This window comes from Carex rostrata, chromosome 1 (assembly GCF_964058835.1).
Source record: "Carex rostrata chromosome 1, lpCarRost1.2, whole genome shotgun sequence".
Classification (NCBI taxonomy): domain Eukaryota; kingdom Viridiplantae; phylum Streptophyta; class Magnoliopsida; order Poales; family Cyperaceae; genus Carex; species Carex rostrata.
In genome coordinates this window covers 13,133,335-13,205,423 of record NC_135918.1, presented here as the reverse complement: position 1 = coordinate 13,205,423, position 72,089 = coordinate 13,133,335, and the positions used below count along the sequence as shown (strand labels likewise).

Below are 72,089 nucleotides of genomic sequence, written 5' to 3'. Positions count from 1 at the left end.
TATGAAAAATGATCTTGTACCCTACTCTTCCTAGATAGTAATTTCTTGGCTAAACTTTTCTAACCTATACTTGTGAAAGTTGGGAAAACTAGAAATTAACAGATCAGAAATTTCATTATCATAACTAAACTAGCTAGACGTAAAGAAATGTGTTTGATTAGGATAATATATTTTTTTAGGGTACGTAAGGTTTCAAGTTGACATCTTACAATTTCATTAATAGAAAAATATTTACATCTCTTTTACGCTAAAGTTACAAATTGTAAACCTAAAATAGACAGGCAGAGTCCAAATATTGCTCTATCTCCTATGTACAAATTAAGCACTGTGTACAATTAGACCAAGCGAAAAAATTGTGGATGAAGGATTTGTATACGCGCAATTGAATGCATGTCTAACAATTTAAAGTACATTGAAGTATGTATTATACTCACAAGCTCTCTTGGATGCTTGTGCAATATCGAAAACTCAATAAGCTACGTCAAATGTTCAACTTAGAAGCACGTGCTTAAACTATACAATAACCGATATTGACATTAAAAATTTAGCCCAAGTTGCACAAATAATGCAATGGAATTTAATTGAGAGGTCATTAATGGCGTGGAGAGCTACAAGTGGTCCCTAAATATATATTAACTCCCTATCATTTTAATAAAAGATGCATGAATTTGCTCCATAATAAATTTTTTTCATGTCTTTTTTTCTCTCAAAGGGTGATGCCATATTTGACAAGCTTGGTGAAAAGGTGGAGTCGATTTTGAAAGATAAAATTGCGCTTGACGGAAGGAAAAATACAGAACGAACTAATAGTGATAGCAGTGTTAACCGTCCCATAGTTTAATCTTATGTGATTTTTTCTTTAAATTGTTGTTATATATTAATTGAATAATTTATTTGTTAAGGTTTGTAACCAAAAAGAGCAAGGAGGAAAACAGCAAAGAGGTAGTGTTGTAAAGTAATTTGAATGTTGTAAAATAGCCTAGGCTCAGCTGGTGTTGTAAAGTTTGAATGTTGTAAAATACAATTATATGGCGAATAAATTAAACATATTTAGTTGCTTCAACTATATATATTATGGTAGAACCCAACATGACAAACTCAAAAGACTTAAATTGACGAGCTAGTGAAAAGAAAACAAGAACCCCGCACAAAAATATTTACTTTTAACTACAAAAAATGGAACAGTATCCGCAAGAGTAAAATGTGATTATCTATAAGGGTATGCTGATAGAAAGGTGTTTTTTCTATTAACGACGGGAGTATCCGCAAGGATATTTTAAAGCCTCCTTATTCATAGATTCTTCTTGCTCTCATCTTTAAAAGTACACTTTCAAATTTTGAAAGCTTTATTTTTTAATGATGTCGAATATCATCTTTCTTCAATGAAACCTTTTACCACGCAAATTTATTATAATTAACATTTTTTGCATCCAACATTCGTTGTGAGGGGTGTCAACGGATGCTGGTTATCCGGATTCAGATAAATTGTGAGGGTTTTATTAATTTTCCGAATCCGGTGAGTCTGCTATATTCCTTTTGAAGAATTTGTATCCTCTGCATTAACGTAACGTATGTTAATAGATTTAGACCAGCTGATTGAGATCCGCACTAATATTAAAAGACTCCAGTGCGTCATAGGCATGGACCGGGTTGGCTCCGATCCTGATCAAACGGCCGAAATGCATTAAACTCAAAAAAACATTTTTTTAGTTAATGCAGAAGATGCGGACTCCCTTTTGAAGACTCCGCATAATCCGCGGAATTCAGATCCAGTGAAGTAACCCAACTTTTGGTTTTAGATCGGGACCATCCGATTCGAATCCGCGACAATCCATCCGAAGTGGAGCGCACACATTCCGAACAACAAATCCAAATCCCGAGACGATCACGAGCATCGGATTCGAAACAAACGGTCCCGATCCGGAGTAGGCAGCACAAGTGGTAGATAAGGGGGACCAATGATTTTGAAAGGTCTCTTCAACTCAAATCTAAAGAAAGTAGTACAAACAGTAAAGAAATTTCCTGAAGAAGTGTATATATGGATGCAGAAGTGGCAGAATCCTTGATCGAGAAGGTATGAAAAATGATCTTGTACCCTACGTTTCCTAGATAGTAATTTCTTGGCTAAACTTTTCTAACCTATATACTTGTGGAAAGTTGAGAAAACTAGAAAATGACAGATGAGAAATTTCAATATTAATTATAACAAGCTAGATGTAAAGAAATGTGTTTGATTTAAGATAATATTTTTTATTAGGATACGTAAGGTTTCAAGTTGACATTTACAATTTCATTAATAGAAAAATATTTACATCTTGTTTAAGCTAAAGTTACAAATTGTAAACCAAATATTGCCCTATCTTCTATGTACAGCACTGTGCACAATTAGACCAAAATGCAATCTATCAGCATACAGAATTGACCAAGCAAGAAAATTGTGGATGAAGGATTTGTATACGCGCAATTGAATGCGTATCAAACAATTACATCTTTAATAAAATTTGGCAATGAAACGTTTAAAGTACATTGAACTATACAATAAGCTAGGCCAAATGTTCAACTGAGAAGCTTGTGCTTAAATTATACAATAACTGATATTGACATTAAAAATTTAGTCCAAGTTGCACAAATAATGCAATGGAATCTAGTTGAGAGCTCATTAATGGCGTGGAGAGCTACAAGTGGGCCCTAAATATAAATTAACTCCCTATATATCATTCTAATAAAAGATGCAAATTTGCTCGGTAATAATTTTTTTTCATGTCTTTTTTTCTCTCAAAGGGTGATGACATATTTGACAAGCTTGGTGAAAAGGTGGAGTCGGTTTTTAAAGATAAAATTGCGCATGACGGAAGAAAAAAATACAGAAGGAACTAAAACTGATAGCAGTGTTAACCGTCCCATAGTTTAATCTTAATTATGTGACTGTTTTTTTAATTGTTGTCATTTATTAATTGATTAATTTATTTGTTAAGATTTGAAACAAAAAAGATCAAGGAGAAAAATAGCAAAGAGAAGGCTCAGCTGGTGTTGTAAAGTTTGAATGTTGCAAAATACATTTATATGGCGAATAAATTAAACATAATTAGTTGCTCTCATCTTTCAAACATTTATATGCTAGAACTCAACATGACAAACTTAAAAGATTTAAATTGACGAGCTAATTAAAAAAAAAAAACCCGGCACAAGAATATTTACATTTTTTAAAGCCTCCATATTCATAGGTTCTTCTTCCTCTCATCTTTACAAATCCGGAGAGTCCGCGACATTCCTTTTGAAGAATTTGTATCCTCTGAATTAACGGAACGTACGTTAATAGATCTAGACCGTCCGATTAATTAGGTCCCACTAATATTAAAAAATCTGTGTATCTCTCCTCCTTATTAAGGAGCTTATTGTCTAGATCCTGCAAGGGTCCTGATTTACTGTTTTTTTTCTTAGAATGATGCTCAGCCGTTGAATTTTCAGATCGCACATAGATGAATTTTCCAAATTATGAGCTTCAACACATAAGTATGCACTGGTCGCGCCGCATATGATCCCAGTGCCCGTAGACCGCGCGCCTTGGTGCCAAAATTCTTACCACTACACTAGAGTTCACATGTGTTATCTTATAGATAAATATAATATTTAACTATTTTTCTCTACAAATTTGATTTAAATTATCTCTCATCCTTATTAAGGAGCTTAATGATTTCTACTATATAATTTGCTCCCGTTGCTGTGCACGGACACGATTACTATTACTAGTAATATATAATAAGCGTGGAATGGATTGGCTCCGATCCTCATCAAACGAGCAAGCTGCATTAAACTCAAAAGCTATTAGTTAATGCAGAAGATGTGGACTCCCTTTTGAAGGCTCCGCAGAATCCGCGTTACATCATGTGTCCATGTGGGATCATTTTGTTTGTATCCGCGTTGATCTTATTTTATAAAGACTTCAATTTATACTTTATCTTCTATGATGAATAATTTGTTAATTATTTATATGTCATCACAACAAGTCTTCTTTCAGCTGGTTTAGTAGCTTAAATTCATATGCTAGATATCTCTCATCTCCTTTAGTTTTTGTTTCTTGTAATTAATAGGGCACTGGGATTAATAAATACAGTATTTACTTCAGAAACAGGGGCATATTGATATGCTGCAGAAATTTTTATTTTAGAAATATTAAAAATATATTTTCGGAATAGAGATGAATTATATTTTTCTTTTTAATTCATAGAATGATAGAAGAGATCAAACCAATAATTGATCATTTGGTCAGGGACTAAAGTTATTGAACTTTTAAAAAAAAATTAAAATATATTTTTAATATTTTAAAAAAATAAAAATTCGACGTATGTTGACCTAGACTGTGGATTATAAATTTATATTGTACTGTTTGACCTTTGACAGGATTTCTTCCGGGCAGACAGACGGGCATACAGGCAGTAGGTTGTTTTGTTAGAGCACGGAACCACAATTTTAAGTGTCTCTCTCTCTCACTCTAATAAAGTTGACAGCGGCTGTATTCTAAAATTTCTCTCTCACACACCAAATATTCGGCTTCCAGCAGAAATTAGACTTGTATGGTGCATGTGATCATGATTGATTAGGATGTGATGAAAACAAGAAAATAGACAACCTTTGTTTAAGTTATTTGATTAGACAAATGAATCTAGAACATCTATGCACATTTATATTGGAGGTCGTCTTGCACGGATTTTTTTTTTTTTAATTCTTTACGTGTATATATATATGTCATTGAGAATTAAAATCAGAATACTGGTTCACAAATTTCAACTTCATATAACCCTATATTTTTCTTTTATGAAAACAATATTTTAAATATGATCAGCTACATATGTGTACAATAGAAAAAACGTGTTGTGCTGTGATTAACATATCGTGATTTTGTTTTCATGTCGTACTGTGTCGTGATCAAGTTATTTTCTTATGTGTCGTGTTGTGTCGTGACTAAAATATCAAGTGATAGTCACGGCAAGCGAATGGTTACACCACGTGAGTCACGCCGTGTTCAAACATGACGTGACTAAACGTGACTCGCATAACTCGTGTGACCATTTTATCATAATTTAAGTTAGTTTATTCAAGATTCAACATTTGATCAATATCTAACGTTATATGTGACTCGCGTGACCATGTACCGTGATTAGATATTTTGTGTGTCATACCATGCAATGCCAAATTTTTAAAAGATAGTCACGACACGCAATATGTAATCACGGCACGTAACCAATACGCATGTCGTTCTGTACCATAACCGTACCGTTCCATAACAGAACCGGTTCTGCCGTGCTATTTTGTCCATTCGACATATGCGTATGTGGTATGTCATTTGTGCTCAAAATGATGAGTAGTCAATGAATGCGGATTTGAAATTTGCAGTCGGTTAGACATGTAGTATGCAGTTATGTGATTAGGGAGATGTCATTTTGTCGCATGTGCTATCATCTGTCATTTTGGCGTGGAGCATGTGCTATCATCTATCATCTATCCTTAGATATTTTTATGCAACAGTAAAATTATTTTTAAACTTTGTTTAAAATATAAAATCTATTTGAAGAAAAAAATGATTTAAAAAAAATAGACAATTTGTTTGAATAAAAATATCTAAATTGAACAATTAATATTTGAACACAAATAAATATCTTTTTCAAAACAATAAAATTATGTATAATATATAATCACAATACGTTGCATATAAATTTATGTAGAGAAGTAGAAAAAAAATTATGTCTTAAATATTTTGTGGTAGCTTAAACAAATCAAATACATACTTATTAAATAAAAAGATGAGCGTGTATAAACATATAAAGAAAAACGAGGAGCTTCAAAATATTGAATGAACTTCAAATAACAAATTTAAATCGTTAAAATTGATTTACTTAATAAAATTTGCTTTTGGTTTAGTTGCAAAGCACATGACTTCTATATGAAAAATTATGAGTTCGATACCTACAAAGTGAAAAAATCATTTATATTAATATATAAGAATTTGAAATGTGCTAAATAACTTGACCCCTCAAACCATATTTAAAAAAAAATGATTTACTTAATGAGTAATATAATTTCTTGTAGTTATTTACTATGAGTTGTTTAAATTAGAATTGAAGAAGACTCGGTATTTTGTTACTATTTTTGAATTTTGTTACTATTTATTAAGTATTTTACAAAATTGTTGTTTTCAAACTATTGAATTTTTGTACCCATCTTAATAAATAGTAAAAAAAAATAAAAAAAATGTAAAATTTGATCTGCAAGCACATTTTAATATATCCATCATATTGAATGGTTTGGATCGATTATTTGGACTTTGAAAAACTTTGAAAATGCATGATGTCATCTGATGTCATCTGATGTCACGAAAAAAGGGTGTCATCTGATCCCTCCTCTACACATATAGTATATTTGTAAAAAATAAAATTTTAAAGTACTAATAAAAATACAATCACATAATCATGTTTTTTTTTCATGATTACATATTAAAAACAACTAGCTTATTTATAAAGCTAACTCATTAATTGTTTACAGGTGAACATATTTGTTAATCAATATTAATTACTAGACATACATATATGTACGGAAGACAAATAATCTTATGGAAGCTGATAATTGTACCCCAAACAAAGTACTCGTCCGTGTCCTCCAACCTTCTAAAATATTGGCGACAAAAAGATCAAATTTTACTTCATACAGCGCAATAACAGTACCAATATTTCTTTATTGTATAAAATTTCGCTGCATGAAGAGAAAAACACTATGTTAAAAAAATTTAACAAAAGCACAGCCAAATGCAGCGAAACAATCGTATAATTTAAACATATAAAGAAAAGCGTTTAATCAATTGCATTCAAGTGTTTAACTTTCATTGTAAATGAGTTAAATTTTCATTTTTTAAAACAAAAACGAATTCCCGAATTCGTCCCCGAGTAAAAATTTACAGCTCTAAATTTGAACCAATCCCCAAGCGCGTCCCCGAGCACGAAATTTACAACTCTAAATTTGTACTAATCTCCGAGGATGTCCCCTAGCATATTTTTTTCCATTTGTGCAGAATGTGCCAGGAACAGTACCTGTGAACAAGTAAAGCATGTAAACCAATATGTACTGGCAAGCAAACAACATAAATAAAGCATTGAAAATTCTCTGATTAATATCAATACCTGTGAATTGTTTCAGGTTCTAAGGCATGCCTAACACCAAGACCAATACTTGTGAATAAGTATCAATAAGAAGTCTGCAATTTTGTACAGAAGTTTGCATCAAGAAGAATGTTATCAGGTTTTGACAATTCCATCTCCTATATATATATATATATATATATATATATATATATATATATATATATATATATATTTCTAGAAATATGAACAAAAAAGAAAGAAAATTGAAATACAAAGGAAAAAGGAAATAATGTACCTCCAAATAATGGATTCAATATAAGAAATGTCGAAGGCACGAAGAGGATGGAGTCAGTTCTGTAAGCCAAAAAGAAATGCAGAATTGTATACAAATGTATCAGGAATAATACATGTGAACAAGTAAAGCATGTAAACCAATATGTATTGGCAAGCAAACAACATAAACAAAACATTAAAAATTTGTGCATATAAATATGTGTTTACAAACACATTTTAAAGCATATAAACATGTGTTTACAAACATTGAAAAATCTGTGTTTACAAACATATAAACCTGTGTTTACAAACGCATTTTAAAGCTTATTCTTCAAACACATTTTAAAGCATATAAACCCGTGTTTACAAACATTGAAAAATCTTCATTTAATAGATTAATTGTTCAAAATGAAGACTATTTTTTTAGTTATTAAATATCAAAAGCTGTTAATTTGCATAATTAAAATTAGAACAAATCCCCCACCGCGTCCCCGAGCTAACTGGGTTTAAATTGTACTTTAAAGTACGTTCAAGTACTTATAACTAGTTTAACTAGTTAAAGTACTTAAGTAGTTAATTAATGATTAGATGACTGTTAACAATCTGGGGGACTAATTCGGGGATTGGTGAGTACAACTGTTCCTAACAAACTGTCCACGAAATTAAAACACAGTACAAAAGCATGCAAAACTAACGTTTAAAACAATCAAATTAAAACTGCAATGCTTTAATTAATGATAAATTAATAAATTACCATTATTAGTGGATGGTTAAACCCAGTTAAACCAATTCGGGGACAGGCTTGAGATACATGAACATTTCTCTAATCTTAAATGGTTGACTTAAGTTTTATATTAGAAAATATCTATTCGGATTTCAAAGGATCTTGTAGCTAGGTTTGATATTACCAATTATAAGTTTTATTAATTATAGTTTTAAAAAAGGAAAGCATTATTAGGTTGCTGGCGCTTTGTGTCTACGTACTGGGTTCTAGTTTGACCTTCACCTAATACTTTTTGGAAAATTATTATATTTCGAATTATTTCGGATTCAATAAAAGTATCAAGATTTCATTCATGTCAGCCGGTATTCACCAAAATACATCCATTATAAATGTAAAGGTTCTTTTGCAAAATTTTAGAGAGACAATATTGTTTCATGACCCAGTTGTTAAGGTTTCAAACTTTCTGTTATGTTTTTTATGATCATAGCCAATTTATACCTGCTATTAAATCAAATAATAGATAAGAGACTTTTAAATTCCATCTCATAAAAAGAGTTCAACAACAAATAAAATGAAAGGATGAGAGCTCAAGGTAAAAGAAATCAACGGGAATTGACATGGATAGTTGGAAATAACCGTGTATGAAGGAGGACAACAGTACACGGTTTCTTAGTAAGATACTGTCACTACAACAAAGTAGACACTTTTTGCGAGGGAAAAAATACATTTATGACGGTCGTCCGTCGCAGAAAGAAAAAACTGAACAATGAGAGTAATCTATCGTAAAAAGTCACTTTTTTATCATCGCGAAAAGTGTCTCATTCTTGTTGTGTGTGTATGAATGTGGTGACCTTGCATTCACGGTTATGTTTTAATGACCGTGTGTGTATTGTTGAACTATTTTTCGGACGAACGCCTCCTCTTGACAAAAATAAACATGCACAGTCCAAATATTGCCCTATCTCCTATGGACAAAACACTCTTTACAATTTGACCAAAATGCAATCTAAAATGTACAATGCAAAGCACTGTTTGACTAGGATAATAAAAAGGAGGTACTATTTGACCAAAATGCAATCTAGTCAGCATATATACAGAATTGGCCAAGCGAGAAAATTGCGGATGAAGGATTATTGTGTACACGCAATTGAATGCATATCAAACAATTACATCTTTAAAATAACTTGCCAATAAGAATTAGCTTTTGATATAGTGGTAAAGGCACATGATTTCTATTTGAGAGGTTTTTTGTTGTAATAACAAGAGTATTAAATAGTTCGATGACTTGATCTCCAACTTTACTCAAAAAAAAAAAAAAACTTGCCAATGAAACGTTTAAAGTACATTGAAGCATGTATGAATTCTTCACAAGCTCTCTTGGATAAATGTGCAATATCAAACACTCAAAAAGCTAGGTCAAATGCTGAACTTATAAGAAGCACGTGCTTAAACTAAACAACAACCGATATTGATATAAAATATAATCCAACTTGCACAAATAATTAATGCAATAGATTCTTGTTAACAGGTCATTAACAGGTCAATAATTAATCCAATAGATTCTTGTTAACAGGCTAAGTAGTCCTAAAATAAATATTAACTCCCTGTCATTCTAATAAAAGATGCAAATTAATTTGCTCCGTGATAATACAGAGGGTGATGACAGAGTTTGACAAGTTTGATGACATATGTATGACATACTTCACATTTTTTTTATATATATTTGTTAAACATTTGTAATAAAAAAGAAAAGAGAAGGCTCCGCTGGTGTTGTAAAGTTTGAATGTCACAAATACATTTATATGGCGAATAAATTAAACATAATTATTTGCTTAATTCAAATATATATGCTAGAACTCGATCAACTGAAAAAACTTAAATTGACGAGCTAGAGAAAATAAAATTTTCTTCTGTGCATACTCATTATCCCTCTGACATTTTGTTTGCAACGAAAAATTCTGCGAACTCATTTTCTTCAAATATATATGTGCATACTCATATTCTTCTGTGAACTTGATCATTCTGATGACCGTATACACCAATGAAAAATTCAAAGTGCTTCGTTAATTATGTCCCTCTCCCGTAATTTCTCATCTTTTTCTTTCCTAATTTATCCCCTCGAAGAACACAAGAAGAAAAGTGAAACTTACCATCTCTCCCTCTCCTGCGTTCGTTATACTACATGTTGGCTTCAGAAACACTAATTGCGAGATCAAGTGTTGGCTTCAGAGTTCTTATGCAGGGACGGAAATCAGATAATTGAGATGGGGACTAAATGAATAAATTTCATGTAATTTAATTTTACGAGGGAGCTAATTGTAAAAACCTCTGTAAAATTTATAAAAACTTAAAGGATTCAAATACCAAATAAAAAATTCAGAGGATGACATGGCCCCTTTCCCCAACACTTCGGCCAGGTCAGGTTTCTCTCTCTTCCTCTTATATTTTTCTGAACTATATGTTCTAATAGTATTCGTCGTCTTATAAATTCATAATGCTTTACTTGAACTGTGTTATATTAATTTTGATTAATGTATTATTCTCTTATCTATCTTACCTTGAAAATTTGCCTTTACTATTTATTTAGTAATTATTCACTTTATTCATCAGGTAGCTGTTAGATTAGTTATAAGACAGCGATAACTGCACCTCCCTGTCTACATTCCTTAATTGTACTTCAGATGTGCTTAATTATATATATATTTTTTTAGTTAAATGTTAATTTTGAGGAAAGATGGAGGCCGAGCATTCATCTCTGAGATAAAGATTTGTACATAGTCACACCCAAATTTTTTTAAGGTAAAGATAGAAAGCAATCATCTCGCCCTTAAATATTCATAAATGACTCCCTATTCAAATTTTGAAACTGCAACAAAGCTAGTCTTTACTTTTTTAAGAAATAATTATATGTTAACTAGTGTTATTATCCTGTTAACGGATTCATTATTTAAAGTTCCTCCAATAAATTAATATGGATCTGTTGGCAGCCTCCCCACTGACCTGACCTCTATATATGATCCCTAGCTAGCCTTCACCTCTTCACTTAACAAAAGAAATTGAGAAGCCAACCAAAAACCAACGGCACCCACTTCTTTAGAATCGTCGGTTCAAAATCTCTCCACGAAATATGATCACTAGCCAAACAATAAGTTCTTCACTTGTGCCGCAAAATAACCCCTCAAAACCAAATATCTCTAATTTCCCCTTGAGCGCTCCGACTCATCGTGTCAACATCAAATGGCCGGTTATTACGATAAACTGTGCCTCGCAACTACGTAGCATGCCGATGGTTGTGGTAAGAGCTGAGCAAGCACCGACAACGGGCATCCCTCACGATCACGAGCAAGGGAACCTTGATGATGACAAAAGGTACATAATTTATATATAAAGTTTACAGTTTCTATGAAACATACTTATCAGACATTAATATTTATCTTTGTATCACTCATGCACCTTCAGGATAAATTCTAAGAAAAGTAACGCTGGAGGTGGACCCAATTTACCGATTCCAACTACCCTCTCATCGTACGTACTTTCTTCCTTCTAATGTTTAAATAGATATTTTGTAGTCTGTACCTTTTTTTATTTTAAACCAAGCATTTTATCTTTGTTTTTGATAAAAGAGTGGCATCTCATTAGTTTCTCAAAAAAAAAAAGTAGCATGTAATTAGACTATATTTTAATTTTAACCTTTCAGCAGTATTATAGTTTTGTAGTGTTGGGTTCTAACGTTGAAGTTTTATGCAGGGGGAAAGGGTTATTGGGGTCTGCTCTAATGTTGTTTCCATTTTACAAGAACTTCTTACAAATTGAAGGTACAATAATTTAAGGAAATTAATTATGCTGTTTCCAAAAGAGGCAATTCTGCAAGATATTATATATTTTTCAAACTCATATACTAAATAAATTAATATTAAACTACTTATATTTGTTCTTATAATATATGAAAAATCAGATAAAATTGAGAAAACAGCGACTACTGTGTTACATGTTGTGGAGTCGGTTGCAGAGACGGTAGATAAGGTGGCCGAGGATGTACAACAGTCACTGCCCGAAAACTCGAAGCTAAGGAAAGTTGCACATGTAGTAGAGAAAATCGCCGAAGAAGTAGATAAGGATACAGAAGTGCTAGAATCCATTGTGAAAAAGGTATGAAAAAAAATCTTTCTTTTTCTTATTTTTCACTTGTGCCACAAAATAACCCCTCAAAACCAAACGGCTGATGATCAGAAATAAAAATGAGGTACAAATCGACAAACTGCAATCTAATCTGCATGTAGAATTGACCATGCAATTGAATATATATCATATTGCATCTTGAAAGCAATGTGCCAATGACATGTTTAAAGTATATAAAAACTCTATTGGATGCATGTGCCTTGAAGACTCCATAAGCCAAGTGAAATTGCTCAATGTGGAATCACGTGCTTAGCACAATAACCGATAGCTAGCATAAAAATTTTAGCCTGGTTGCACACTTGCACATATATATAATGCACGAACCTGGTCATCAATAATGGTATGGAGTGCTATAGTAGTGGTTCCAAAATATATATATATATATATATATATATATATATATATATATATATATATATATATATATATATATATAGAGTAAAGCTAGGGTGTGATGTGCTCACTAAGAGAGTTTGGTGAGCACAACTCCAAAAGTTCATCGGATCGACTTCAAATGCCGAATCCAAACCGTTGAAATCCATGTGCTTCATGAGTGATGCATGTGCATACAAAATTTTGAATGTTTCGAGTTCATTTGCTACACGGTCAAGCGGTCAAAGAAATGAACATTTTATTAAGTTAATTTATAAGTTGTTTTATATAGTCAATTTTTATTATTTCTTTGACCGCTTGACCGTGTAGCACATAAACTCAAAACTTTCAAAATTTTGCATGCACATGTATCACTCATGAAGCACATGGATTTCAACGGTTTGGATTTTGCGTTTGAAGTCAATCCGATGAACTTTTGGAGTTGTGCTCATCAAACTCTCTTGGTGAGCACATCACACCCTAGCTTTACTCTATATATATATATATGACTCCCTATTGAAGATGCAAATTTGCTCCGTAATAATTTATTTTTACTGTCCTTTCTCCCTCAAAGGTTGATGACCTAGTTGATAAGTTTGATGAAATGGTGGAGTCGGTTTGAAGATAAAATTGCGCTTGTCGACGGAAGCAAAAATGCATGATCGAAGGAACTATAACTGATTGCAGTATTACCGTCCCGTAGTTTAATCTTATGTGACTGTTGTTTTCATTGTTGTTGATTTATTAATCCATTAATTTCTTTGTATCTGAAGTTATTAAGGTTCGTAATTTAATCTAAAGAACAAAGAGAATGCTCCGCTGTTGTTGTAAAGTTTGAATGTTGGAAAGTACATTTATATGTCGATAAATCGGACAAATTAGTTGCTTCAAATGTATAAATTAAAGTTAGATGAAAACAACATTACCATTTTTTTTTAAAAGATGAAGGGGAAGCCTCCAAATCCATATCCCTGTTTTTACAACAAATGATTTCTCCTATCCGGATTTCGAACCCATAACCTCCCACATGGAAATCATGTGACTTAATTTGCTACTAGACCAAAAACTAGTTCTTAAAACAACATTATTATCAACTTAATAGACTAACACGTACTTTAGAGCTAAACACTACTACAACACATTAATCGTACACGCATGCGATAAAATTCCGAATAAAGAGTGTGTAAAGGGAGGAGGCGCTCGTCCGAAAAATAGTTCAACAATACACACACGGTCATTAAAACGTAACCGTGGATGCAAGGTCACCACATTCATACACGGTATCTCACTAATACTTAACAATTAGTGTCGGCTACATATACACAGCCGACACTAATATTATTAGTGTCGGTTTTTTGTAAACGACCGATACTAAAGTATTAGTGTCGGTTTTTTAAGGCGACACTAATTGTATGTTCTCCACTAGTGGGTTGTCCTCCTTCATACACGGTTATTTCCAAGCATCCATGTCAATTCCCGTTGACTTCTTTTACCTTGAGCTGTCATCCTTTCATTTTATTTGTTGTTGACCTCTTTTTATGAGATCGAATTTAAAAGATGCATGAACCTGCAGGTCAATAATGGCGTGGAGCTAGTGCTATAGTAGTGGTTCTGAAATATATATAACTCCATAATAAAGATGCAAATTTTCTCCGTAATAATATATATATTTTTTTTTACTGTCCTTTCTCCCTCAAAGGTTGATGACATAGTTGATACGTTTGATGAAATGGTGGAGCCGGTTTTTCAAGAAAAAATTGCACTTGTCGACGGAAGCTAATATATATACATGATCGAAGGAACTAAAACTGATTGTAGTTACCGTCCCATAGTTTAATCTTATGTGACTGTTGTTTTCATTGTTTTTGATTTATTAATCGACTGATGTATTTGTAGCTGAAGTTATTAAGGTTTGTAATTTAATCAAAAGAGCACAGAGAAGGCTCCGCTGGTGTTGTAAAGTTTGAATGTTGCAAAATACATTTATCTGGTGAATTAATCAAACTAATTACTTGCTTCAAAGTACAAATTAATTAAAGTTGGATGAAAACAATATTATTATCAACTGAATAGACTAAAATTGGCGAGCTAAAGAGAAGCAAATTATCTTCTGTTCATATATATACAGTCCTTTCCCTCTGACATCTGTTATAAATTAAACATAACAAAAAGAGAGATTAATATTCTCAATCATTTTGCTTAATGGAGTTGTTAGTTGTTTATGCATGTCAGCAATATTGTTGATATATATAGTTTTGTCATGCTACTCAAAGCCAAAAGTTATTAATTAGTTCATTAAGCTTCCAACTATTCCCATTTATTTATTACCAACATATTAATTACATCTAAAAACAACCAATATTTTTATATTTTCAGTATGATATTGCAAAACAAATAACAGGTTTCTTCCATATTTAGTTTTTGCAACTTAATTCCACGAACAAGATTTCAGTTAGACAGAGATGATTCTTCAATCGATGCCTATCTCTCGTAGAATTATTTCCTGATCTCCAGCTTTACTAATTACATAATTGAATGGTCCAGTATCGTTCACTGTTCTAAAAAAAAAAAAAAAAATCAAAACAGTCTAAATCGGGATGCCAAAATAGCTGCTTACCGTCTGCATATTATGTCTAATTGTAAAGTTAAGGAACTAAATAGATTTAATTTTATTAAAAAATTATTAAAAAAATTCCTTTGACCGGTAAGAAGGGGTCCCAATTAACCCTTGGGGTTGTTTCAAAATTAAGAAAATGTACAACTCCAATTTATCCGAAAAAATCTATTAATTTTCATATACGAGCAAAGCTAAGGTGTAATGTGCTCATCAAGTAGAGTTGATGAGCATAACTCTAAAAGTTTATTGGATGTCTTTAAACGACCAATTCAAATTATTGAAATCTATTTATTTCATGAGTGATGTATATACATACAAAATTTTAAAAGTTTTGAATTCATTTAGTATAAGATCAATTGGTCAAAAAATAATGAAAAATAAATGCATAAAACAACTTATAAAATATAAAATAAATTATAAAAAAATTATCTTTTTAACTGCTTAACTTAACTTTATAGTAAATAAATTCGAAACTTTCAAAATATTTCATAAAAGCCTGGATAAGTTTCTCCGTACAACAAGGCCCATAAAAGCCTAAAATGTTTATAACCGGTTTGTTCAGCTGCAGCGGAAACAGTCCCACTAGGTTGCTGTAAAGAGACAGCGGTCGGCCCTCTAAGGTATAAATTAAGCGGCACAGCATTAGCCGAAGGTATCTTTGCACTTGGTATTGGAAATAGATTTCAATTGCTCATTGAAAACTATTTCCAAACCCCCTCATTGGCCACGGCTTGGCTGTGTGCCTCTGACAATTTCTGGAAGGGTCCCACCTCTGGTGCTGGACCCTATAATTCTCAATTAATCTCAAATGTTTGTGAGTTTGTTAAGCAAATTTTAGATAATAACAAGTGTTTTTGTTTGGCAAGTTTATGTATGATAGGTACTCATTCACTGTGTTGACCGGTTCAGTGAATGCCGTTGAGCTTTCTAGTGACAGGTACAAAATCATGCATGCTTGCTCAAAATTTTGTCAAGTTAGCAGTTGTGAGTTGACCGAAGTCTTTTGATTGGGTCCGTGACCAAAATTTTACCATTTCGACTAGAAATAGTTTGAATATTACCAGAATTAATTTCTGAGCTATTATCGTCTTCTCTTTACTTTAGTTTGGTAAACACTTTTTGAACCTTGTTGCTGAATTCAAACAAATATAGATTTAGGTTATGTTTTACTTGGCACTTGAGATATAAAAACAATAATACCTATGATAGTTGTAGGCATGATTAGTAGTACTACAAAAAGGGTACAGCGCGGAAGACATTTTTCTTTTTCTCGCTAGCGATCATATATACACTTGATGGGTTTTCATTCCTTGTGCTATTAATTTGAAGTTTCATCAAGACATGGAACACCAGATATATTTTGTTGTCTTTTGCCTGGCACCTCTTTGAGTTTTGATTCTCTATAGGCTTCTCTTTGCAAAATATTTTGGTTTTGGTGTTTCTAGTAAGTTTGATTTTGATATTGTAAACGTTTATTTAATTACAAGAGGAATTAATATATTTGCATTTTTGTGTAATACGTAGAAAAAAAAAGGAAAAAAAAATTAATATCCTTAAAATATTGTAATTAACAAGTTTAATATAGTACATCCAACTCAGAAAAAATATACAACTTAATTATCAAATAGATTTACACTGGAGTTCACACGTACGTACAAGACATGACTTAATTATCAATTATACAGAGAATAATTACATGATATTAAATTCGTTCATTCATCCTCTTGAATGTTAATGTTCTCATAACATATAGCTAGCTAGCCTGTCAAACACATCATCCACCATTTGAAAATAAGTATACCTCCAATTTGCTTTCAACAATAGAATAAAAAACAACACCATAAGTCCTGTCACAAACCCGAACTCGATAAACAAATACAACCACTTATCATTATTATCACTATTTTTGGAATTGGGATTGTTGTTACCATCACTGCTACGACAACTCGTCTTTAGTGGTGGTCCACATAGGTATGGATTGTCACTGTAGATTGATGGATCATCAAGCGTTTGCAGCTGATACCCAGTTGGAATGCTCCCAGATAAATTATTGTAAGAAAAATTGAGCACTGCCAAAGAGTATAAAGCAGACATGCTTTGTGGGATAGTCCCTGACAAGTTATTCATGCGAAGGTCGAGTGACTCTAGAGATGTCATATTTCCGATTTCTTGCGGAATGTTTCCCATTAAGTGATTGTGAGACAAGTTTAAATTCCATAAACCAGCAAGAACAACTATCTCTTGAGGTATCTCGCCAATTAGATTATTATTTGACAAATCTATACTCTTCAAATCTCCAAGATGTTCATACTTAAGGATCAACCCTTTGGCCATTACATTTAAACTTTCACCAATATATCCAATATTTGCCGGGGACAATTGAATCATCGAAGTAAAATGATCCAAACCACTTGGCAGTGGTCCAGAAAGGTTGTTGTTTGCAAGATCTAAGAATTGGAGGTTATTGAGTAGTGTCAACTTGGATGGAATATTACTAGAAAATAAATTGGATCGCAACCTTAGGAATTGTAACTGGTAAAACCTTTCTCCTACCCAATCTGGTATTATCCCGTGAAAATTATTTTCTCCAAGATCAAGCAGTTCTAATCTTGTGCAAAATTTCAAATCAAATGGAAACTCTCCAGTTAAACTGTTGTTTTCAAGCTTAACCACTGCTAGTGCACCTGAACAACTCAAAGAGCTGGGTACAACTCCAGAGAGCCTATTATCTGCAAGGTTCAATTCTCTACTAATGTTTGACCACCAAAGAGGAAGATGTCCCGATAAACTATTGTTTGAGAGATCAACATACGCCAAACTTGTCGGAAGAAATGATATATTACCCTCAAGTTGATTATTACTCAAAAACATAATTTTGAGTTTGGTCATATGTACCAAGCTGGGTGGTAACTTCCCTCTAAGCATATTATTAGACATCACAAGGATTCTAAGGGAAGATAAGCTCGAGAACCAATCGGGTATACTATCATCAATTTCAGTGTCACTTAGATCTAGATCCTCAATTTCTACTTGTCTCCGGAGCCAAGAGGGAAATTTTGGCCCAAGTTTGCATGAACTCAACCAGATTACATTTAGTTGAAAAGAAGGTGTCCAATCACTACCAAATAATCCTGTGAGGGAGTTCTCACTAAGATCAAGAAAAACAAGATTTGTTAGATTTCCAATATTAATTGGTATTTTACCTCTTAGATGATTATAAGAAAGGCTGAGATAAGTTACACTTGTCATGTCTCCAATCCACCCAGTCAAGGTTCCAGTCAAATTAGTTGATGAAATATCTAAATACTCCAGTTTTCTCAATGTGTAATTTGATAACTTTCCCAATAATAACTCGTCAATATCTCCTTCAATATTGTTGCCAGGTAAAGATAAGTGTGTTAATTGTGTTAGGCTATGTAGTGATGGTACCATACCATGAAGAGAATTATAATCGAGTGCAAGTTTGTTTAGAGAGGTTAGATTTCCCACCCATTTGGGTATGGTGGTATCGAAGTTTTGATAAGAAAGATGAAGTACTATGAGGGAAGTAAAATTCACAAAAGGAAGTGTATTGGAAATTTGGGTTAGATTATTCCTTGACAAAACTAACACTTCAAGTGATGATAGTCTATTCAAAGTTTTCACCCAATTATTTGAATCTTGAAATATAACTCCAGACATGTCCATATGCTTTAGAGACCTCAGATTAGATAACCACCATGTATCCGCGTGCAATTTAAAACTAGAAAATTCGTTATAGCTAAGATCAAAGTACAACAACCTAGAAAGGTTCCCAAGTTTAGGTGGTATCTTTCCCGACAAACCCGTATTAGACAAGTTGAGATACTTTAAGTTTCTAAATGAGCCAATAAAATTTGGAAATTTAGTCCCATTAAAATCATTGCAGCTGAGATCTAAGTGTTTCAGATCACTAAGAAATTGCAAAGATGGATTGATCTTGCCTGTTAAGCTATGGTAGCTCCAATATGAGAAGATATACTCATAATATTTGAACAGATGAATGTCGGTATTTCGAAGGTTTAGCTTGACAACGTGACCTGTTTGATTGCTGCATTGGATCCCTACCCAGTTGCAGCATTTTTCACCTTTCCATGAAGCCAAACGATTGTTTATATCATTAACCCCGGCTTTGAATTCAAGCAGTGCATCTCTCTCATGCTCAATACAACAATTTGCTGAGAAAGCTTGAATTAGTAAGAGGAGGAGGAGGAAATTGGATGTGAAATAGTGCATCTTGAGTAAATGTGAGAAGCTCTCAATGATTCACAAAAACCTTTCAGTTTCACCTATTTATACAAGTAGGTGTTGTTGGTACAATTTTTTAATTACGAGATAAAATTTGATTGGAGGCGATCCTTCTACTTATAAAAGTTCCTAGATTTATTGACTATATCGTTATTCCATGGGAAGACTTGTATGGTACGTACTTCATAGAATTCTATGGCACTTGTCTTTTACTCAAAAAATAAAAATAAAATAAAAATTATGGGGTACTAGTAATATGATCTATGTTATTTGATATATACATGCACAAAATATTGCAACTGTTATACTTTTGATCTGTTGGTCATCATGCCTTACAATAATGAATCAAATTACTTAAAAGAGTAGTTTTTTTATTTTTAATCCAGCAATACATACAAACAAACTGTTATTAAATTTCTCGATGCGTACAAACAAATAAGGACCTGAAACTTACTTTTTCCCCAAAAAAAAAATATATCTCAATGCCAGGTGGAAAACTTGTGTGGTACTTGCCGTGTGGAATGAATCAAATTAAATCTCTTCCACAAATTTGGAATGTAATTGATAAAGCATATGACCAAAGAATTCAATTGCTGAATTTTCCACAGTGAAACCTCCAGATAGTACTTAATTGTCTGACAGCCACATAATTTGTTCAAGTGATCAAATGATTGTAATCCATACTTGACTAATTACAATTGCAAATGAAAGCTACACATTCTTGAAGCTTTTATTACTAAAATATCCCGTAGGAAATTAAAAATGAGGTTCACTCAAAATCAATCTTATCTAGATGAGCAAGAAAGTTATTAATTAATAATATTTTTCACCTTTTTTAATTACAAATTGTGCATTTTGTTGATAACAGAGTTATGAAATTAGCAAAAAAATAAAATCTATAATGTAGTATTTTTATTATTGAAATGATGTCTTTCAGAAAAAAATAATGTGTCTTTGACATGATATGAAAACATATAATGGAAAAATTCTCTCTAACAAATATAAAAAATGAAGCATTATAATGAGAACGAATGACATCTTAGAAATAATTTAAAAAATAAATATTTAAGAATTTAACTGAAAATTATTGTCAATAAGCTTTTAATATAGTCAATATCATAACTCGAAATATTTTTCAATTTATAAAGAAATTTATTTCAGTAATTTTTGAAGTACATGTACTTAAAAATGTTGGGTGGAACGTTAAATGATATGCGGTACAAAGTGAAGTTAAGTAATTAGTGGAAGAGGTTGGATGGAATGTATGGTCGGATTTAAGCGTCATAATGGGAATCATTCCTTCCCGGTACCGTAAAAAGGAATATTTTGTAATTACAATAATAACGGTTCAGATTATCCAGATTATTCAACCGATGCTTATTTGGGATGGTGCATGGGGCCAGTATTATTTGTGCATTCAAATTCGTGCAAAGTTAAAAGAAAGGTCCGGCCGTCCGGGTCAACTAACTGTAAAAGATTCCTTTTTGCGGTACCGGAGAGGATCTGAATTCCTTTTCGTGAGGAATTTTTTTGATAAACCATAAATAATTAAATTAAATTTACGAAACCAATATGATTGCTTTTTTTTTTCAAAAATCATAAAGACCGAATGATCCGTTCGGTCTCCATAATTGCCTTTTCCTCAGACCGAACGGGCCATTCGGTCTCAACCTTTCTTTCAGTTTTCCCCCTGCTTCACAACTGCGGGCCACAAAAAATCCCAGAAAATCCCATCAATGCTTTTTTTCTCCAGACCGAACGGTGCATTAGGTCTCCCATAATTTTTGTTCACTGTTGTCAGTTCTTCTGTTACAATTTCCATGCTTTCTTATGTGTGGTACAGGTTTATAGTAATTTAAATCTTGAAATATACATTATAAATACTACCAAAAAGAAAGGAAACTAATTTAAAATTTTAAGTTGATGTGGGTTGCTATAGTCAGAATTTTTTATTTTTATAAATGTATAATTTCTTTTTGTGAGGAATCAGAAAGATAGAAAAGGAAATGTATAATTATTTTTAGAAATGCATAATGTATAATTTCTCCTCCTGGCAAAATATTTAATATATTTGTACAAAAAATAAATTCTGAAAAGAAAAGGAAAATAATTGAAATATTAAAGTTGGTATAAATTGCTCGAATTTTTTTTATAAACCATAAATAATTAAATCAAATTTAAGAAACTGATTTGGTATTTAGTTAAAAATGAATTCAACCTTGCCGTGAAGATTTGAAATTGAAATAGAATACTGAATGAAGTTGTCAGGATAAAATAAAGAGAAATGCGCATTTTAAGAATCATTAAAACTATGACTTAGATTATAACGAAATGATCCAATTAATGTTGAATACTTCTTTTATTCAATTAATGTTGAATCTTAAGATGATATTGAAAATATATGAAATTTGAAAACAAATGAAATATATCGAAAATATATGAAATTAAAGTTGACTCTTTAAAAATAGAATCATAAAATTTGGTGCAATGATTCAATTAATTAATGTTGACTCTTAAAAAGAATCATTGCAATGATTCAATTAATGTTGACTCTTTAAAACAAAGATGGTGAAAAAAATAATATATGCAGGAGACCGAACCACCGGTTCAGTCTGGGAAAAAAAAGGAAAAAAAAAAGAGTTACACCAATGTTATCAGAACCGGACCGGACATCGACTCGGTAAAGCTTCGGGTTAGCGGTTTACTGGTTGGACCGGTGGTTCGACCGGTTTAACCGCAGATTTTTTAAATAATTGTATATTTATAAAATACGAGGGTTGTATATAAAAATAATCATATCTTTTATATATAGAGAATGGGATATGAGAAAATTACAGGGTTATTAACTAGTTCAATTCAACTCTATAAAATCATTCAATGGGCATACATAGTTCGGAAAAATGAAACTTAAGCAGAGGAATTCAAATTCATGTTTGAATAATATAAAAAATGAGGACTGCCATCTTCATCCGAGTAGAGGTCGCATATAATTTATGAAAATCATACTATTGTTTGAAATCAAATTTTGATTCACATTTCATCAAGCATCTTGAGAGCATTTAATATTTCCTCATACACAAATGCTCTGTGAAGCATGGTATGCCCCAATACCAGTGCATGTACCATTTTACAAAACCGTTTAGAACGCAATATAATTATATAAACTAAAATGAATAAAACTTCTGTAAATTAATATAAAGTAAGACTATTTAAACAACTACCTCGCAATTAGCCTCAAAAAGGACCTTGAATAAGACAGTATCTGAGTTTCTAAGAACTTGATCTAAACCACTTGCTGCTCCCTTTCTCATCGGAGAGAGAGATATTCAATGATTTCTTCTAAAAAAAATTAAGCAAAGATAGGGGAAGAAAACTGAACAAGGGAGGCGAGTTCTTATGTAGAGGTCTTAACGAAATTGGTCAAATTAAAAAGGTCATAATAAGTCTGTGATTCTTTCCATTACTGCATGGATTTGCTCGATTTCCTTTCTCATCCATGAAGAAAAATAAAGCGGAACTGCGGATCACATCAGAGATGGGGAGAGAGCACATAGAAACGACAAAATAAACCAACGCGTAGAAACCCGGCTTTTTACTTGAATGGATCAGCGGGTTTATCTTGAAAACCGTTCGATTAAACCGGTTTTGACCGGCTCAATAACTTAAACGATCCTATAAGAGAACCAAACCGGAAATGTTACTGGGTCCGGTTTTTTTTGGTTTAACCGGCGGTTCGGTCCGGTTCTGATAACACTGAGTTACACAGATCGCCATATTGAAAAAAGTGAAAATTTGATGAGACCGAATGGTCCGTTTGGTCTGGAAAAAAATAATTCTGGAGACCGAACGAACCGTTCGGTCTTTATGGTTTTTGAAAAAAAAAAACAATCATATTGGTATCGTAAATTTAATTTAATTATTTATGGTTTATCAAAAAAATTCTTTCGTGAGTGTCCAGAGGTATTGAATTGATGTGGTGTCAGATTGAGGCACATTCGGATCTTATGATCGTAATATAATTTTTGAATAGATTTGGATATCGTCCAATAAAAATTCGGATTAATCTGATCTGAGATGGAATGCAGTTGTATAACCACAAAATATTTTGAAGTATCGTGTTTCTAATTTCAGAAGGGATGTTAGCCTTCTGTAGTTCTATATATATCGAGTAGCAAGCAAAAAGAGCTTTTGTAGGTAGTGGGTTCTGTATTTTAAAAAAAAAAAATATTTGAGGACATCGCAAGATTAAATAAGCAAAATATTATAAAATATATGTCTTTGATTTAGTGCTAATAGTAATACTCTTTTGTGTGTAAGGTTGTAAGTTTAAAACTCAGAATGAAGATTTTTATTAATATTAGTGGGTGGTTTGACCCAATCATTGCTAAAATGAGTATATGAGGTGAAAAGATTAAAAAAAAAAAAAGAGAATAAAACATACAAAAAAAAATTAATGAGAACAAACTATATATATATATATTATATTACTAGTATTATGCCCGTGCGTTGCAACATTGATATATTATAAGATTGAATAGAATATAAAGAGATATTTTTGTTTGACATTCACACAAAATTAAAAAAATATATATTTAAATGAAAATAAAAGACACAAATGAAAAAAAAAAACGTACATTCAAATAATAAATAATAATAAAACAAACAACAACAAATGAAAAAAAAAAATAGATCAAATACAATATGAAAAAAAAAATTCTTGAACTATCATTGTGATTTAATATCTAATTTTCTTAACAAGCAAGACATGTCATTAAAAAATTTAGAAGAAAAATGATATGTAAAAAAACAACATTATGAAAGATATGATTAAATGATTCAAATAAAGATTTTCTCAACATATATATTCTTGATGAAAATTATTTTAAAAATGAAAATTTCTCTACAGATCATTTCTCTATACGAAAGTTCTAGATATTTTTCATTTTCTCTCCAGATCAAAAAAATATGATTCTTTCCATCAGCACATGATCTGCTTTTCATATATTCACAAAGATACAATATCCCTAAACAAAATTCGGAAAGATATGATTGATTCCATTTTGATCATTGTCGAAACTATAGAGAAAGAGGAGAAATAAAACATAGCAAATAAGAAAAAAATTTAATTGCAGAAATCAGAGATAGCTGTAAAGAGAAATAAGGAAATGGATCGCTAGGGATTAATTCAATTTTAATTGTGACAAATCATTTAGTAGTCTGTGTAGCGAGTATATTTTTAACTAAATTTAAACTTATATACATAAAATAGGTGTATTTAATAAATAAATAAAAAAGACAGATTGTGTGATTGGAGGACTGATATTCAATTAAAAAATTCATCTTTCAATCTTAGTTATTGGCGGATCAAAAAAACTACGTACGTACATAATATAAGAACGAAGATATTTGTTGATATTTTTTTTAAATTACAAAACTCTCTTACAGGTATTCATTTAATAAGTGTGGAATACGTTCCAACCAAAACACCTAACATAACAATAAAAAAAAGAGTAAATAAAAACAAAATTTCATCATTATATCTCCATTCTTATATTATACATGTAATTGTTCTGATCTGCCAACGACTGAGATTGAAAAATGAATTTTTGAATTGAATATCAACCTTCTAATCACATAATCTGTCTTCTTTTGATTAAATACATCTATTTTATGTGTAGAAGTCTAAATTTAGTTAAAAGCATACTCGCCACACAAACTGCTACATGGTATATCACATTAAAATTGAATAAATACCTAGCGATCGATTTTTTTATTTCTCCTTATAATTAAATTATTTCCTTCAATTCTTGCAATTAAATTATTTCCTTATTTCTCCATTTCCTCTGTTTCATTTCTTATCTTCCTCTATAGTTTCAACAATGAAAATGAAAATGAAAATAATCATATCTTTTTGGATTTTGTTCAGGGCTATTGTTCAGGGAATCTTGTACTGATGAAAACAATCATATCTTTCTGATTTGAAGATAAAATGAAGAATATATCGAACTTTCGTGTAGAGAAATTTTCATTGTTAAAAAAAAATTTCATCAAGAATATATACGTAAAGAAAATCCTTATTTAAATCATTTAATTATATCTTTTCCAATTTTGTTTCTTTACATATCATTTCTCCTCTAAATCGTTTAATAACATGTCTTGTTTGTGGAGAAAATTAGATATTAAATCCCAATGATACTTCAAAAAAAATTATTTACGTTATATTTGATTTTTTTTTCATTTGTTGTTGTTTTTTTTATTGTTATTTATTATTTGAATTTCCGCTTTTTTCATTTCTCTTTTATTTTCATTTACATATTTTTACTTTATTTTGTGTTAATGTCAAATAAAAAAGTCTCTTTATATGTGATTCAATCTTAAAATATGTCCCGTTACAATGCACAGGCACGATACTAGTGAGATATAGTTTACGTAAGACATCACATATTCCTGTATGGTTTACCATTTTTTGGAATTAAATTTATATGTATATAGTTATACATGCATGGTTCTTCTAATTAAATTCGGAATTAATGACAATTAGTGTAACGTTTGAAGACATTAAGTTTATATAAAGTGCAAACCATATATGTATTACCAATAAAGTAAAATTTCTATAAGATTCACATTTAAATCCATACATAATTCAACCTTATAAACATATCAGATTATAATAAGTACATAGTTTTTTTTTTTTTTAATAAAGTGCAAACCATGTATTACCTATAAAGTTTCAACCGTATAAATTGAAGTTAATTTGAATCATATTAATATATGGTTCATATAATTAATTAATCAATTATATATATAATTCGTCTACTTCAATTTAATAGTACAAAAAATGTAAAATTTTTGATGACAGTAAAAACTTGATGAATATATTTTTATTTGACAAGTCTTAATTTGGGTAAGACTGGACTTGTCAAATCGGGAAATTATATAAATGAAAGTATAATAAGAATATCTATAGGCTTCCATTATCTTCCATCCGATTTGATAGGTCTTAGTTTGACAAGTCTTATTTTGACAAGTCTTGTACCCATCCGATTATTATATATAAGTACATAGTTTTTTTTTTTTTTTATAATAAAGTGCAAACCATGTATTACCTATAATGTTTGAAACTTATAAATTGAAGTTAATTTGAATCATATTAATATATGGTTCATATAATTAATTAATCAATTATATATAATTCGTCTAATTCATAATAGTACAAAAAATAAAGAATTTTGGATCACAGTAAAAACTTGATGAATATATTTTTATTTGACAAGTCTTAATTTAGGTAAGATTGGACTTGTCAAATCGGGATATTATATAAATGAAAAGTATAATCAGAAAAATCTATAAGCTTTGATTTTGTTCATTAGTTGGCACATCTCAATTAAATCCAATTTACTCACATCCATTCACTTCCCTTCCACCCGATTTTGAGGATTTCAACAAGTCTTAATTTCACTGCGTTTGACAAATCTTGCGCCCATCCAAACTTCTCTTCCACCGTATTTTGAGGATTTTTAACTATTCTATATCTTTAACTCATTCCCAATCTTCATTCAAAAATACCAATTGTATGTGAATGTCAAATAAAAATGTCTCTTTATATTTGATTCAATCTTATAATATTCCCCCGTTGCAACACACGGGCACGATACTGGTATATATATAACTAGCTAGAAGCACCATGTATTTTATATACATAAATTGACCCCAAAAAAATTAATATTTCCAATTATGACAACATAAATTTTCACTCCAGAAGTTTTACTCAATCATGTGTCAAACATTTTATCAAAATTTTACCCAAATTATTATTCAATATACTCGTTATCATTCCGAAGCTTGATCAAATTTGAAGATCAAGAATATGTCAATTTTGTGATAATTCAAATGAATGTGACTACTGCAATAAATACATGGACTCACCAGTCAAATAAAAATGACATTTGTCTTTTGTTTATGTAACAAAATTATAAAATGAAAGCAGACTTGCTGGGTCCGCTGTTGCACAGTACATCACAAATAAGACGGTTACAGAAATTTTCACCAAAGATAAAAGTTCTGAATTGATCAAAATAAAAAAGCAATCTGAGAAAAGAACAGTAGAGAAATTAGTTTTCTCACCGCAAGCTTTACAAGAGTTGTTGATGCTTCAAGCACTCTTCAAGTATTTCCCACCTGTCAAAGACTTTAGGTTCATAAAATTTTGTGATTTAGGAAACTGGAAATTTGTCCATGCATATAAATATATATCATTAAGGTGTCGTTCATGTGCAGTTTTGCATTTAATCAATTTTGTGACTATGTTTCAAGTACAAAAGCCGAGTTTTGTGACTATGTTTTAATTACAAGGCCCATAAAAGCCCGGATGAGTTTCTATCCGGTTCGTTCATGTGCAGCATAAACAGTCCCACCAGGTAGCAGCAAAGAGCAGCGATCGGACCTGTGAGCTATAAATAAAGAGGCACAGCATAGGTAGAAGGTATCTTTGCGCTTGGGGCAATGACGCAGCTAGTGAGGTAATACCGAAGCGCGTCAATTGCTGGTTGAAAACTATTTCCAAACCCCCTCATTGGCCGCAGCCTGTCTGTGTGCCTCTGAGAATTTCTGGAAGGGTCCCACCTTTGGTGCTGGACTCTACAATACTTAAATTCCAACTTTTTTTTAGCAAGTTTATATTTGAGAATGTCAAATTGCTGTTCAGAAGCCTAAATTTTAGCCAGAAATATTAGTTATGAAAGTTGCCTGTGTTCAAATTGACCCATGTATTGGTTCTGACTTCTGAGTTTTTACTGATAAGTAAAATGTTTCTACTGATAAGTTAAATGTTCCACTGATAGTTCATTTTACCTTAATTTGTAGTTTAAATGTAATTTTGCGTTTGAATTTCACAGCGCTTAAACAAGCTATTAAATTAATCATTTATATAAATAACTTTTCCCTCATTTATTATCTTACGGTAAAAACTAATCCAAATACCAAACTGAATGTACTTTTCAGCAATTAAACCTTTAAATTTCTTTCCGGTTGGTCTTCATCTGATGTACCCAACTGTAGCAGTTTGTTTTGGCTACAAATAATGTGATGCTGAGAATACCTGAATCTAGCAAATTGAAACAGATGGCCTAGATTTACTCTCAGCCGATCCTTTGGACCCTGTTGTGTTTTTGTTTGTTAGACTTTTAAAACGAAGCCTCCATGAGGAAAATTTGACTCTCTGGGCTTTAGGTCAGTAACAACTAAATACGAAGCGTAGGCCCATAAAAGCCCGGATCAGTTTTCTAACCGGTTCGTATATGTGCAGCATAAACATATCCCACCAGGTCGATGTAAAGAGCAGCGGTCGGACCTCGAGCTATAAATAAAGAAGCACAGCTATGGTAGAAGGTATCTTTGCGCTTGGGGCAATGACGCAGCTAGTGAGGTAATACCGAAGCGCGTCAATTGCTGGTTGAAAACTATTTCCAAACCCCCTCATTGGCCGCAGCTTGTCTGTGTGCCTCTGAGAATTTCTGGAAGGGTCCCACCTTTGGTGCTGGACCCTACAATACACTTAAATCTAAATTTTTTGTTATTTTGTGGTGTACCTATGAAAACTTTCTTTTTTAAACTTTTAAAATAGCTAATTTATGTCCCATACAAAACTAATTTCTTTTCTTCTATCCTCTTTCATTTAATTTACTTTTTATTTAATTATTTTTATCTCCTTTCATTTAATTTACTTTTTATTTAATTATTTTAAAAAGTAAATTGACCATATCCTTCAAAAATAAATGGAGATGTCCATTAATTTTAATTGTTTCTTCATCTCCTAACCCACTTCGTTGGTATCACTTTGACAGAAAATAAACTGAACAATTTTCATTTCTTTTTCTTACGGAGGAAAAAGTGTAAGAGATCCTTGGCCAAATCTCATCTATCAACGCTATCAAAATTAAACAAGAGAAATAGAAGCACAGTGAAGGATCGGATGAACAACTTGTCGAAATTAAACAACCCTGTTGGATACAGCTACCCAAATCTTTAAAATTGACAAATTTCAGCTATCGTTTTCTCTTTTTGCAATCGCCTCATGTCACCTATTCAATTATTCAACTTATCCATTGTATTAATTTGACTATGGAAGCTTCTTTGACACACTATAAATGCGTACCATCTATTTCAATTTCACAAAGCCTTATTTGAAGAATCTTATTCTCACTATCAATCAAAATTAAACTCGAGAAAAGATGATTGTTGTGCAACGTCTGTAGTGTGGAGACGGCCTCCTTGTTTTGTGCCAGACTTGATGGAACTAGAGGGCTTGAGCCCTGCCCTTGTATTAATTCTAGCTTGGTGAAGGAAATCTCATGCACACTTTGTTGGAGTGAAAACGCATAGCTCTATCTCATCCGATCCTTCACTGTGCTCCTCTTTCTCTTGTCTAAATTCGTTTTAGTTGATAGATGAGATTTGGTCAAGGCAATCTCGATCTCACACTTTCTCCCCCGTAAGAAATTATAAGAAAATGACATGTAAAAAGAAATGGGAACTGTTTAGTTTTTCTTCCTGTTAGAGTGATACCAACAAGGTGGGTAAGAAGAAGAAGAAACAATTAAAATTAATGGACATCTCCATTCATTTTTAAAGGATATAGTAGTCAATTTACTCTTTAAAATAATTAAATAAAAGATAAATAATTAAAAGAGAATAGAAAAAAAAAATTATGTTTTTATGAGAATATTGAATATTATGGTAATTTTATGGATAAATTGGCTATTTTAAAAGTTTCCATGGACACACCGGAAATTTTTCCTTCTTTTGCACTGTCGGTGTACTAAAATATCATTTTGGGCTTCGATTAAGCCTTAATTTTACACTGCTGTGTTTATTGGTTGGCAATTTCCAACTTGAGAATTTAAAGCCCATTTGAAAGGGCACTAAATCTCTTATGACAGCTCTCCTGGGAGTTACATGTGATAAGGCCCATTTAGGTCCATAGATTACATGGTGGTACTTATGTGGGCTTCTTACAATATAATGTTTTATTGCTCGTTGTGACATTGATTTCAGATTGGTTTATTTCATTTCCTCTCTGAATTTGATTGGTAAGCATAGTTTTCTTTTTGCCTATAATGTTGTTTAAGAAAGTGTTTGAAAGTTGGCATTACATGCCAAGAGTTAATATTATTTTTTGGTCTGAGATCTAATGATAATGAATTAACTTGATATTTCTGGCAAATATTTCATAAACTTATCCATTGTCAACTTATAACATATCTCCTTTTTACTATTTTATAAATATATTACTTAATTTAAAAATTATAATTACACATCATACTTGCAACTATAATTATTCTAAACAATCTGAATAGCATAATTACAGTAAATCTAAACAATCTGAAATTGAGAGAATTTGCTACAAGCATTTTTTAGAGAATCTGAAATCTAAACTATTCTAAAATCAAAACTGTTCTAAACTATTCTAAACAATCTAAATTGAGAGAATTTGCTACAAGCATTTTTTTAGAGAATCTGAAATTGAGAGAATCTGAAATCTAAACTATTCTAAACAATCTGAATAGCATAATTACAGTAAATCTACAAAAACTAAATAGTAACCAAGTAGACCTATTATGATTCTGAAATTGAGAGAATTTGCTACAAGCATTTTTTTTTCCCCTTTTGCAAGTGGCCTCCAGCTTTATTACTCTTCAAAAAGGACTTGTCCACTTGTCACCATAAATTATTATAACAAAAAAATGGAAAAGAAAAAAAAAATATATAGGCACTATCAAAGAAAATCACTTGCCACTAACTAGTTGCAAGATGGAATGTAAAGTTAGTGGCATTATAAACAGATTGAAAAGGTAGACATCATCCTGTGGGTGTCACTAAATATGCCTCCTCCACTTTTATTTATTTATTTAATTATTTATATATTCTTCACAAAAATACTTTTTAATTTGTGTTTTTCTTTTCTTTTTCTTTTTCCTTTTCTACTTCATGATATTTACCACTGTGTAAAAGAAAATATTTTATTATTGTTAAAAAGCCTACCTTCTTAAAATATTTGCTTAAACTTTAAAAAAAAGGCTACCTTCATGATATTTATCTTTGCTTAAACTTTAAAAAAAAAAAGGCAGCTTGTTGCATGTCACTTTTTTATTTAATAATTTATTCACGCATGATTTTGTAGACATATATTGCAGCTGAGCTAATTAATTAACGTAAAATACAAATTTAAACATTGAACCACAAAAATGAAATTTTTCTAAATTTTAGGGATCAAAACAAAAAGTAGCAATATGACAACTAGATTACAATCCAAAGATGCATTTGACTTGGAACAATTAAACAATATATTAGCTAGGCTTGAGGATGAAGACTTGTTAGGCCCATAGTTATTAAATCAATTAAGTTAACATGTAACAATAATACACGTAGCATCTTTTTGAAAGATAAAGACAACCACACCTTTTATTAAATGTAACCACTATATCTATCTCTTTCAAAAAAGAAAACTAGATAGATGATTAATTAATTCCCACTAATTTTTCCAACATAAGTTGGGTAAAATTTTCACATCTTAATTTTTATCCTAGTGGTGACCAATATCTTAATTATCTTTTTAGGTTCTATCTTTTTTAGATTAGTGAATTGACACTTATCAAAGCAACATTGAAGAAAAACAAACATAACCAATTAATGCACTATTCTTTACACCGGTTGATTGTATAACATTAGTGCCAAATTGAAAATTGAAAAGATTGACCACCCACAATTAATTGTTGGTTACTTGTTTATGCATTTTTTTTTCCTTTATTAAATTTGGCTTTCTTAAAGTGTCAACTGATCACTGATCAAAATTATATTATTCCTAAAAGATAAGATATATATGTATTGACTAGTAGCCTTTCTAGCAATTAAAAATAGTAAAATTACACTCACCATAATTTATTCAATTAGCAGATAATATATATAAAAAAAAATTACTTTTCATGTTGGCAATCAGTCATCTCATCTTTTTTATTTCTCAAGAGTAGAACTAATTTCTTCCCTTCATCAATAAATTATTTCATTAATATATAATAACCTCAACTGAAAATGAAATATAAACCAACCTGTTCTTAGTTTTTCTTATTGGTTGAACGATTCCATTGCTATTTTAAGAAGAAAAAGATGTGCGTGATATAATGGAGATTGACAAGGAGAAGAAAATGATATTAGAGGCGACATATAGGAACTCATGAAAGAAAAGGAAATGGAAAGAGATTAGTATTAATTTGGATTTATGTGTTTGTTTTATGTATATTCATTGAATTAATTAGGAGTAATTTGATTGGAGAAAATGAATGATAACGCACTTCATATTATTTCTAAGTAAACAAAATGGAGTGACAAAATTAATTAGGAGCTTTGAAACAAGCCCATAGGTTTATATGTTGTTGAGATTTATAATATTATTCTATGATTCTAAAAAAAAACTTGTTTTTTTCTTTCTAAATTTTTAGATCTTTTAGCTATATTTAAATGTTTTTTTATACATATATTTAAAAAATATTATTCAAATTAAATAAAATGAAATTCTAGATGTCTTCTCAATTATTTTAATTAGAGTGCGTATCCAATTAATTGGTCATTCATCATATAACCATTGAACTCCATTAATTGGTAACTTTTCTAAATTGTTTGATGGAAGTCTTATCTAGTTCTGAGTGGTTTAGTAATGTTGAGTGTATCATATTAGTGTTGTGATAACATAAATATTTGTTATATTAGTGCTATGTTGTGTCAAATTCAATATATGCATCATATTTATACGATAAAAGACAAAAATTAATTCAATTCATAAATATGTCATAATCATGGGAAAACCCAATTGTATTGCTGTCCATTAAATTTTTTGCTTTAAATAATTATTCTGATTACTTAATAAATTAAAATACCGTTATGTTTAAATTATATGTACAGTATAATGTTCATTTCCAAAAAATAATAATAATTGTGTGATGAAAGGTCAAAAGGAAAACATATTTCATATTGAGCATTTTTTGGTCATATTTTCTTTGCAAAAAAGATATTGAGGAGTCAGATGCTCTTTGATATTATTTTGAAATAAAATTTGATATTAGATAAGCTTACTATATATAGTGGTTGGGTCTACCCGAGATTTTTATTTTTACCCAAAAAATAAATAATTTTATTATAAATAACCACGTTTTTCGAAAAATTATATTTATGCCCAAACCGCATATATTTCTGGCGGGCCGAATTTTTAATTCGGACCGCATATATTCTAGGCGGTCCGAATCGAAATTTTTTTTTTTTTCTTCCTTAAGCACTATAACTAAAATGCAAGTTATCAATAGTTATGCCAATACACCAATTATTAAGGTTAGGAACTTTAAACTTCGAAGTAGATAGGTAATTATAATAGGTTAGTTAAATAAAACGCGTTTAATTTATCGTCTCACGAATAATTAGGGTGTTCTAGGATGAAACTTGGCAGTGTTGTTCTAGGATGTCGAGACTGTATGTCGGTAAATTTTCATGATTTTTGGAGATGTTTTGCTAAGGAAACCAGAGATGCAAAGTTCGACCCTGGATAAAACATTCATCGGTTGGGGCTATTTTTGCGAGCTTATATCTCACGTTCTGTTCAGAGATTCTGCATGAAACTTGGTAGTGTTGTTCTAGAATGTCGAGACTATATGTCGGTAAATTTGCATGATTTTTAGAGCTGTTTTGCTAAGAAAACCAGAGGTGCAAAGTTGGACCCCGGATGAAACATTCATCGGTTGGAGCAATTTTTGCGAGCTTATATCTCCCGTTCTGTTCGGAGATTCTGCATGAAACTTGGCAGTGTTGTTCTAGGATGTCGAGACTATATGTCGGTAAATTTGCATGATTTTTAGAGCTGTTTTGCTAAGAAAACCAGAGGTGCAAAGTTGGACCCCGGATGAAACATTCATCGGTTGGAGCAATTTTTGCGAGCTTATATCTCCCGTTCTGTTCGGATATTCTGCATGAAACTTGGCAGTACTGTTCTAGGATGTCGAGACTATATGTCGGTAAATTTGCATGATTTTTAAAGCTGTTTTGCTAAGAAAACCAGAGGTGCAAAGTTGGACCCTGGATGAAACATTCATCGGTTGGGGCTATTTTTGCGAGCTTATATCTCTATTTTTGTTCGGAGATTCTGCATGAAACTTGGAAGTGCTACAATTAGCTTAAAATTTTTATTATTTATATAAAAATATGATTTTGATAAGTTTCATGCAGAATCTCCGAACAGAATGGGAGATATAAGCTCGCAAAAATAGCCCCAACCGATGAATGTTTCATCCGGGGTCCAACTTTGCACCTCTGGTTTCCTTAGCAAAAAAGCTCCAAAAATAATGAAAATGTACCGACATATAGTCTCGACATCCTAGAACAGTACTGCCAAGTTTCATGCAGAATATCCGAACAGAACGGGAGATATAAGCTCGTAAAAATAGCCCCAACCGATGAATGTTTCATCCAGGGTTCAACTTTGCACCTCTGGTTTTCTTAGCAAAACAGCTCTAAAAATCATGCAAATTTACCGACATATAGTCTCGACATCCTAGAACAACACTGCCAAGTTTCATCCTAGAACACCCTAATTATTCGTGAGACGATAAATTAAACGCGTTTTATTTAACTAACCTATTATAATTACCTATCTACTTCGAAGTTTAAAGTTCCTAACCTTAATAATTGGTGTATTGGCATAACTATTGCTAACTTGCATTTTAGTTATAGTGCTTAAGGAAGAAAAGAAAAGAAAAAAAAAAAAAAATTTCAATTCGGACCGCCTAGAATATATGCGGTCCGAATTAAAAATTCGGCCCGCCAGGAATATATGCGGTTTGGGCATAAATATAATTTTTCGAAAAAAGTGGTTATTTATAATAAAATTATTTATTTTTTGGGTAAAAATAAAAATCTCGGTGGGTCTACTCTCCTCGACTTGACAATAAATAATTTTCCATATTTTGCAACATCTTTTTTTATTCTCTTTTTTTAAAAACAAAGCAACCATGGACTGGCATCTTCTGACATTCACATTGATATTGCAACTTTTATTCTACAATTGATTCCACTAAACTTTGAACCTTGCTTTCTTCAAATTGAGCATTTTTCATAGGTCAAAGAAGAAACTTCAAAGAAAGAGTATATATGTTGAATAAATAAAGTGGGTATTTTATTTAATTATGGGAGGAATATGCTAACAGTCACCCAAAAGATTCCCCACTTCTCCTACATTCTACTGAGAAAATTAATTTCCTAAAAATCTTTCATTTATGACGAAATAAACTAAATAATTTTAAAAAAATCCCCATTGAATATCAGCTAAAATACTTTGTAATACAATTTTTTCTCTAACAAAAAAAGAAATAATATGTGACTGTGTTCTCAAACAGAATTATTTTGCTCTAACCAATTATAGCAAAGTGTTGCAATCCAATATGAGAGATAATTATACACTGAAAGCCAAGTAACAAAATAATTTATACATAGATAAATTATAACCACCTTAATTTCTCACAAAAAAATATTTCGCTAAAAATAATTATGTAGTAGTGAAATCTAATATGAAAACACATTTTTCCTAAAAAATAAGCGACAAAATGAGAAGTAGGATAGTTGATTGTAATTATTTGAATAATTTGTTGTGATCTATAGTTGACTTTCATTATTTTTGTTAGCATTTTTGGATCTACAAACTTGACAAAAAAAAAAATCCTAGGGAAGGAGTTGTTGGCCTAATCCATGACTATCTATACTTTAAGGAGCGGTTCTCCTTTACATAATTGATCAATTCTTTCCTTGTTCAGATCCAAAAATTAAGGGCCATGTGAAGGGTAATTTCAACTCTTTCAAGTTGAATAATCTAATTTAATGCATGCTTGTATCAATGGTATATATTAATCATCATAGCAATTATATATGTTAATCTATAACGAGTAAGGCTACGGCGCTATGGGTTGCATAGAGAGCTACAATGCTACGGCTCAATATTCGACTTTTCAAAATCCTAACGGTCGATCCGAACCGTTCATCTTGTTCTCCATATTAATATATGTTTGGAGACCAAATTTTACATTTATTGAAATTTTTTTACTATTTTTTTAGATTGGTAGAAAATCAAATATCTGAATGGTGCATAATTTTTTAGATCAAGTGATTTTCTACTTATCTAAAAAAATAGTAAAGAATTTTCAAAAAATGTAAAATTTGGTCTCCAAATACATATTAATATGGAGAACAAGATGAACGGTTCGGATCGACCGTTAGAATTTCAAAAACTCTAATATTGAGTCGTAGCACTGTAGCCCTCTATGCAACCCATAGCACCATAGCCTTACTCATCTATAACATAATACATTAAGAGGAGTAGTTAAGCTTTTCTTTTATCCATCTGATTTTATTTCTCTCTTCATTTAAAATAGGTGTATGTTTTATGTGTCTAAAAGTGCAAAGTAACTCTTAAAATAATATGATTCTATCTTATTGCATGAATTATTATGTGGTTAATCATGTTATTTACAGTTGCATGTGTATTTAGTAATTTGGTTAAAAAATTGTACTCAAAATTTGTTGAATACAAATTTTATTTTATAGAAATTATTTCATTAATTGTTTCTCTTTCAAAGTTATTTTTTTGGGGCGAAATTTAAAAAAAATAACTCTAGTTAATCATAAGATGCATAAGATGGTAGCCCGGATCAAATATTGCAAAAGACACATGCATAATCTATATTTATCTGATTTTAATCAGCATGTTGTAATTTTTATTGGTAATCCAGGCGTTCAAATTTAATTAATTATCAAGTTTTGAGCAACTTGGTACAACCAATAAATTCTAAATTTGTCTTAATTGGGTATACATTTTCATGCATCTTAATGTCATTTTTTCATGTCTGATTAATTTATTTACTGTACTAGTGTATTTGTCAAAAGCATTCCAGAAGGTGCCTTGGAAAGCAAATAATCATATTGCAAACAATTTCTTTTAAAATAAAATGTAATGTTATTTGGATATATTTCTCAAGAAAAAAAAGTAATAATCCAAACATTTTGCTAACTTTTATGTCAACATTTTAAAGAACATTTATGCTTAGACAAAATAACCGTGAAGTGCGGTTGTCAAAAGATATAGATGTCTAAGAAGTCAATGCAATAATGTACACTCAATCAGAGGTTGCCAGATCCAAGAACAGTTAAAAGGTAAAAAAGTTATAGCAACTGGACTTTTTGCCATAAAAGCAAGATAATTAATATATTCTCTCGTGTGCAACACATCATCTTAACTTATTTGTAAAAATATATTAATATATAAATGTAGATAAATTTGAAATATTAATTTTTTAACTTATTAATTCATATAAAAATGAAACTGAAAAACGAATAATTTTTTATGTATGTGTAAAAAAAGTCATATAAATTATATGTAACAGTTTTACTTTGATATATAAGTTTAAATTTTTTGCTATTAATAAACTTAAAAGTAAAGGTTAATACTCTATCAGAAAATTTAGTATTTAATAAATTATATAATATTATAAATTTAAGATGTATGTTGTTGGGAATTGAACTATTAATTTGGCCATGCAGATACATTATTTTATTCGCCAAGTTGTTAGCTTTTTTTTATACTATTAATTTACTTAATTGACAAAAATGACAATCAATTTATTGGCTCGGAACAAAAAAATGACAGAAGTAAAAATTCTTGTAAATAGAGATCCTGTAAAATCATCTTTTGAGCAAAGATTTTGGTCGCCCAAGCATTTATTGTTGAGGAGAAACTACTCCAATTTGAAGTTTTTGATGTTTATACTGGTCAATCATAAAATGTGTCATAAAAAATAATAATGCAATTTTGATTCTCATAAGATGCATTTAAAACAATATAAATGTCGAAATTAACGAACCCGTATTTTTCGAAAACAATTAAACATATGTAAAAGTAGTTCGGTTTTGGTGTCATAATTTTTTTAATGTTAGAAGTTGTTATGATATACACATTTATAATTTATAAAATATTTTATAGTCCTTTACTATCTATAAACTCAAATTTTGAGAAATAAAGGATGCTTCCGATAAAAAAAATTGGTCAAACATGAAAAGTTCCTGCATTAAATTTTTGAATTTTTTTTCTGTCGGTTAAAATTAAAGCATACTTATTTCAAAATTGTTTTTTTTTTCTGAAACTTGAGAGTTGAGTTGTTACTGTCAGAATAAAGTCAAAATATGACACCCTAGTATTTGAAATATTAATTTCAATAAAAATAATATTTCTAAAATGTTTGAAACTTAAGAGAAAGTTGTAACTAAATCTTTGAATAGTTGTGTTTGTTTGAAACCTGTTCTGACCATGCAAGTCTGAAAACGAAATTATTGGCTGTCTATGTTTGACAACTAGAAGAAATAAATGCGTCAACATAGAAAATATAAATAGGGAATTGCTTTTAACAGAGTAGTTACGGCTTGATGCAGAGCATGGACCCCATGCAGTGCGTTTTTGAATCTGTGGTTCATGCTCTGTATGAGATCTGAACTGCTCTGCTAATATATTTACTCAATAAAAAAATAGTTTAAAGGCTGGTGCTTGTGCTTTGAGTCAAAACCAAATACCTTTCTCTCTACTCTCTATTGACTTTCCTCTCTCTCTCTCTCTCTCTCTCTCTCTCTAGTGCTTTGGTTCCTTTGTCTTCTTCCCTACCACCTCTCTCTCTTTATCTCTCTCTCGCCAAAACCTCGTCTTGGGTATCTCTCCAGTGAAGAAATCGTCACAAGTTACCTTCAGATGAGAAAGAAATCCAACCAAAGATGCCACCTTTATTACATTCTCTCGTTCATTTATTCTCTCCTACTTCTCCGTGTGAAACCCATCAATTCCCAAAACCAAAGTTGCAATTCAGACGATTTGGGTTCTCTCCGAAGCCTCTACAATGGTCTCGAATCAAAGGCGGCGCTTGATTGGAGCTTCAACCATTCCTCGACGTCGGATTGTTGCAACTGGGTTGGTGTCAGGTGCGATTCTCTTAATTCTAGAGTAAGCGGGATTTTTCTCTCGAATAAGAGCTTGAAAGGATTCCTCTACAATTCCTTTACTGGGTTTGATAAACTCAAGTATATTGATCTCTCTTACAATTCCTTCTATGGCACTGTACCGGCAAGTCTGTTCCAGTTACTGCAACTCGAGTCACTTAATCTCAGCATGAATTCCTTCTCTGGTCCTATTCCTGCTACCTTGAACCTCCCTTCAATTCAGGTTTTCAATATATCATTCAACGAGTTCAATGGAAGTCTCCCGATTCTACCCAGTTCATGGAATTTGCGAGAATTTGATGTTGCAGGTAACTCATTTCATGGTAACATCACCTCGAATATGTGCATTTACTCGGGTACGGTTCAGGTTCTTCGTTTCTCGATGAACAACTTATTTGGTGATTTCCCATTGGGTTATGGCAACTGTACCGGTCTCACTGAGCTTTCACTTGACATGAATGGTCTCACTGGTACACTACCAGATGATCTGTTTAACCTCTCGAATCTCACCAAATTGAACTTGCAGGGGAACTCACTTACTGGTACATTGAACTCCAAATTCAGTAACCTCACTAACCTTATAGAGATCGACCTTTCAGCCAATAATTTCACTGGTATGATACCAGATGTGTTTGACAAACTAAAAAAGCTAGAAACTTTGTGCGCCTCATCTAACACTTTCAACGGCCTTTTGCCGCTGTCTTTATCAAACTGTTCGGCACTCAAAGTTCTTAGCTTGAGAAATAATTCTCTCATAGGTGATATCAATCTCAATTTCTCATCTTTGTCAAGGCTAAATACACTTGATCTCGGTACCAATCACTTCAATGGTAAAATCCCTTTCAACCTCCCGGAATGCAAACAAATGAAAACCCTAAACCTCGCAAGAAATAACCTAGTAGGTGAGATCCCATCGAGTTTTGTTAACTTCACATCTATCAGTTACCTGTCACTTACTGGTAATAAATTTTCTAACTTAGCTCGAGCACTGCAAATTCTACAAAACTTGCCGAATCTTACAATCCTGGTTCTGACGAAAAATTTTCACGGTGGTGAAACCATGCCGTCAGATGGGATTAACGGGTTTTTAAACATTGAGGTGTTTGTCATGGCAAATTGTGCGCTTCAGGGTTTTATCCCACCTTGGATTGCAAATTTAAAGAAATTAAATGTGTTGGATATTTCTTGGAACCAGTTGACTGGTACAGTTCCTCTATGGCTGGGAGATTTTGACCATTTGTTCTACCTGGACATCTCCAATAATTCTTTAACTGGAGAGATCCCTGCCACCCTGACACATATGAAGAGCCTGATGCTCTCTAGTAACTCTGCAAAACAGAGAGCATCCATTGAGGAATTGCCTTTCTTTGTCCGGAGAAACTTGACAGGTAAACCACTCCAATACAACCAAGTGAGTAGCTTTCCGCCTTCTCTGATTCTGTCCCACAACAAATTAGTGGGGTCCATTTCAACTGATTTCAGCGATCTCAAAGGACTTCTAGTACTAGATCTGAGCTATAACAACTTAACGGGTACAATACCCAATAATTTGTCGGGTATGTCTAGCCTAGAGATCTTGGATTTGAGTCACAATGACCTTAACGGTACAATACCGGCCTCTCTTACCAAGCTAAACTTCCTGTCAAAATTTGACGTGGCATATAATAACCTAACTGGTGAGATCCCAACTGGAGGCCAGTTTTCGGCTTTTCCACCTGACTATTTTGAGGGAAACCCGGGTCTTTGTGGGTCCCACTACAACCAATGCCACCAGGTGAACGACACGTCAGAGTTGCACTCTACGAAAAACCACAAAAACAAAGGCGTGATTATTGGTCCAGTGATTGGTATCGGAATTGGTATAGTAGCATTTCTTGCTTTATTTTTCTTGGTGTCAAGAATTAAATCTAGGGTTCAAGAGTGGAACTCTAAGGCAGTGGCTAATGCCGAGGACAGCTCGTCAGAAAACGGGGCCTCGAAATTAGTTCTCTTGTTTCAAAACAAAGATGCTGGCAAGGAGTTGACCATTGAGGATATCTTAAAGTCAACAAATAATTTTGACCAAGGGTTAATTGTCGGGTGTGGTGGGTTTGGGTTGGTTTACAAAGGAACTCTACCCGGTGGCAAATGGGTCGCAATCAAACGTCTTTCCGGTGATTTCTGTCAGATAGAGAGGGAGTTCCAGGCTGAGGTTGAAACCCTATCTAGGGTTCAGCATGAAAACCTAGTTTTACTCGAGGGGTACTGTAAAATTGGTAGTGACCGACTCTTAATCTATTCCTTCATGGAGAATGGAAGCCTAGACTATTGGTTGCATGAAAAGCCAGATGGACCAGGTCTACTAGACTGGTCTAAAAGGTTACACATAGCCCGTGGGTCCGCTCGTGGTCTCTGTTACTTGCACCAATCGTGTGATCCGCATATTCTGCATCGGGATATTAAATCGAGTAATATACTTTTAGATGGTAGTTTTAATGCACGTTTGGCAGATTTCGGTTTGGCACGTTTAATCCTACCATATGATACACATGTCACCACAGATGTGGTTGGTACATTGGGGTATATACCGCCTGAATACGGGCAATCACCTTTGGCCACATTTAAAGGGGATGTGTATAGTTTTGGGGTTGTTTTGTTGGAGCTTATTACTGGGCGAAGACCTGTTGACATGTGCCGGCCAAGGGGGAGTAGGGATGTGGTATCATGGGTGGTACAGATGAAGGCAGAGGGGAGAAAAGAAGAGGTGTTTGATGAAATTATTACAAGTGACAGGGGTAATTTGGGAAATTTTGAACAGGCTGGTAGGGTGCTTGAGATTGCATGCCTTTGTGTGGCCGTGTCTCCGAAATCGAGGCCTTTGGCGTACCAATTAGTTGCATGGCTTGATGAAATTGGGGCTGATGGTAAATGAAAAGGGTTTTGAGTGCAAATTATAGGTTTTAAATTTTCTTTTTCTTTTATTTTTCTAACTGATGGCAACTTGTATATATGTTCTGTAAAAGCAGCTAGTTTATATGTAATAATAGGATAGTAGGAATATATCTTGTATGTTTACTTGATTATAAATAGGTTTGTATATTATTTTTTTCTTGATTATGTGAAGTTTAAGCAAATTTGGCTGGCTTTTGCTTTTTTTTAATTTATTTTTATTTTTTATTTTTACTGTTAATCCTTCACTAGATGTAACTGGAAATCTGGAATGCTGTTGCAAAATTATGTAAAATAAGAAAAAATATAGGGATGATTCAGTGAAATATTTACCCCCTTGTCAGGTCTAGAGTTAGGTTAGATTGGAACTGTTTAATGTAAAATTGCATAGGTAGGTTTGAAAAACTGTTTAATGTCCTGTACCAAGTGATATTCTTCTAGGCATAGAATTTTAAGAATAGATATACATTCTTATCGGCAGGAAATAACTTGAACATTGTTTTGAGAAGATATAAAGCACATTATTGGAATGTTAAAATTTATAAGCCAACTTGAAATGCCCGAGTAACTTAGCTATTTTGGCCCATTAAAGGAACTCTTTTGGAGGCCCAGACTTTGCTAAAGCTTTTGGTTTTGTTAGGTTTACCACGACTTTTAAATCATATATGGGCCTAAATAAAAAAAATGTAATATCCAGTGTTTCGGAGTTTAGGTTTCTAAGAAACAGCCTTTTCAAAATCTTGAAGCGGGCTCCCCAAGAAAAACCCATGAAAAAAAGATGAAAGAGAACTGAAGTATTATTTCCATTTAATGATTTTATTTAAATGATCTTTAACTTTTTTTATTTATGGCACTCAATCAAAAGGAACACACTTTTATTCAAATGATCTTCATATATAGTACACTATAGTGATGCAATATTGTCACTCCAATACGACCTGTAGGCACTTGATCAGTATAATACTATACTACTGATCAAGCAATTCAAATATACAAACAAGCAGAATAATAGAATTTATTTTTAGATCAGTTATACATCATACTTCCAAGTATTTACTGGAACGGGTACTGCACAGAGGGGAGCCACCATCTCAAGCACGAACACATACTTTTCTGTCATATCCACATCTTTGGGTTCCATCCCATCTGGAAGCCTCCAATCGAACTCTGCAAGCGTCAAAGCCAGCACAAAAGGTATTACCCTTACAACAAAGGCAAACCGGACAAATACTCTTCCCGGACCCAAACGGGATGAACTCAAAATCTTTCCTGCGAAAGCTGATTTGTTTATCCAAAAATCTCTCTGCTCTAAACACATCCAGTTCAGTCCACTGTTGTGGGTTCCGTCCGATAGCCCATACGTTTACAATCATCGTCACTCCTTTCGGCATTCTGTACCACTGATGCCAGATAATGCAATGGGAAATGAGGGGTTCTGTCTTTTGCCTACAGAAGTCTGGCTAGCTGTAGTTTTCTAACACCGCTAGTGTGTCCAAAAATTAATGAAATCTTGAGGCTTGACGTCCAAATTTTTTCAAAAAAAAGAGAAAAAAGAAAAGAAAAAGATCTAGTTAGCATTCTAATTCACAGAAAAAGTAGATTGTTCTAGGTGAATTTCTTCTAAGCAATTGGCGCGCCGTCATACCTATTTATCATAATTTGGCTTTCAAATTTTGAAAAAGTTTACTTTGAAACCAATTATTACTATTTAATTAAACAATTTAGAACTCTTGCTGTGACTCGGAGTTTGATATCAATGACATCTTGCGAGAATAGTACATATATTGGAGATCATATTAAGCATTCCATAAAAAATTATATCGCCAATACATATGGGATGGCCTGACTTTTTATAAAAATTGTTTATAATATCATGTGCCTTTTGTGTCCTAATCTCTCTACTTGTTTCAAGGTTATGTACTGAAAAGAGATTGGTGCCGAAAATGGCACGATTGCGTCTCCATAGAGGAGACGTGCTTGGAAGAGAAAACATAACTACTTAATGTCACGCATTGAGTCAAGTACTGATCGGGCAGAGAAAAATGCATCTTTAATTTGTAGGACCACACGTGCAACCTCAGGTGAGGATATATAGGACAATGGTGGTCGTAAGACCAAGTTTGAGAGACGATAGGGCCATAGACATTTGCGAGATGAGTGAATGAACGGTGTGGTTAGTCATCCAGGTCTAGTAGGATTCCAATTATTGGTAGGCGGCAGGGGAGTATTGTGTAATGATGAAAATATCTTAGAGAGGGTGAGAGAAGGGAGATGGTTAATGCCATGAACAAGAAATTAAGAGTTCCATGCTTTTTGAGACAATTAGCAATGTGCACTGCTTGCATTATTCAACTTTCAGATAAATACTAGTTAAGTGTTCGTGCGTTGCAACGGGATTAAAATATTGTTTTGATCACCTTTTTTTAGATGCGATTAATTTTTATTTGATTTCGTTAATAATGAGAGCAAACGATAATTTAGAGCTTGATAAAATGAATGTATATTTAAATTATTTAAATTATTTGAAAGTACTACATTATTGCACTCTGATGAAATGAATCTATATGTAGCTTTTTTGAATTTTTTAGTCAATTCTACAAGCTTTGTTTTTATTTATTAGCAAGATATGTATTTAATCAATTCTGCAGCAGGTGTGTAGAATTACACGATCTAGATATATTTTCTTAAAAAAAACATACTGAAAAAAGGACGAATAGCAGATATATCCCTTTGAAACAAGCATTCAAGCATCAATTTGAGAAACAAACAAGTATCCTTGAGAACCGTGCAGACAATATGTCAAAATATATGTATAATGAAAAACAATAATATCATATTCATATAGTTGCATTTCCACCATTTCAGAAATTAGATAAAAAAGGTCTTTTCAGTTTAACATTTATTTAGAACTATCTTAACTATCGAACAACAACAGAAAGACCCAGGAGCGCAATGCAAGAACATTCAATAGTATTAAGAAAAATCGATACTAAATAGAATCCAAAATGCGTTTCATGCTCCGAACTGACATTAGTTTGTATATCAACAATAAAATCAGAGATACTAATTGCATGACCTATATCAGAAGTCCAATTCAAATTCTTACAAATTTCACTAACAAATATAATGCATCTAATTTTTACATTTTCGCTCAGTGACGATTTTTGCACTTACTCTCTATGCATGACTGGAGCTGCCAATACCCACAAAGTGTAATTTCCCATGACAGTTTGTCTCATTCTCGGTCAATTCACGCTGACCTTAAGTTTAAGTGATGACATCCATACACAGTCAATTCACTTTGACCTTTTACTATTTTTTCCTTATTGGCCTATTCTGTGCTCATTTAAGCTGGAGGAATAAAGACAGATGCCAAGCTTATAACAGCATGCATGTACCAGAACTTAAGTTGCAACTGGTACAGACTGGTACCGGTGTCAGAATTGACTTAGTAATATCGACAGAGGGAATATAAGAGTGGTGCCAAGCTTTGCAAATCGGTACCGCAACAAATAGGAATGATAAAGCAAACTCACAATTAAAATCCAAATTTTGTTACCTTGTCTTTAGTGTCAGCAAAGAGCTGACTAACACAAGATGCAATTTCTTGTTTCAGGGGACGGATATTTCAAACGCTAATCTTTCCGGTAACAGGATCTAGCCTCCTTCCAACTCTACCAGTAACTCATCTGATACCAAAGCATCATAAAAAATAAAATTAATGAAAAAATTATGAAAGCAAAGACGATTATACATCATGGTAACCAAAAAGTATTTTCTTTAAAATTAGAGGAAAGATCTAAGCCTGTACATAAATTTCAGAAATTTATCTGTTTAATGAACCTTACGAGAATATCAGTACTCCTAAAATAGCTCATAAAATAATTGACATTAACGAATTTGATTGATATATATATATATATATATAGAAGAGTCAGTTGAATTTGAACTTGCAATGGCGGGACAATTACCTGTCAAATCCATAGAGGAGAGATCGAAGAACCGATGTCCTCCCAATTTGAATTTGCGCGGAGAGGAACTTCTTTTCAGGGGAGAGATCGAAGAACCAGCGCAGAAATTTTGTTCCTTTCAGAGGGGAGATCAAAGAACCAGGAAGAAAAAAGGAAAAGGAGATGGCGCTCTCTTCTGTGGCATCATCGGAAAGGAGAAAAAGGAACACGCAAAAGGGACGTGTATTCTTTCTTGGGAAAGGAAAAAGGAGATAATGCGTGGAAGAAAAAGAGAGAAAAGGAGACTTAAGTGATATAGTTTCTGTGTGGCAGTGTATGTAGCATGATTATAACTAACTAAATTTAGATTTTTACATATTTGACAACATGAAACAGATACATAAAATCTAAATTATTGATTAAAGGCTGAGATGTAAGTATACTTTTGATGAGTGGCTCAGATCTCTTGAATAAATGGCTCAGATCTTGTTTGGACATATAGATGATTGGGTTCTAAAAAAATTTGCGTGGTATTATAGTAGTGAATATGAAGATGAGGATGAGGATATAGAAGCTATGACACTATCCATACAGCAAAAATATACAGAGGATTTTTGAGACAAGTAGTCCGCACTTGGATACCACATTTGACATTTTTTAGAATTTCTTTACCTTTTTTATACTATTTTTGAAAATCACTTAATCTAAAAGATTATGTGCCATCCAAAAATTGTGATTTTCTATCTATGAAAAAAATAGTAAAAGTAATTCTAAAAAAAATAAAATATAAAACTAAGCCTCAAACAACATTTTCATACGGAGATCATAGCAAGCGGTTCGGATCAATTATTTAAACTTTGTGCCATGGTACGGACTGTTGTTCGTTGTGCATAGTACCGTAGCCTTATTACTATAGATATTTAAAGTTTTTTATATTTCATGCTAAATGATTCTGAGCAGATGTTCCCGACATTTTTTAATATATTGTATCACAAATATCCAAGGTTTTGAACTTTTATTAAAATTACCCAAGTTGCAGGAATTTTCTGCGACTTTTTTTTTTTGGTCTGTTTGTGACTCAGTTAGGAGACATCCACTACTATGTTTCTAAAAAACTGAAATATGCAGTAAATGAATTAATTAGTAGGACACATCTTCAGTCGTTTTATCTTCTATAACAAATTGCTGACGTGGCAACTAGAAACAAATAAAGTTAATTGTATGTGTGTAGAGATTTAAAAATGAAAATTGATTTCATTTCTAATTGACAACTATTTTTAATTTTTTTTTTATTGAATTGGCAGAGGCTGCCAACTATTTTTAATTTTCTTAGATGTTGTAATATATATGAATAGAAAGTAGATATTCAATGTTTAAAAAAGATAGTATACCGCAATGGCATGAGTAAAGTAGTTATAAAATTTTCAATTTGTTGCATTGGTTATTTCTGATCTCAGCATACCTTATCTTGGCATATAAGTATATAACAAACGACTAAAATTTAAAGTTATATATATAGAGAGAGAGAGAGTAAGGCTACTATCAAAATCAGTGTTTTTCAGAAAATTTTGGACCATCAAAACAGTTATTTTGAAAAATTCTAAAAAAATAGTAAAAAATTTCCAAAAAGTATAAAATTTGGTTTCCAAGCACAATTTAATATGAATATCAACTTGAACGGTTCAGATCGGCGTTTTGAACTTTGAAACTGGAGATATGAGTACAAATTAAAACACCCACTTTAATTTGCAAATCACGGTAGCCTTAATATATATATATATATAGAGAGAGAGAGAGAGAGAGAGGAGGGATCTAATTACACCTTTTTTTGGTGACACCGGATTACACCATATGTTTACAAAGTTCAAACAATCGATCCAAACCGTTCAACTCGATGGATATTTTAAAATGTGCTTTGTTCGCTTACAAAGGTATGCTACAAAGTCTCAGGTACAGCGAGTTGTACCAGTTTAAACCTTGAATCTACTCTCGTCTAGGGTTGCAAGTGCACAACCCTATCCGTATAGTATAATAAGGTATCGATCCTCAGGGACGGTTTAATTCGATTCTAAATTCCTACAAATCCGAGTTAGGTACTAGAAGTGTGAAAGGTTTGGTTTGAATTCGTTTCAATCTCTCAATTCAATAACAAAGGATTGCAAAAGAAGATAAATGTTTGTTTCAGTCAAGTTTAAAAGGATGTTTCCAGGGTTTCAGATTTCATCCTCAGCTTTGCCTCTCAGGACCTTCACTCGACTCGCATCATCTCTGATGCGACCCTAGTGATGCGACCCGCATGGTCTCCCATGCGACTCGCATGGCCATCGAGTGAATGCAGCATTTCACCTGTTTCTGAGTTATTCTATTGTGCAAGGTTCTACTGACCCTACCCACGATTCCTGAGCCTCAACTCTCGTTTATTAGCACCAGTAACCCAGTAGGGAATTGCAATTTCACCTTCTTAGATCTACAACTTTCAACTCTCGTTTATTCGTGTTCAATCTAAGTCAATTGATCGGTTTGCTAAAGGTATCCACTATCTCTCAATAAATGGAAATCTCACCTTTCGGTTCAATTGATCTATCTTTTCAGATTTCTAACCTACCTCATGTGCTTGATTAAATTGCAAGAAAGATCTAGATCAAGATATTAGAAGAGATGAAAGATTCATTCAACAATAGTCAATAAAGTGCAATCACACAATCTCAATCAAGCTTTAAAAGAAAGATACACAATCAATTGATCACAAGAACAACTCAAATTCAAATGAAATACACACAATCAAAGCTTTAGACTACATCAACCCTAGAAACAAAGAAGGATCTACTCAAACAACATCATAAAAGAAAAGATAAGAGATAGGATCATGATAGAACCAATTGAAGCAATCTTGCAAGGATCTTCCCTCTTTTCTCTCTTTCTTGATCAACACTCCAATTCTTGAGGCTTTGAATCTTCAAATTTCGGAACCCCCTATCTGGTGACAGAGGCGGTCTATTTATAGACCTTTCAAAACGGTTGCTTCAATTCTGGGCCCTTATTGGGCCTTTACTGTCTGCTCTGGAAGCTCGCGATGCGACCCGCATCACCACTGAAGCGACCCGCATCGGAGTGTGATGAATGCGCCTCGCATGCAGTGGTGCTGCGACCTGCTGGTGCGACTCTGAGTGGTTGATGCGCCTCGCGTCAAGTCTGATGAGGGTCGCATCAAGGTCTCTTAACTTCATCAATTCGCTTGATTTCACCAATTTTCCTGCAAGATAAGAATGAAAGCACAGCAGTACCAATTCTACGCATAATCATTATAATAGATGTTATTTAATGACTCAAAATTCGTGTTTTGGTACTGAAATTGGTCAAAACAATAGGTCGGATATAGCAATATCATGCTTGCAGATCAAATTTTACATTTTTCTGAATTTTTTTACTATTTATTAAGATTGGTACAAAAATTCAACGGTCTGAATATAACGATTTTGTTAAATACTTAATAAATAGTAAAAAAATTCAAAAAAAATGTAAAATTTGATTTGCAAGCACATTTTAACATATCCATTATGTTATACAGTTTGGATCAACTGTTTGGAATTTAAAAACTTTGAAAATGGAGAGTGTAATTTGGTGTCACCAAAAAATGGTGTAATTGGATCCCTCCTCGTATATATATATATATATATATATATATAGAGAGAGAGAGAGAGAGAGAGAGAGAGAGAGAGATGGGCTACGGTGAGTTGCGAAGTAAAGCGACTATTTTACTTCACGCTCATATTTTGTGATTTTTAAGTTCAAAACGTCGATCCGAACCGTTCATCTTGTTCTCCATATTGAAATGTGCTTGGAGACCAAATTTTACATTTTTTGGAATTTTTTTACTATTTATTAAGCAATTTTGAAAGTCGCTGATCTGATGGTCCAGAAAATTTTACTGTTTTTTTACTGTTCACAGCAAAACAGCAATTTTCAAAAATGGTTAATAAATAGTAAAAAAATTCCAAAAAATGTAAAATTTGGTGTCCAAGCACATTTCAATATGGATTAAACATCTAACGGTTCGGATCGGTCGTTTGGACTTTCAAAATAAAAATACGGTGTGAAGTAGAAACGCGTTTTACTTCGCAACTCACCGTAGCCCACCTCATATATATATATATATATATAAACGATTGATCCGAACCGTTAGATGTTTAATCCATATTGAAATGTGCTTGGAGACCAAATTTTATATATACATAGAGAATGGCTAAGCTCAAATCGTTTGTTCCTGAGCTCAGGAACAAACGATTCGGTTCTCTAATTTCCAAAGTTCAAACGGTCAATCCAAACCGTTAGGTGTTTAATCTATATTAAAATGTGCTTGGAGACAAAATTTTATATTTTTTAGAATTTTTTTACTATTTATTAAGATGGTTTGAAAGTTGTTGTTTTTTTATGGTGCAGAATTTTAATAAAAACAGCGATTTTCAAACCATCTTAATAAATAGTAAAAAAATTCCAAAAAATATAAAATTTTGTCTCCAAGCACATTTTAATATAGATTAAATATCTAACGGTTTGGATCGACCGTTTGAACTTCAAAAATTAGAGAACCGAATCGTTTGTTCCTGAGCCCAGGAACAAACGATTTGAGCTTAGCCATTCTCTATATATACATATATATATATATATATATATATAGAGTAAGGCTGGGGTGTTATGGATAGCATAGAGGCCTCTATGCTACGGCTCAATATTCAAGTTTTCAAAATCCAAACGGTCGATCCGAACCGTTCATCTTATTCTCCATATTAATATTTGCTTGGGGACCAAATTTTATAATTTTCTGAATTTTTTTACTATTTATTAAGCCACTTTGAAAATCGCTAATCCAACGATTTTACTGTTTTGTGCAGCCACCGTTGGATCAACAATTTTGTAAAATACTTAATAAATAGTAAAAAAATTCAGAAAAATGTAAAATTTGGTCTCCAAGCAGATATTAATATGGAGAATAAGATGAACAGTTCGGATCGACCGTTTGGATTTTGAAAACTTGAATATTGAGCCGTAGCATAGAGGCCTCTATGCTATCCATAGCACCCCAGCCTTACTCATATATATATATATATATACATACATGTATGTGTATATATACACATACATGTATGTGTATATATATAGTGACTAATGTGCATTCAAATGTATATGGGCCGAAATACATACGGTCCAAATTCAACTTTTCAAAATCCAAACGGTTGATCCGAACCGTTCATCTTGTTCTCCATATTAATATGTGCTTGGAGACCAAATTTTACTTTTTTTTCAATTTTTTTACTATTTATTAAGTATTTACAAAATTGTTGATCCAACGGTGGCTGCTGATTTTACTGTTTTGTTAAGCCACTGTTGGATCAACAATTTTGTAAATACTTAATAAATAGTAAAAAAATCATGTTGGACAAAATTTAGTTTGCAAATACATTTTTATATAAAGATCATGTTGAACAGTTCAGATTGACTGTTTGAACTTTTTTAATGTTTGTATTAATTCATTTTAAGGACCAATAAACACTATGCATAGTACCATAGCATCACTCTATATATTTATGTGACAATAGAGGAAATGCAAGAGCAGTAGTGAACATTGATAATTGTCCTAAAAAGCATGGAGCTCTCACTTAGTTTCTTGTTCATTACACTAATCCTCTCTCTTCTCTTCGCCCTTACTAAGCTATTTTCATCATCACACAATTCTCCCCTGCCACCAGGCCCCACCCCACTACCAATACTCGGAAACCTACTAGACTTGGCGGATGACCAACCACACCGTAAATTAGCTAATCTCGCAAAGGTTTATGGCCCTATCATGTCTCTCAAACTTGGTCTTACCACCACCATTGTTGTCTCCTCACCAGAGGTTGCACGTGAGGTCCTACAAATTAAAGATGCATTTTTCTCTGCCCAGTCAGTACCCGACGCAATGCGCAGTTGTAATTATGAGGAAGCAATATTTTTTCTTCCAAGCACGTCTCCTATATGGAGACGCAATCGTGCCATTTTCGCCACCAATCTCTTCTCGGTACGTAGCCTTGAGAAAACTAGAGAGATTAGGGCACAAAAGTCACGTGATATTATAAACATTTTGCACAAAAAAACATTCCATCCTATATGTATTGACAAGATAATTTTTGCCGGAATAGTTAATATGACCTCCAATTTACTATTCTCGCAAGATGTAGTTGATATCAACTCCGAGCAACGGCAAGAGTTAACAGAGTTGATTACGAAATCCTCCAAAGAAATTGTGATACCTAATGTCTCTGATTTCTTTCCATTTCTGAGGTTTCTTGATCTACAACGTAGGCGGCGCAATGCTGCCGGATACTATAGACAATATTATAAGTTTTTTAATGTTATTATAGACACTCGCTTACACTACAGAAGCAGCAACGGAAAAAACTATGGTGATTTCCTAGATTCCTTGCTTGATTTATTTGCGGAATCAAAGATAACTCGGCGAGAAGTCATAGCACTTCTTATGGTAATTTCTCTTATTTATTTTAACATTAAGTACATTTATTTCAGAGATTAATAGCATGTCACTTTGTTTAATATGTTTCACGGGATCCTCAAAAAGCTAAAGTTTTAATTTGTTTACTAAAATAGTAATAATTAGTTACACAAATAACTTTTCGAAAATTTGAAAGTCAAAATTCTGATATATAGATAGGATGGCCAATCGCCACAATATTCAGTCTGGTCGATTTGCTCTGGTAAGGGCAGTAAAAAAAAGGAACACGAACTCAGGATAGAAATTTTAAAATGTCCCTTAGGGTTTTCCTTTCACACATTATATTCATCTTTTCAAATTTGGTACAAATTTATGTCATTCTTCCCAAAACTAATTAGTGGATGATGTCAAATTTTCAAGCATTCTTACTGATTGTGTCAACGAATAGGGACTCGCAATCTTGGATGCCCCACATATTTTGTCAAATTTTGACTTTCAATTTTCTATAAATTTTATTTTGCAATTAATTATCGTTACTATTAAAATAAATTTTCTTAGTAGTTAATATAGCCATAAGTTCGATGACAAAATGTCATCAGGATAGTATGGATCTACTTTTGCTGTGAACTATAATGCTAATCTGACTTGTATAGGCAAAAGACAGAACCCCTCGTGTCCTACAGCATTATCTGGCATCAGTAGATCCATTACTGACATTGCCAATAACATGACAATTTATATATTCTGCGCAAAAACTTCCGTACAATGCATTCATAAAAGGTTAATAATTTCCTCATCAGGAAGTCTTTGGGGGATCAAGTGAGACAACCTCAATTACAATTGAATGGATAATGGCTGAACTTCTCCGTCACCCATTTACCATGGCAAAAGCTCAAGCCGAAGTGCGGAAGGCTTTTGCATCACAAACTTTTACCGAATCAGATATAATCAATCTTCCGCATCTCCAAGCAGTGATTAATTAAAGAGGTAATGAGATTGCATTCGGTGGGGTCACTATTAATTATTTCACAAGGTCATGAAAGATGGAGTTGACCTCAGTGGGTACAGAGTTCCGAAAGGAGCGACAGTGGTTGTAAACACATGGGCTATTGGACGGAACCCACAACTGTGGACCGAACCGGATGTTTTTAGACCAGAGCGATTTTTGGAGAAACAAATCAGCTTTCAAGGGAAAGATTTTGATTACATACCGTTTGGGTCTGGAAAGAAAAGTTGTCCCGGGTTACCATTTGCTGTAAGGGTAATACCTTTTCTGCTGGCTTTGATGCTTACAGAGTTCGATTGGAGGCTTCCAGATGAGATGGAACCCAAAGATCTGGATATGACGGAAAAGTTTATGGCCGTGCTTGAGATGGCGGTTCCCCTCCGTGTTGTAGCCGTTCCAATAAATACTTGAAGTATGATGTATTAATTTATCTTTAAAATAATTCGATTATTATTGTTTGGAAATTTGAGATTTTACGAATGTAGTATTTATTTATGGAGGAATTTGGTGTGGTTGGATTGGTTGATCAGTATTATAGTATATTACTTTTTGGATCTGAACGTTGATAGAGTTCAATTATTGAAACTTGATGTAACTCTTTAAATGGAGTTATCGGGTTTGAACAAGAGGTAGACGCACAGACCAGCAACGAAGAAGGTTCACCTCTGCTTGATGGACCACCGCCAGGGTTCGAAAACACCTTGTCGGTGGGATTTGAACTCACGCCAGCGGTCAGACTCGAAGTCACGCCACCAGACAGTCGGCGCCGCAGTAAGAGAGTTCAGGCTAGGCAGGGGCCGCTGTACTTGTCAGCAATAGATAAGGCACGTGTTACACAAGGGTATGCACAGATAGAAGAAACTCCGGTGAAAGCAAAGTCAAGAGCAAAAAAACAAACCGACCCGGCAAAATTGACATATTTACATAATCTAAATCCGTTGCTGGCCACGCAGGCGAGTTTGGTGGTGGCCATGGCCGGGGTAACAATTGATCAGCATCTTCAAGACCGTATAGATACGGTGCTGGTCACCCCATGTAGTTTAAGAAGAAAAAAAATCAATGTTGGAGTTTTTATGGCCACCCCATGATAGTTATGGAAGTTAATGCAGGTATAAATGCGGAGATGGAAGTGCGGGGATAATTATCAGGATCTTAAAATAAAAGGATTCAACTGCATTTTTGACAAACAAAGTACCCTCTCCCGGTATTTTTTTTATGTATAATTATCAGTGTTCTAAATAGCACGCTATAGCGTTTTTGGACCTTGAATGCTACGCTATGGGATAAGAGTGCGTTGTTTCAGCTATGACCGTTATAGCGGTAATAGCAGTCCGTTATCTACGCTACACGCTATGCTGCATAGACATTTATATTAAGGCTCAAACTGAAAATTAATTTTAAAGATCATTTTTTTCAAGGTCCAAATTGATTTTGCTTTTAAATAGAAAAAAAAAATGTTTATTCTATGATGCCTATGTTTTTTTTAATAGAAAAAAAATATATAGTTTATGCCATGATGTTTAAGTTATTTTCAATGAAAAAAATATAGATAGTTTATGATATTATTAGAGATATTTTGAATAGCAATTTAGACTTTGTGCTGGTTCAATATTAATATTTTAATTCTTTAATTAATTTTGTGTTATTTATTGCTCTATGAGACTTTAGATAATGTTGATAATTAATATAAATATAAATATAATTTTTAATTAAAAAATACTATGTATGATAGCTTTCACTATAGCTACGCTATTCACAATAACTTTTTTTTTAGCCTTTTCTCTATGGTGCAATAATCGCTATTTAAAACCTTGATAATTATTTTAGACCTATTTACCATCTTTGAAAACCTAAAGGTTTATCATATAAAAATACAAACTTTCAAAAAAATAATAATAATAACTAACGTGGCACTAAGTCCACGTGGCTTTCAAGCCCATGTTTGTGCCAGTATGAAATGCAAACCAAACCAATCAAGCAGCCTACTGGTACTAAACAGGCACCAAATTAAATGACCTTTGGTCAGTAAATAAGCCCTACTGGTACGTGGCTCACATGCAATGCGCATATTGAAATTATTTTTTTCTAATCTCTCTCCAAATAATGATATTCAAATTGAGACATTCAGTTGAACCTAAGGAATGTACCTTTGAACAAAATGAAATCAGCAAATAACAAATGAGGTCAATTTGTAAATGCCAATTGGGTTTAGTAATTTCCTCAAAACCCAGATAGAATAAGCCTTCTTTAGCCCAAGATCACTTGGAGGTTTGTTTTCATCGTTCGGCTTGTTTCCGACTCATTTTATTGTAGGATATAGGATGAGAATACACCGTCAGTTTTACCAAAATAAAATTTCAATGTTACAAGAGAGTTTGACTAGTATAATATCAGTGTCATTTCAATCTATATAATATCAATTCTAAAACTTATTAAATCGACATTAAACGGTGAATTCAAACCGATCTACTTTATTAATTGTGCGTTTACAGGCAAAATTTATTATTTTTTGAATTTATTTAGTATTAAGTCAAGCGGTCAAATGTGTGAGTTTTTAAGTTAATTTTAATACATTAATTTTTCAATATTTTTACCACTTGATTTGATACTAAAATAACTTGAAAATATAAAAAAAAAATTGTATGTAAACACATCACTCATAATATAAATTGAGATGAGCTACGGTGAGTTGCGAAGTAAAACTCGTTTCTACTTCACGCCATATTTTTATTTTTAAAGTCCAAACGACCGATCCGAACCATTAGATATTTAATCCATATTGAAATGTGCTTGGAGACCAAATTTTACATTTTTTGGAAATTTTTTACTATTTATTAAGCATTTTCTAAAATTGCTGTTTTGCTGTGAACAGTGAAAAACAGTACAATTTTCTGGACCATCAGATCAGCGACTTTCAAAATTGCTTAATAAATAGTAAAAAAAATTCCAAAAAAATGTAAAATTTGGCCTCCAAGCACATTTCAATATGAAGAACAAGATGAACGGTTCGGATCGACGTTTTGAACTTTAAAATCATAAAATATGGACGTGAAGTAAAATAGTCGCTTTACTTCGCAACTCACCGTAGCCCATCTCATATAAATTGGTTTGAACGGTTTGGATTTTGTATAATCTATATTATTTGCTTTACATATACATAAAAAAAAATTATAACTTTCAATTTTGATTTTATATAAATCAACAATTTGAAAATCAACATCCAGAATTTGTCCACGTTATATTTTTGCAAGAATTGATGCTAATCAATACAATATGAGAATGTTGTGATCTTTTTTTTTTTGTGTATAGTGAAAATGATATATTTCATATCTAACAATTTTATCTTGACGTTTAAATTTTAAATTTTAAATTTTATGTTAATATGGTTCTACAAATGAATGTGTGATGGAGGTATTTCAGCCCTCTTCCAAAATTTAGCTACAAAGAAGTATTCCGTCAGTATGCATCTTGTTAAAAAAAAAAAAAAATCAAGTTATTGGAGAAAAAAATCCAGACTGTTCGTTTTGAATTGTCACAAATACTAATTCTGAGATTCCGTGAATTTTCAAATTTATTCGAATTAGTCCGGATTACGGTTCAAGTTTCAAACTCAAATTTTATCTTACTGTCCATGATACGAACTCCAGATGTTAAACCTTCTTGTAATTTGTAAATGCCAAATATTAAAAGTTTTTGTAAAACAATGAACGTTTTGGGTTGATTAGCAAAAGAGCCCAAAAAATATCTAGTGCGTATCCTCTGAGATATCTCATATTTTGCGCGACCGACGTGTTCGGTACCTATTCCGGGGTAGCGCGGGGGCCAGTATTATTTGAGCATTGAGATTCGTGTAGAACGTATTTGAACAGCAAAGATTTTCCAGTATGACACTTAGAATATTAGTTATCTCAGATGATGCGAATTAAAAAAAAATCCAGTCTCCTTGAATTAACTAGATAGACCTTTTCTACCAATTAATGTGACCTATCCTGGGTCCCAACCCAATGGTTTACCCTACTCTGTCTGTCATCCATAGACCGAGTTCTTTTCTTTTTTTTCGTCATGCCAAAAGCGTGAATTCGCTTTCCCTAAAGCATCTCAATTTTGTGTTTGGATCTAGACCGTCTGATTTTTTATGGCACGAGTATTAAAGGACTACCTGCATTCTACTACTGATTAAACGGTCCAGAATCCAAACTCAAAATTTGAATTACTTTAGGGGAATGGACACAAGCAGTCAGAACAAGACAAATGTTAAACTTCTTATAAAACGGTGCAAAAGTTTGGGTTGATTAGCAAAAGAGCCCTAAAAAATCCAGTCTTACTGAATTAACTAGATAGACCTCTTCTACCAGTTTACAGTCACCTATCCATGGGTCCCAACCACATGGACTGAGTTCCTTTCTTTTCTTCGTCAAGCCACAGGCCCACAAGCGAGAATTCTCTTTCCCTAAAGCATCTCAAATTTTGTGTTTGTATATGAACCATCCGATTTTTTCTGGAAGGACTACCTGCATTCTAATTCTGATCGAATGGTCCAGGATCCAAACTCAAATTTTGAGTTACTGTAGGGTATGACTCCAAGTACAAGCTAACGAACCCAATCCTTCCCTTCCCGCTCCAAGTTCTCAGCTCTCACTCAAATGGAAAATGCATCCTTCCATGGATTTCCTCTTTATTTCTTCATCCTCTTTCGCAACGCAACCTCCTTCTCTTAAAACACTAACCCCAACTCCAAAACCCTCCCCTTTTCTCCTCCTCTCCTCGCGCAAACCCTCGCCGGAGACGGTGGCGCCGCCATCTGTCCCTCCAATTTCACGCCGCCCGTTAAACCCTATAAACCCTTTAAAAACTAGTACTAGCTCTACCAAACCCTCTCTTCCCTCCATTAACCCCCTTACTAACAAGCTCTGGCTCACTAGCAAGCTCTCTCCTCCTCCACCTCCAAAGCAAGAGGAAGTTAGCCCGCCTGTGGTTACGCAGGAGCCAAAACCGGAAAAGGAAACGGAAATAGTTAAACAGAACCTTGAACTTAGAGATAAAAGCAAGATTTTTGTGGGGAATCTTCCACTCTGGGTTAAAAAGGAGGAGATTTGCCGCTTCTTTCGGCAATTTGGGCCGCTTAAGAAGGTTGAGTTGATAAGGGGATATGATAGTCCAGAGCGAAATGTCGGGTACTTTTTCATACTGTGCCAATTTTTTTTTACCAATAATACCCAAATTACCCCCTCCTTATTTTTCTATCCATTAAGGGGGTAAGTGTGAATCACTATTGCTGTTAATATAGGGTACTTATGCTGACTACTGATTACTGGTATGTGAATATAGCATCTGGTATATTTGTTTGTTATCTATTAGAGTGATTGGTACTAGCTGTTATGTAATCTTACAAATGAGTATGTCAGGTTTAACCAGTGCAGATTAATTGGCCTTATACTGTTCGAGGATCATTTGAAAATATGAAAAATTCATGGCTTTGCAAAATTATAAGTTAAATAACACTATGAAAATTCCTTCCAAATTAACAGGTATTGCTTTGTTATATATGGTGGGCCCACAGCCGAGGACTCAGCATTACAGGCGGCAGAGTTGGACGGAGTTGAGTTCCATGGGAAACAACTTACAGTAAAACTGGATGATGGGAGAAGGTTGAGGAAGAAGGAAGAGGAGAAGGGGAAGTGGGTTAGAGGAGAAATAGAGGAGAGAGAATACCGGTCTGAATGGCATGAGGAGAGAGACAAGGCTGCTCAAGCTTTTAAGCGGGTTTTGGAGACGCGACCTGATAACTGGCAGGCTATTGTGTCAGCATTTGAGAAAATTCCCAAGGTAATGTAGTTGCAAATTATGTGCTCGGAAAGGATCTTTATGTAAATACTCTTTAAGTCTTTGAGTTAATTATTGAGATGTCACAGTCAAGATTAATCTTCATATCAAAACAGAAATGATACTTGTTATCTAAATGTGAAGGGGGGAAATCATGTACTGGCAAATAAGAAGAAAAGGACATAGTAGAAAACCCAGTTGAGAACTCATATGAGATTTTCTAATTTCAATTTATTTTTCTTGATTAGCCATCAAGGAAGGAGTATGGATTAATGGTGATGTATTATGCAAAGAGAGGAGATAAGCACCATGCACGTGCAACTTTTGAGAGCATGAGAGCGAGAGGAATTGAGCCCAATTGTCATATTTTCACCAGGTTAAAATAACATTGTTTACCTTTCTTTTTCAACCAATACTACTTATAGTCGTTTACATTGATTTTGGTTGAGACTTAAATTGTGCTGCTTTAATTAAACCCCAACTCTGTAACACAACCTGAGATTATTCCTGCTGAGAGTGAAATTAAATTTTCACCTTCAAATGGTTAGCATACTAAGTTTACTAAAAATTTAACTGGAACTCCAACTTCAAGTGTGATTAAACCCTGTTTAGTAATAAAGTGTTCAATATCACATGGTAATAAAGCATACTGTGAGGCAGATTTATCTACGTTGTTAATAAATTAAATTTGACCTAATAGATAATAATATATTTTTTGGCTACTAGATAATGTGTAAACAAACACAACAGAAGTCAATTATTAGAGCTTGTTACAAACACTCCTAGTTCTGAAGCTCTTATGCTCTCTTTAGGACGACATCTTTCTGTTAGAATAGCATTCCGTTTTTTATTGGTTGATGGTCCAAATAAATGCTACTCACTTTATTATTATTTCTCATCTGTGTGCAAATAATTGCTATTGGGGAGATGAAAAGCGGGAGAAAGAGCATTTTTTTTTTACTTCTTCTGACATCACAACCAACAATGTTTTGTAAAGCAGAAGATTGAGAGCTAGAAAAATCATTCCTCTCTCTCTCTTTCTCTCTTACTGGTATATTATATACTGCATACCACTTCTACTTTGAATGATACAACCTGTACCGATCAACTTTGCCCCCCTCTGGATTTTTGATTTGTAATTTGGGTTAAATTTAGTGTTAAAATCAAAATAAATTTCTTGAATTATGATTGGTAATTAGAATTATAAGTTAAAGTATTAGAAATTATAAGTCAGAGCATTGGAAAATATAAGTCAAAACATTATTTTTTTATCGAGTACCTAATTAGTTAATGGGTTTAAATCCGATAAGCTATTTAAACCTGATTTGATATCCCCCCCCCCCCCCCCTTCCCCCCCGACGAAAATCCTGGGTCTGCCCCTGACAACCTGAGTGTAAATTTGAGATAGTTTGCTAGGGCTTACCAAGTTACAGGGTCATTCAAGTTTTGCATTGCTAGATTTATAATCTTCATGCTAATTTTATGTTAATGCAGCCTGATTCACGCTTATGCAGTTGCTAGAGACATGAGAGGTGCTTTATCATGTGTTGAAGAAATGAAATCTGAGGCGCTTGATCTGACAGTTGTGACATATAGTATTCTTATTGCGGGTTTTGGCAGAATTAACGATGCCAAGTGAGTTATTTTATTTCATCTGCAAGCTCTGTGCATCCATGAGTTGTGTGGTATACTGGTATCTATTATTTTGGCTTAGACTTTACTGAGGTAATTCTTGTAAATAGATGGAATGTATACCTGAACTGGACTCTCTCACTTGTTTATGGGATAAAGATGAGGAAGGGGTAGTTTGGGTATTATATGAAATGTAATATTCTTCTAAAGGGAATATGCATGAACTATAAGATTAGTAGCTACTTTTTTAATTCGGAACCATCCTAGAGTTGTTGTCGGTTCTGCTAAAATCTCAGTGCTGCACGAGTTGAAACTTTGAAATTTCATTTGCTAACGTGACTTCTTTGTTGATATGAAAAGTTCGGCAGATGAATTGTTCAAGGAGGCAAAGATGAAGATCGAAACCCTAAATCCAGTAATATATAGTAACATCATATATGCTCATTGGTTAGTATATTGAATATTAATTACCTTCCAGTTTATTCATTCCAACCCAACAATTCTCATCCTTAATTAACCTACAACCGATCTTTTCTCATATGGTGCAGCCAGTGTGGTAACATGACTCGAGCAGAACAACTGGTGCGAGAAATGGAACAAGACGGTATAGATGCACCTATTGATATATACCATAGCATGATGCATGGTTATACACATTGTCAGAATGAAGAAAAATGCTTGATTGTCTTTGAAAGACTGAAGGTGTATATATATTTCTGTCCTAGTTTAAAATGATATAGATGGTTATTCTGAATAATTCAAATTGAAGGAAGTTGAATTATTTTTTCATTTTTGTAGGAATCTGGATTCAAGCCATCAGTGATCAGTTATGGGTGTCTTATCAACTGCTATGTGAAGGTACTTAATTCCTTTCTAATATCTCTATTTGCTGAAGGACACAGTTAACCCTGATAATACATAATCTTTCATGTGTTCCCTTGATTAAACAAGAGATTTCATCTCTATCTAGCTATGTATTAATTTCGAGGAAATACATGCATTTTTGTACAGATTGGAAAGGTCTCTAGAGCACTAGAATTGAGCAAAGAAATGGAATCGCGTGGTATAAAGCATAACAAGAAAACATATTCCATGCTTATAACCGGCTTCACTCAACTAAAAGATTACGCAAATGCCTTTAACGTGTTTGAAGAAATGACCAAGTCAGGACTAATACCTGACCAGGTGATATATAACAATATAATAGAGGCCTTTTGTAAGATGGGAAACATGGATCGGGCTTTAAGGATAGTCGACAAAATGCGCAGGGATAAATTACAAACCTCTAGCCGAACTTTCAGGCCGATAATTGAAGGGTTTGCATTGGCTGGAGATATGAGACGAGGGATGACAGTTTTTGATCTTATGCGGCAAGCTGGGTGTGTGCCGACTGTAGAGACATATAATGCCCTTATTCATGGACTTGTTCGGAAGAACCAGGTATTGATATTTGTACATTTATTTTGTATTGCTTTGTATCGGGAACGTTCTTCTCTGGATTGATTAACAATAGGGTATCGACCTGTGATGACATGTATTGATTTGTACTAACCAAACTAGAAAGATGCAACAAATCATTACAACAATAAAATGAACTGTACAAAGCTCTAATGAATCTTAGGGATGCAAGTACTTGCCGTGCTGTGACGTGTCATGACTTGGATCACGTGCCGTACCGTGACCAATTCAGAGGGATGTTTATGGCACATTAGTCACTATGTGACCACACATGTCGTGTCCAAACATGACTAGTCACGTTTGTCACGTTTGGTCACATTTAACTATTTTTTTCGTAATTTAAATTAGTTTATTCAACATTCGATCAAGATCTAAATGACATGTGACTCGCATGACTACGAGTTGTGCTGTGATCGGGCTAGTTCGCATGCCGTGCCAATTTTCTGAAGGATGGTCACGACACGGGACACGTGAGCCACCACACATGACCGGCACACGTGCCTTGCCATGACTTATCCGGTCATGACATGATTTTTTTACATCCCATGATTATCATCTGTAAAGAGTCTAGTCCACTAATTAGAAATATAATTCCGCAGATTGACAGAGCAGTGGCTGTGATAGAACAAATGGAAATGGCAGGAGTAAAAACGAACATACACACTTACACGACCATAATGGGAGGTTATGCGGCAACAGGAGACATAGGAAAGGCATTTGAGTACTTCAAGAAAATAAAGGATGCCGGGTTGACTCTAGACGTGTTTGTTTACGAGGCGTTGCTAAAGGCGTGCTGCAAATCGGGCCGCATGCAGAGTGCTCTCGCTGTTACCAGAGAGATGAGTGCCATAGGCATGCCTAGAAACACCTATGTTTATAACATCCTTATTGATGGGTATGATATACTCTTTCTTTGTTTAATGTGTGCATTTTTTTTGTTACAATATATCATATTCATATTTCTGACTTTCTGTGTACTATACGCTACTTTCTTGCCCTTTTTTCCTTTTTTGTTTGTGGTGTCAATACCGTATTTTGATTTTTATTTTGTCTAGAACATAATTTCCATTTTTGTTTGTGGTGTCAATACTGTATTTGGATTTTGTTGTTACAATGTATCATATATATATTACACAATAACCTGTGCTATGGACTCATACCTCTGTTTTCAAAGTTCAATCAGTCAATTTGAATAGTTTAACATGATCTCCATATGAAAATGCACTTGCTGACCAAATTTCACATTTTTAAGATTTTTTATGCTATTTTTTTAGATAGGTAGAAAATCACTTGATTTGAAGATTTTGGACCTTCCAAAAGCAGTGCTTCTATCTATCTAAAAGAGTAATAAAAAATTTCTAAAAAGTGTAAAATTTTGGTCTGCAAGTACATTTTCAATGAAAATCATGTTTAACCATTTGGATTGACTATTTGAACTTTGAAAATAAAGATATGGATCCATAGTACGGGTCGATCCGTAATATGCATATTAGTATAGCCTCACTCTATTCATATTTCTAACGTTCTGTGTACTATACACTGCTTTCTTGCCTTTAACTTTTTTTTGTTTTTGTTTTTGTGGTGTCATATTGTATATGTTTTTTTTTTTGGTCTAGAACATAAATCAGAGGATTGCTGGGGAAGTATGGACAATTGTTACGAGCCTGTATCCTCTGAGATATCTCAAATTTTCAGTTTTGGGCCAAATTTTTTTACGGTGTCCATTAGGAATGCAGGGGGCCATAATTATTGTGCTTTTAGATTTACGCAGAACGGATTTGAATGGTCCAAATTTTCCACAGATCAACTCAGAGCTTGAGATATCTCAGGGCATGCGAATTCCAGTTGTTATCGGTTCAGATCCCTCATTATAGCATGTATTATCACCCCCAGCAAGTGGTCATACTCATAATTTCCTGACAGAATTTTTCTTTTTCATTTTGTTCTTTTGCCCCGAATTTTTATTTTATTTTATTTTTTTGAGGTGGGGTTGGTTTGTAAGGTATGGAACATGAATTTATCTGTTTACTAGAGTGAGTCTATGGTACTATGCATATTACGATTTGGCCCATAATACGGCTCAATATTCGACTTTTCAAAATCCTAACGGTTGATCCGAACCGTTCATATTGTTCTCCATATTAATATGTGTTTGGAGACCAAATTTTACATTTTTTAAAAAAAATTTACTATTTTTTTAGATTATTGAAAATCACTGTTTATGGATGGTCCAGAATTTTCAGATCAAGTGATTTTCTAAATATCTAAAAAAGTAGTAAAATTTTTTTTAAAAATGTAAAATTTGGTCTCCAAACACATATTAATATGGAGAACAAGATGAACGGTTCGGATCGACCATTAGGATTTTGAAAACTCGAATATTGAGCCGTAGCACGGACCAACCCGTGATATGCATAGTACCATAGACTCACTCCTGTTTATTATCACCCCAGGAAGTGGTCATACATGTGTATTTAATGGATAAGCTGTATTTATCTGTTTATTCAATTATGTATATATGAATGCTTATTATTTTGGTTTTGTTTGGGTGCTGTTTGCTGCACAATGCAGGTGGGCCCGGAGAGGGGATGTATGGGAAGCAACAGATCTGATACAACAGATGAAGCGTGAAGGGGTTCATCCTGACATACATACATACACCTCCATGATCAATGCTTGCTCCAAGGCCGGTGACATGGCAGTAAGCACCATCTCTAAATACTCTTTTTTTTTTTCCTTCAAAATTTATTATAACACTGATAGTTGTACCTGCTATACCAATCATGACTCTTGTCTGTATTTACCAGACTGTATAGGACCACATTATCGAGCTTTCTATTTTGTTTTATCATGGATCTTGGCTGTATTTACAAGGATGAAAATTATCAATAATTTTCCAAAAGAAAAAAGGATTCTTGCAAATACTATCAAAATGCCTCATCATGCCTCACATCTTTGGTCTCAATTTTCAAAGTCTAAACTGTCGATCCTAACCGATCAACATGATCTCCATATTAAAATGTGCTTGCAGACCAAATTTTATATTTTTTTGGAAATATTTTACTATTATTTTAAATAGGTACAAAATCACTTTTTTTGGATGATCCTGAAACAGTGATTTTGTACCTATCTAAAAAAAATTTCCAAAAAAAAAAATGTAATTTTGGTCTCCAAGCACAGTTTATTATGGAGATCATGTTAATCGGTTTAGATCGACTATTTAGACTTTGAAAACGAAGATAAAGAATGTGAGGCACAGCGAGGCATGAAAGACATGAGGCATTTAACCCTCCTCTATATATAATGGTAATTTGGCATAAATACATGATCAAATTAAGTTCAGTTAAACCAATATTTACCAAGATGGTTACTGTCCAGGATATTCTGGTATCAGATGTACCAATTACTTGATTATTGATGTATACCTATGCAGTAAAACTTGAATGAAAAAGAAAAAATGTACATCTTCTTTACAGAGAAGTTAGGAAATGATAATCAAATTATCTATTTCAGAGGTCTGACAAGGTGTTGGAAGAAATGGCATTGGCTGGTATTAAACCTAACCTAAAAACATACACAACCCTAATAAATGGGTGGGCCCGGGCTTCTCACCCCGAAAAAGCACTGCAATGCTTCAAGGATATGAAATCAGCTGGTTACATACCAGATCGTCCCGCATACCACTGCCTCATTACCTCTCTTCTATCACGGGCCACCACGTCAGGAGAACACATATATAATGAAATTGTAAATATATGCAAAGAGATGTCAGAGAATAATTTAACGGTAGATTTATGCACTGCTGCTCACTGGTCAAGGTCCCTGAGGAATATTGAGAGGAGAGGTGGCAAGCTTACAAAGGCTCTGCAGAAAACCTTCCCACCTGATTGGAATTCTGAAGAAGCTCAGGGGGTTATTTATAAATCTATAGGGGGTGATGAAGAGGATAGTGACGGGGATATTTCTGCATTTTCTGAGGGGGAGGATGAAATTTTTTCGAGACACTTTTTAAATTGAAGTGTTTCCTATTATTTGTATGTCTTTATAGCCTTCTCTTTGTTGTAATTTATCTGTAAAATCAGGTTATTAGTTTTCTGGTAAAATAATCCTGCTTTATCAGAGCATTCTTTTAATGTGTTACTGGTATGATGGTTGCTTTTGTGAGAGAATATAAAGTAGAGGAATGATTTGCTTGCTCGGATCAAATCGTTCAAGTCTCATTCATTGCAATGGTACAAGGTTTGACACATGAGAAAATAGTAAATTTTGTACATGTGAAGATTGAACATTGCATGAACTTTAAAATGAAAAAATGATGTATCTTGTATTGTATTGATTTTTCACAATTGATAGTTAGCAACCCTTAATAAAATATCAGCTACTAACTGCTGAAAAATAGTGTTGAATTTTTATGATAGATACAAGAGAAAGAAAACAACAAAAGTAATTGCAACATTGTAATTATTTCACAAACAAAAATAGATAGATGCTAGGTTCTGTATTACTATCAAGTATCAAATAAGAGCAAACACCAGTAGTTGGAAATCATGTTTCCTTGTACAAGTAAAACTGTAGCAGTGTAGCATGCAGCAGACAAACAATTAGTTTTCTTGTACAGTGCATTGCTCTTTCTTTGCCCATTGTACACCTACGTATTTGCATGTTAGCTTGATAATAATGCTTAGAACCCCAATTGACATGCTTCTATCACTTGTACTGTACACTACAGCTGATCCATGTGATATGTCACTTTGCTTCTTACTTCAATCCTCCAATTTTGAAGTAAAGAATTAATGGTTGTTTAACATAAAGGTTCAATCATTTCTTTGTTTTTGCCTCCATTGTACTTCACTTTGTAAATGTTCAATAAAAGAAAAGTAGAAGTTCATTTAATAAATTAAAACCTTTGATATGATATATGTATCATTTTTTATACATGTTTCATTTACATAACTCTGCCTATGTAGTTTCTACACAGCCTGTCCCAAGCTAGAAAAAAGAAGGGTTCGTGATAGGCTAGGCGAGCCGGTGGTAAAAAAAACCTCTTTATGAAAATGAAACCCTCACGAATTGGACAGAAGTAGTACTAGAATAGGTGACCTCCTGGAAAGTCCCTGTATTGTTGATTCCAGTTGGGTTTCATTTTTAGCCTATCCCAATTTGTTTGAGAATAAAGTATTTGAAGAAGAAGAAGTTGTTTCATTTACATGAACAGCAAGAGAATGAAAAACTAAACAGGTTGATGTCTTTATTAATGGATATTTATAAACCTCTTGATGCCAGTCAAACTGTTGTAATTTTTTCATAAGTGTGTTTAGATAATATCTAAGGATGTTATTTTTTATATTAAAATAAAAGTTTATATAATTATTTCTTTAAAGGTACAAAAAAATGTAGGTACTTAAAACTTTATTTTTATATTACATTCACATGCAAAGTTTTATGTGACATCGACCATCAGATTCTACAATAATTTCTTTAATCATATAATAATATTAAGTATAATATTTTTTTTAATATGAAATAAAGGTAAACTATATTTAAAAATCGCTCTAGTACATAGGACTACTAAATTTCAAACTTGCAATCTCCCACTTATAGTACAAAACCTTGGCCAATTTTTTTATGTTGTTCTTATAATTTTTATTTGTTATTTTTATAATATAATATTAATAACTTATATAAATGAAGAACATGTACCGACTTCAATATACGAATTAGTAAATTTCATTATTACATTACACTATTTGTCTTGTGAACCTCAGATATATTTCCCGTTATAATCATTTAGGACCACTAATTTGATTCGCTCAAATTTGAGGGCCCAAACTGAATTTATCCCCAGTGTACAAACAGCATAAAGATCTAGCCAAGGTAGCTATTAAAACATACAAAATGTGGACCCTCTGATTGATGACTTAATCAATTTTTTTCAATTTGTTTTGTTGGTATCTTTTATTTTCGGATGAAATTAGAAATTCACACCTTCTGCAACGACCAAGTAATAAATAAATTAAAACCATGCACTAAACATTTTCCTATATTTAAATTTCCTAATTAATAAATGAGGAGGGTTCAAATGCCTCCATTTTTTATGCCTCCACCATGCCTCCATTTTTTAAAACTTTAATAACTCAAAATTTAAATTTGTACATGTTTTAGTTCACAAATAATTAATGTGGATGATTTCTAGACGTTGATTTTTGAACTTATTGATTCACATTAAAACAAAATTGAAATGTGATATTTTTTTTATGAGTACATAGAGAAAATAACATAGATCACATCTAACGGTTTTATTTTGACTTTTAAGTTTTAAATTTTGAGTTATTAAAGTTTTAAAAAATAGAGACATGATGAATGCACAAAAAATGGAGGCATTTGAACCCTCCTCTTAATAAATTGGTTTTGTGAACAATACAAAAAGTCAAACAAGCACCTATATATAAATCCACCTAACTTGTACATGTTTTAGTTCACAAATAATTAATTAGTATTTAACATGATACCAAATTTTGAAGTGCCTGCTAACAAGAGGGCTCAAGGAATATTTTCCATATTTCCAAATATATCAAATTAAGGATAAGGTTTCCTAACAACGAAACGAAGAATTCCTTAGATTGCATAAAAAATGGCACAAATTAACATCACTAGAGCTATGAACAAGTAAAAAACAAAAAGACAACATTTTTTTTTGCAATTTTTATAATAATAAGTCTTTTTTGAGGAGGGTTCAAATGCACCCAAATTTTTGTGCACCCAAATGCACTCTATCTTTCAAATCCTTTTTCTCCGTTTTCAAAGTCCGAATAATAAATCCGAACCGTTAGATGTGATCTATATATTAAGATGTGCTTGGAGACCAAATTTTACATTTTTTGGAATTTTTTTACTATTTATTAAGCCACTTTGAAAATCGCTGATTTTACATTTTCTGGACCATTGGATCAGCGATTTTCAAAGTGGCTTAATAAATAGTAAACAAATTCCAAAAAATGTAAAATTTGGTCTCCAAGTACATTTTAATATATAGATCGCATCTAACGGTTCGGATTTACTATTCGGACTTTGAAAACAGATAAAAAGGATATGGTGCATTTGGGTGCACAAAATTTTGAGTGCATTTGAACCCTCCTCATCTTTTTTTTATTATAATAAGATCAATTAAAAGGAGGATTTGTTCTTTTAATTATTATTGCATCTCATATTCGACATCTATTATTGCATCCCAAAAGTTGTTTTACTTAAACATGCAAGTTGAATTCGCATCTGAATCAACAAAAATTATTATATCTACTATACGAAATATTTAACACTTTTTTTTTTTCCAAATAATCATAATAAAGTTAAGTCAAATATTTTTCTCAAACAAGTAAAAATTAATATCACTTTCAAATTTTTATTCCACACTTTTACAGTTATATACAAGTACTTGTCAAAATAATTGTTAACACATCCAAATGGAATTAAGGAAGGTGGGGCTTTGGTGGGGATGCCCAGGATGGTATAGAGTTGAAGGAATAAATACAAAAAAAATAGTAAAAAAAAATATTGCAGAATTTATTAGAATTAAACTGTAAATTGCGAATATTGAATAGTATATGAATTGGAGAGGATCGTTACTTGCTGTTAAGTACTGTAGATGTACAGCTTATACAGGTATCTTCAATAATTTATACAAAATACAAAACATAACCTGATAAAAAGCATTAATTATATATAATTGCACTATATATTCTTGTGTAATTGGAGATATTATTTGTAAATTAAACTTGAGCCTCATTTAATGTTTCTCCTCCTAATTAATATTCAGCAATAAGTTGTCACAGAGCCAAAACAGTATTCAAGAAAAATGCATATTGTAGCCACACACAGAATTTGTTTTGGAAGCATGATGGAATGAATAATTTTATTCTTGTATTGCTTGAAATTAATTAGTACAAAGACACGAATATTGGTAAAATTAAAAATTAAAAAAGTGTAGATGTGTTCTCAATTATTTAGATAGAGTGTGTATCAAATTTGAGTCAAATTAGAATATGGTTGAGTCATTAATTAAAACCCTATTGATAAATTTGTTAAATTATTTGATGTAAGACTAAACATTTTAAAAAAAATGAAGAACATATCTACAATTTTAACAATTTAAATAATATTTTTCAGTATATCAATATCTACATAAAAAAAATAGATGCATCGCTAGAATTATCCTTAAAAACTGTAGTATAATATTGTGTTTAAGTTTCTAGATTAAAATAAAATACCGGGTAAATATTGTAACAGAGCAGTTTTGGCTTCATGCAACGCATGAACCATATGCTGCGCTGTTTTTATTCTATAGTTCGTGTGCTGCATGAAGCGAAACCTGCTCTGTTACAATATTTACCTGAAATACCCGGCTTAAACCCTGCACAATAGAATAATTAATGTAACATTAATGAATTTCATGGTACAATTACAACAAAAGGCCCTACCTCACAAGCTGCGCATTAAATGGATACCATGTGTTAAACACATAATTACTTATTAAAAAAATAACTTGACAAGGTCCTCTGGCTACCAAACAAGCAACAAGGTACCAAGTACATCCTATTTTCAAAATGAAATATCTCTATCTATTGTACATGCAAACAAACAACCACTTTCAATAATTGAATTGAATTCACTTATATATATATATATATAGGATTTGGCTAATATACTATGGGTTGCATATGGACCGAAATACACACGGTCCAAATTTGAAATTTTAAAATTCAAAAAGTCGATCTGAACCGTTCATCTTGTTCTCCATATTAATATGTGCTTGGAGACCAAATTTTACATTTTTCTGAATTTTTTTACTATTTATTAAGTCACTTTGAAAATTGCTGATCCAACGGTGGCTTAACAAAACAGTAAAACCGTTGGATCAACGATTTTCAAAGTGGCTTAATAAATAGTAAAAAAATTCAGAAAAATATAAAATTTGGTCTCCAAGCACATATTAATATGGAGAACAAGATGAACGGTTCAGATCAACTTTTTGGATTTTGAAATTTCAAATTTTGACCGCGTGTATTTCAGCCCATATGTTACCGAAAGCACATTAGCCTATCTATATATATATATCTCTATTCTATTATTAAGCACGTTGGGTGTCCGATCCGCCAACGACTACGATTGAGAGATGAA

At 32.8% G+C, this 72,089-nt stretch overlaps 5 protein-coding genes, 1 long non-coding RNA gene, 2 other non-coding genes and 2 pseudogenes across 11 annotated transcripts in view; 7 read left to right on the top strand and 3 right to left on the bottom strand.

The window, feature by feature from the left end:
* Nucleotides 1-3,087, top strand: part of LOC144546468 (uncharacterized) — a 4,160-nt gene extending 1,073 nt beyond the window's left edge. For 2 of the 3 annotated variants that reach the window (XM_078299787.1, XM_078298123.1), the window contains one exon: nucleotides 713-1,050. In XM_078299787.1, coding sequence (XP_078155913.1) covers nucleotides 713-841 — 129 coding nt within the window. In that variant the 3' untranslated portion in view covers nucleotides 842-1,050. Of the gene's footprint in view, nucleotides 1-712; nucleotides 1,051-2,781 lie in introns of those variants that run through there. The other variant, XM_078299028.1, reaches the window with a different exon arrangement.
* Nucleotides 3,088-11,195: 8,108 nt separating this feature from the next.
* Nucleotides 11,196-14,697, top strand: LOC144552281 (uncharacterized). The gene is made up of 5 exons (XM_078300599.1): nucleotides 11,196-11,499; nucleotides 11,590-11,655; nucleotides 11,878-11,945; nucleotides 12,086-12,279; nucleotides 14,381-14,697. The coding sequence occupies exons 1-5, from the start codon at nucleotides 11,258-11,260 to the stop codon at nucleotides 14,459-14,461; spliced, it is 651 nt and encodes a 216-aa protein (XP_078156725.1). The 5' UTR covers nucleotides 11,196-11,257; the 3' UTR covers nucleotides 14,462-14,697.
* Nucleotides 14,698-16,880: 2,183 nt separating this feature from the next.
* Nucleotides 16,881-19,604, bottom strand: LOC144559399 (uncharacterized). Its single transcript, XM_078308419.1, has one exon. The coding sequence runs from the start codon at nucleotides 19,550-19,552 to the stop codon at nucleotides 17,039-17,041; it is 2,514 nt and encodes an 837-aa protein (XP_078164545.1). The 5' UTR covers nucleotides 19,553-19,604; the 3' UTR covers nucleotides 16,881-17,038.
* An 8,444-nt stretch (nucleotides 19,605-28,048) lies between these two features.
* LOC144566605 (U4 spliceosomal RNA) lies at nucleotides 28,049-28,201 on the top strand. The gene has a single exon (XR_013515233.1). It is a non-coding gene; the product is annotated as a U4 spliceosomal RNA (small nuclear RNA).
* A 752-nt stretch (nucleotides 28,202-28,953) lies between these two features.
* On the top strand, nucleotides 28,954-29,106 carry LOC144566598 (U4 spliceosomal RNA). Its single transcript, XR_013515232.1, has one exon. It is a non-coding gene; the product is annotated as a U4 spliceosomal RNA (small nuclear RNA).
* Nucleotides 29,107-39,217: 10,111 nt separating this feature from the next.
* LOC144559392 (phytosulfokine receptor 1 pseudogene) lies at nucleotides 39,218-42,715 on the top strand (annotated as a pseudogene). The gene has a single exon (XR_013513129.1). The product of XR_013513129.1 is annotated as a phytosulfokine receptor 1 pseudogene (transcript).
* An 871-nt stretch (nucleotides 42,716-43,586) lies between these two features.
* On the bottom strand, nucleotides 43,587-43,947 carry LOC144561247 (oryzalexin E synthase-like). The gene is made up of 2 exons (XM_078310331.1): nucleotides 43,788-43,947; nucleotides 43,587-43,723 (listed from the first exon to the last, which is right to left on the bottom strand). Exons 1-2 carry the CDS (start codon nucleotides 43,945-43,947, stop codon nucleotides 43,587-43,589), a joined length of 297 nt encoding a protein of 98 aa, XP_078166457.1.
* A 1,582-nt stretch (nucleotides 43,948-45,529) lies between these two features.
* On the bottom strand, nucleotides 45,530-46,742 carry LOC144573525 (uncharacterized). The gene is made up of 2 exons (XR_013508014.1): nucleotides 46,528-46,742; nucleotides 45,530-46,245 (listed from the first exon to the last, which is right to left on the bottom strand). It is a non-coding gene; the product is annotated as an uncharacterized LOC144573525 (long non-coding RNA).
* A 5,387-nt stretch (nucleotides 46,743-52,129) lies between these two features.
* Nucleotides 52,130-54,455, top strand: LOC144561092 (cytochrome P450 76M5-like; annotated as a pseudogene).
* Nucleotides 54,456-58,594: 4,139 nt separating this feature from the next.
* Nucleotides 58,595-67,039, top strand: LOC144559385 (pentatricopeptide (PPR) repeat-containing protein). Its single transcript, XM_078308407.1, has 11 exons — nucleotides 58,595-59,176; nucleotides 59,531-59,828; nucleotides 60,074-60,201; nucleotides 61,320-61,460; nucleotides 61,818-61,904; nucleotides 62,006-62,159; nucleotides 62,256-62,315; nucleotides 62,469-62,897; nucleotides 63,515-63,810; nucleotides 65,487-65,616; nucleotides 66,429-67,039. Exons 1-11 carry the CDS (start codon nucleotides 58,653-58,655, stop codon nucleotides 66,930-66,932), a joined length of 2,751 nt encoding a protein of 916 aa, XP_078164533.1. The 5' UTR covers nucleotides 58,595-58,652; the 3' UTR covers nucleotides 66,933-67,039.
* The last annotated feature ends 5,050 nt before the right edge of the window (nucleotides 67,040-72,089 follow it).

Excerpts from the sequence above, each read along its gene's own strand:
- LOC144559385 (XM_078308407.1), top strand. The coding sequence starts at position 58,653 with ATGCATCCTTCCATGGATTTCCTCTTTATTTCTTCATCCTCTTTCGCA. Across the intron at positions 63,811-65,486 it reads TATAACATCCTTATTGATGG|GTGGGCCCGGAGAGGGGATG; the intron begins GTATGATATACT and ends TGCACAATGCAG. Across the intron at positions 65,617-66,428 it reads CCAAGGCCGGTGACATGGCA|AGGTCTGACAAGGTGTTGGA; the intron begins GTAAGCACCATC and ends TATCTATTTCAG.
- LOC144559399 (XM_078308419.1), bottom strand. The coding sequence starts at position 19,552 with ATGCACTATTTCACATCCAATTTCCTCCTCCTCCTCTTACTAATTCAA.
- LOC144561247 (XM_078310331.1), bottom strand. The coding sequence starts at position 43,947 with ATGCCGAAAGGAGTGACGATGATTGTAAACGTATGGGCTATCGGACGG. Across the intron at positions 43,724-43,787 it reads CCCGTTTGGGTCCGGGAAGA|AGTTCGATTGGAGGCTTCCA; the intron begins GTATTTGTCCGG and ends TGACGCTTGCAG.
- LOC144552281 (XM_078300599.1), top strand. The coding sequence starts at position 11,258 with ATGATCACTAGCCAAACAATAAGTTCTTCACTTGTGCCGCAAAATAAC. Across the intron at positions 11,656-11,877 it reads ATTCCAACTACCCTCTCATC|GGGGAAAGGGTTATTGGGGT; the intron begins GTACGTACTTTC and ends AGTTTTATGCAG. Across the intron at positions 12,280-14,380 it reads TAGAATCCATTGTGAAAAAG|GTTGATGACATAGTTGATAC; the intron begins GTATGAAAAAAA and ends TCTCCCTCAAAG.